Source organism: Phascolarctos cinereus, unplaced genomic scaffold, assembly GCF_003287225.1.
Source record: "Phascolarctos cinereus isolate Bilbo 61053 unplaced genomic scaffold, phaCin_HiC Scaffold_9;HRSCAF=440, whole genome shotgun sequence".
Lineage (NCBI taxonomy): Eukaryota > Metazoa > Chordata > Mammalia > Diprotodontia > Phascolarctidae > Phascolarctos > Phascolarctos cinereus.
In genome coordinates this window covers 19304227-19376315 of record NW_027556402.1, presented here as the reverse complement: position 1 = coordinate 19376315, position 72089 = coordinate 19304227, and the positions used below count along the sequence as shown (strand labels likewise).

The window sequence follows — 72089 nt, the reverse complement described above, 5'->3', positions numbered from 1 at the left end:
GATAGACCCATATGTGGGTTGGAAGTTGTCCATGAACTCTATGTCTGTAAAATGACGGTTCACAGTAATTAGATTACCTACCTCACAGGTTCGTTGTAAAGATAAAATGAGATGCTGTATATAGTGCTTTCCAAACCTTAAGGCCTATGTATAAATGTGATCTATCTTCTCTGCATGAGGTACATGAATTTTATGTTAATGTTTCAAAATAAAAACGTTGCCCAGAGGAATATTGAGTCAAGTGTGTAGGCAGAGCCCAGGAAGATTCCTTTTCTTGGGCAGAGAGCTTCATCATATCAATCACTCACTCATTATTTTAGTTTGTAAAATTGTATTTATGTCAAGTCTATCCAAAAAAGACTGCGAGCAATGCAAGGAAGAAGATTGAGTTTTAGCCCCTCTTTTGAGGTTCCCCACATAACACCAAGCAGAGAACATTTTCCAGAGCCACTCACCCAATAATGGTGGGTTTGATGGATTCTGAAGGGATTTATGGGGAGGTGATATGAGAGCTTAATGATTAATGTTCTTCCTGAATGCACACTCATAGGAATTCTGTGTGATAATCCCAACTGTAATTGGAATCATCTTTAGCAAACAGCCTAGAAATTTAAAGTTCGATGAAATTTGTAGCTGAATACATTTTTTCTAGGTTGTACATATTTCTGTTGTATAATACACTGTTTCAGAATGTGAATTATTTTAAAATACTGTTTTTCAGAGTATTCAGAATAAAGAAAAAGCAATGAAGGACAAAGAAGGGGTTTCCCTAGTCTGGGAGTGGGGAACCTGCAGCCTCAAGGCCACATGTGGCCCTCTAGGTCCTTAAGTGCAGCCCTTTGACCGAATCCAAACTTCACAGAACATGTTTCAGTCAAAAGGCTGCTCTTGAGGACCTAGAGGGCCACATGTGGCCTTGAGGCTGCAGGTTCCCCACCCCTGCCCTAGTCACTACTATCACTATGCTCTGCCCTTTGACTAACCCTGTCAGCATGCAGCCTACCTCTCTGTATGGGTGCCTTAATGTTAGCCATTCAACCTGCTTCTTCCCACTCTCTCAGATCCATCTAACACAGTCCCCTGTCAAACCTGCTGAGGGAAGCAACTCTGATTCTCTTGGTCTATAAATAAATAGTAAGGTCTAGTTAGCAGTAGGTTCAGACTTAAAACACTGATTGGTAAATGATCAAGCAGCAGAGCTAAGGGAGTTGGAGTCCTTTGTGTTAGACACGTCTGGGAATATTGCATTATGTTATATTGTTGCATCATGCTATACTATACTGGTATATTAATTATAGCGTGTCATGTTATGTCATATCACAATATATCATATTATATCAAATTGATAAGCATTTATTAAAGTTTACTGTAGTCCCGGTACTATGCTAAGTTCAAGGTATGCAAAAAGAGTCAAAAACACAGTTCTCTACCCTCAGAAATCTCAGATTTTAATGGGCTAAATAACATGAAAAAACTTACACACAAGATATATACAGAGTATATAGAAGGTAATCTTAGATATTAGTGGTAGGAAGGAGGTGGAGATTGGAAAAGGCCTCCTGCAGAAGGTAAGATTTGAGCTGTCTTGAAGGAAGCCATATAATATATGATTGTGTCATATCATGTTATATTTTGCAATGTTATATCATTTTATGTATATATGATACAATATAATATAATGCAGCATAACATAATAACATGAATTATGTTGTATGATATTTGAATATATGGCTCTATTTCATGTCCTAACTATAGAGCAGGGACCAAAAATACAATTTTAAAATATAAAAATTAAGGACAGCATAAACATTTGGTTAATTTTTCAATATTTCAAATACATAGACATTTCCACATACACATATATACACAGTCACATAAATAAAGTCTTATTTGCCTCATCATGGCAAGGAAATGACAGTGCTCTCTCAAAGGCTGGGTGAGTAGAGCAGGTTCTATGTATCATCAGAAAAATTTCAAATAGAGGCCTAACAATAGACTGCATCTGTATCCAAAGAACCAGGCTTGCTCAGTACAGAGACTCAGCAGTAGCAGCAGCAGCAGCAGCAGCAGCTGTGGGCTGGCTTCTTGGTGATAAATTCTTCAGCTCTAGAAACCCAGGAAACAAAGAAAAATACACAATTGCCCTCAGGTCTGTGCAGTCCCTTACTGCTTCAGTAGTGATTGTGGCAAAGTGAGGGCAAAGTCAGCAGAGGATGCAAAGGATCACAAAGTTTTTAAATGACCAAAAAGCTCTGAATTAGCTATCATTGTTGTAAATGTGAGATCCTTGTCCAGTGACCAATGACTGGACACACTGCTGGAGGAAATGAATCAGATCAATCTTTACATTTTATTTTATTTCTTTATTTTTGTTTGTTTGGTTTATTTTTTTTTGGGGGGTGAGGCAATTGGGGTTAAGTTACTTGCCCAGGGTCACATAGCTAGTAAGTGTTATGTGTCTGAGGCCGGATTTGAACTCAGGTCCTTCTGACTCCAAGGCCAGTACTCTCTCCTCTGCACCACCTGGCTGCCCCTAAACTTTACATTTTAAAAAATAATAAATGAAAACTGAAGAAAAAAGGAAGCTGGCTCTTAAATACATGCATGGCTCATAGGTTCTCGTTGGAAAGTCAAATAAAAGATTTCATAAAATCTGGTTTGTTGTGTATCCAAAACCAACAAGAAACAATTTTAACAGACATTTGGTCATTTCTAATTGCTGTGTTCGTGATAAATATTCACAAAAAGACCACAATTAAAGTCACTGCTGCTAACCCATCCACATTTGTTGAAAAGGATGAAAAAGTAGATCTATTCTATAAAGACCTTCCAAATTCAAGAGGCTTTAAGAAAACGAGAACTCTAATTGGTTAGCCATTCTGGAAAGCATTATGGAATCGTGCCCCCAGAGTTACTAAACTACATACCCTTTGATCTAGCAATATCAGTACTGGATCTGCACCTCAAAAAGACTAAAAAAAAAAGAAAGAGGAAAAGGAGCCATGTGTAAATTTCCACATCATCATCTGCCAATTGAATATTTTGAACTGAACATCCCAGAGAATACGAAGGTAGCTGCAGAGATATCAAAAAGGCTGAGGTCTGACAAAAGGCTGTCAGGTTTCATAATGAAGAGCTCATTGGTTTGGAGAGAACAGTTTCATTTGAATGATGAGGTTACAAGCTAGCAGAGGGTTTTGAGGACAGTGAGAGGAGACGAATTGGAGGTATCGAGCATAAATGGTTTTGTCAACGAGTTTAGCATACAAGGGGAGGAAAGAGAGGAAAATAGCTAGAGATTTGATAGGAACAAACTCAACAAGTCTAAAACACTCATTATCTTTTCCCCCAAAACTACCTTCTTCTAGACTTCCTTGTTACTGTCCAAGGTACTTGTACCATCATAGGCCTAGGTTTTCAACCTCATGGCATCCTTGTCTCTAATCACTGTCACTCACCCCATACATCCAATCAGTTGCCTCATTTTGTTGTTTCTACCTTCACATCTGTCATATACATTACCTTCTTACCACTCAAACATTCACTTTTCTAGACTAAGCGCTCATCATCTCTCTCTCAGAGTATTGCAATAGACTTCTAGTCGGTCTCCCTAACTCAAATTTCTTCCTCCTCCAGTTAAGCCTCCACATAACTGCCAACAAGGATTTTCCTAAGGCACAGATTTGACTATGTTACTGTGATGAATGAAAAACCTGAAAGACAGAGTTTCTGTGTAATTAATAATCAACTTATTAATTAGGCTAGCTAATAGTCAATAAATTGATGGTCAGTGGCTTCTCTCAGTAACCAAAGATAAAAACATGAAGAGACTAGAAGCCTTAATATACTTTTGAAAAAGGGGGTGCCCTGACAGATGAAAATCAGCTCTGTTTGGTGAACAATTAATGAGGGGGTGGGGTGGGGTAGGAGTCTTCAGCTCCTCCTGCTGAGAACATGGCTTGATCATTAGCCTCAGCTACCTCCAGCAATCTGGACAGGGAAATCCATATCCACCCAGACCACTCTGGTTGGTTTTCTCCTTCATGAGCTGGGTCACCCTAAACTCCAATGGAGGGGCACACGGGCAGAGGCTCTTTGCTTTGGAACAGGAATTCACCTAGATTAGATTGTTTAAACTCTAAACAGAAGTAAGATTTCCTAGTTGGGTGAGGTCCTGCCCAAATCACAGAGTATGTACCCCGAGGATTAGGGCAATCTCGTCTATCAGCCATGTCCTTCCAAGACTAGCTGGCTGACCTACAGGAGCTGGGCCTTAAATGAGGAAAAAAAATCCTGGATCCTAATTAATAATGGATTATTAATATAATAAAAAAATAATTATTTCTCTCATCAGCCCTATACTTGATAAACTCCAGCCTTCCCTGTTACCTCCAGAATGGAATATAAAAGGTTTGGCATTTAAAGTTCTTCACAATTTAGCAGCTTTTTCCTCCATATCCAGCTTCTTATATCTTATTCCCCTCTGCAAGGCTAACATCGAGTCATACCGACCTACCTATTCTGCCCACAGGATGCTCCATCTCCCATATGTGGGTCTTTGTAGTGGATATTTCAGATGCCTAGAATGTTCTGTTACCTCATTTCTGCCTTGGAGAATCCCAGGCATCCTTCAAAACAGCTCAAATGGCACGTTTTACAGGAGACCTTTCCCAGTCATCCCTGCAGTTGCTAGAGCCTTACCCTCTGAGAATATTTTTCCCTTTATTCTGTATGGATCCTATATGTAGCTACATACATACATACATATACATATATACACATATATGTGTATATATGCATATGTGTGTGTATGTGTGTGTGTATATATTTATATTTATATATAGTTATCCTGGTTTTTTTTGGAAAGTAGAGAAAATACTTCATTTGGTCCATAGAATAAAGGAAGGAGTGGGAGATGAAGAAATGAAGGAAGGGACTACAAAAGGAGAAATGTACATAAGTGGGTATGAACTAAAGTGGATAGGCGTAAGTGCAAACACATTTTGTAATTTCCACCATAAGTTTGGAGACATGGATATATAAAAGAAAATTAAGTTTTGCTTCTAAGTTCATTCAATTACAAAAGAGCTATTGTTAGTAAATCCCCAGTCATCTTTAATTAGTACCATCTTGGTCTTACTCTCCTAGTCCATATTCATATTGACAAGTTGGATCCCTGGAGGATTGTTGACTAGTTCTTTCCTCAGGGTTCTAGGGGTAACCCCCAGGGGTTGTAGTTATTATTATGGTCCCTCACCAGCCTCTGTATGGTGTGTTCCCCTAATTAGCCAACTAACTCCATTAGCTTTTAGAAAAGGACATTTATTAAGAAGAAATATGAAGAACATGCCCCCAAACTTGGGGTCACATTCTTCTCTCACACATACAATCCTTGGTGAGAGTGGGCTCAAATTTAAAGTAAAGGTGGGGCAAAAATGCACCTCTAACTTCCTAATCAGGAGAGTGCTTTTATCCCTTTTTGGAATTCTTATAAAGTTCATTCAAGTGTTGGCCTCTGCAGATAGGTACCATTCTATAGCTGGCACTTATTTCCATCAGATCTCTAAAGCTGCGCTTGTCATTGGGTAACTGTCTTTCCACCTCCAACATTATTGTGGGTCACTGCTACCATCTCTACTGGACTCTGCTATGGCCTCTTGTTGTAGAGGCAGGAGGGGGAGAAAATGGCTTTTCAAAGTTTACAAGGTTATAACATGGTTAATTAAACTCCAGATACTTGTTCATTTAAGATCGTGAATGCATAAACACCAAAGGAACAATGACAGACATCGCTTGCTTATGGAGATGAAGAAAGAGAGAATTCCAGGCATAGGAGACAACCAGTGAAAATGAAATGAAAATGAAAATTATATGATCTCTCCCTTTGCTTATCTCCCAAAATAATGATATTCCGTATGGTTCAGCTGAGCATCAGTCATGTACGTTTTTCATTTTTCTTCCGTTGTTGCTTTGAATTCTGCCTGTTTATATCCTGCAAACATTTATCAACTGGGGAATGACTCCTATTCTTATAAATTTGACTCGGTTCCCTATATATTTGAGAAATGAGTCCTTTATCAGAGAAACTTGCTATAAAAATGTTTTCCCAGTTTGTGGCTTTCCTTCTGATCTCGGCTGCATTGGTTTTGTTTGTGCAAAACCTTTTTAATTTCCTGTCATCAGAATTATCCATTTTACTTCCCACAATCCTCTCCATCTTTTGTTTGGTCCCACATTCTTCCCTTATATATAGCTCTGACAGGTAAAATTTCTGTGCTTCCCTAGTTTGATTATGGTATCACCCTTTATATGTAAATCATGTACCCATTTTGACCTTATCTTGGTACACAGCGTGAAATGTTGGTCTGTACCTAGTTTCTGCCATACTGTTTCCAGTTTTCCCAGCAATTTTTGTTAAATAATGAGTTTTTGTTCCAAAAGCTTGAATCTTTGGGTTTATCATATACTAAATTACTATGGTCATTTACCACTGTGTTTTATGGGCACAATCTATTCCACTGATGCACCACTCTATTTCTTAGCCAATATCAGATTGTTTTGATAATTACTGCTTTATAATACAGTTTGAGATCTGGTATGGCTAGACCACCTTCCTTTGCAATTTTTTCATTGATTCCCTTGATATCCTTAACCTTTTGTTCTTCTAGATGAATTTTGTTATTATTTTTCCTAGCTCTATAAAATAATTTTTGATAGTTTGATTGGTGTGGCACTGAATAAATGGATTAATTTAGGTAAACTTTTTATTTTTATTATATTGGCAATTAATATTTTTCCAATTGTTTAGATCTGACTTTATTTCTGTGAAAAGTGTTTTATAGTTGTATTTTTATAGTTCTAGGGTTTGCCTGGGCAGGTAGAGCTCCAACTATTTTATGTTGTCTGCAGTTGTTTTAAATGGAATTTCTCTTTCTATCTCTTGCTACTGGACTGTTGCATTTATTTTGTATCCTTCAACTCTGGTGAAGTTGTGGATTATTTGAAGTAATTTTTCAATTGATTGTCTAGGGTTCTCTAAGTATAACATCATATCATCTGCAAAGAGTGATAGTTTTGTTTCCTCATTACCTACTCTAATTCCTTCAATTTCTTTTTTTTCTCTTAGCTTACATTTGTAGACCAATTAAAGTGATAATGGGCATCCTTGCTTCACCCCTAATTGTATTAGGAAGGCTTCTATCTTATTCCCATTATGTATAATGTTTGCTCATGATTTCAATTAAATATTACTTATCATTTTAAGGAACACTCCCTTTATTCCTGTGCTTTCTAGTGTTTTTTAATAAGAATGGGTGTTGTATTTTGTCAAAAGCTTTTTCTGCATCTATTGAGATAATCATATGATTTCTGTTAGTTTTGTTATAGTCAATTATGCCAATAGTTTTCCCAATATTGAACCAGCCCTTCATTTTTTATAAATCCCACTTGGTCATAATATATGATCCTTGTGATATATTGCTATAATCTCATAGCTAATAATTTCTTTAAATTTTTTGCATCAATATTTATTAGGGAAATCAGTCTATAATTTTCTTTCTCTGTTTTTGGCTCTTCCTGGTCTAGGCACCATATTTGTATCATAAAAGGAATTTGGTAGGAGTCCTTCATCTATTTTTCCAAATATTTTATATAGTATTGAGATTAACTGTTCTTTAAATGTTTGGTAGAATTTGCTTGTGAATCCATCTGGGGATTTTTTTCTTAGGAAGTTCATTGATGGCTTGTTCAATTTCTTTATCTAAGATTGAGTTATTTAAGTATTTTATTTCCTCTTCTGTTAATCTGGGTAATTTATATTTTTAAATTGTAGATATTCATCCATTTCATTTAGTTTATCAAATTTATTGGCATGTAATTGAACAAAATAGCTCCTAACAATTGTTTTTATTTCCTCTTCATTAGTAGTAATTTGGTTTTCTTCTTTCCTTTTTTAAATCAAATTAGCCAATGGTTCATCTATTTTATTGGTTTTTTCATGAAACCAGCTTTTAGTTTTATTTATTGCATAGAAATCCTTAAAACAAAAAACTCAGAAGTGTTCGTTGAATAACTTAAAGTCTCATTCAGCAATCCATAACTCCTAATTATCCTCTCCCAGAAAGCTAATACTTAAAACATTAAAACTCAAAACACTTTGTGTGGTTGCTGAACCAACTCTTCTGAGCTGCACTGTCTGAGTAACTCACTCAAGGTCTATTTCTTCTGGAAGAGCCCAAGATGGCATGGATTCATCTTCCTGGCAGTGGCCATTTTCTTTTCTGAGAAACAATATGGTAGGAGGAAGCACCTCTAGCTGTAAGTCACCTGGATCTACGCATCCCTGAGCTCTTGGACTCAAAAGATAGACTCCAAGATTAGATTAGAGGATTGCTCCAATTGCTGAGGATTTCCAGAAGGGTCCACTAGGACCTTGAGGCTAACTTAGGCTCATCTCATCAAGTACCTATACTTAGAAGCAGTCTCTGCAGTTGTTGGATAGAGGAAAGAGGGAAGAGAAATTCCCTCCTCTCAAAGGAAGTTTGAGGAATAACTTGAGGAGTCCCAACATACTCAACAAAAGAGAAGACAGAAGGCAATAATAGGAGCATTTATTTCTTCTTTCCTTCCTTCATTTCTTTCTTTCTTTCTTTCTTTCTTTCTTTCTTTCTTTCTTTCTTTCTTTCTTTCTTTCTTTCTCTTCCTTCCTTCCTTTCTTCCTTTCTTTCTTTTTTCTTCTTCTTTTCTTCCTTTCTTCTTCCTTCCTTCCTTCCTTCCTTCCTTCCTTCCTTCCTTCCTTCCTTCCTTCCTTCCTTCCTTCCTTCCTTCCTTCCTTCCTTTCTTCCCTCCTTCCTTCTTTCCTTCCTCCCTCCCTCCCTCCCTTCCTTCCTTCTTTTCTTTTTCTTCTTTTCTTTCTTCCTTTTAGAGCTTATTGAGGAGGCAATTTCTGTTGATCAGTTTCCAATCTTCTTTGACAACCACCCCCTTGACCCATTATGGGAACCAAGGCAACTAAAATGAGATTTCTTCATCATCCCAAAGCACAGTTTCTTGAGTTTTGAATCAGACTATATGTTTTTCTTGAAATGGCCCAGGATTCAATAGATTTGGGAGTGGGGGCAAAAAGGTGCCCTGATTGCTCCCATCATATAATTTATGGCAAAAATGAAAGTCATCAAAGGAAAGTTATTATGTACATGATATTTGTTATAGCTATGAGCTTGGAAGCTTTCTGATTTCCTTTAGGTAGGTTATAAACAGTTGATATTGTGAGTTATCTGACTACAGAATTAAATGGGAGTATTACCATATTTAAAAGCTGAAGATTATTTATATTTTTTTAAACTTTTTCTTTTTTTGGTGAGGCAATTGGGGCTAAGTGACTTGCCCAAGGTCACACAGCTAGTACATGTGTTTGGTTTGAGGCCAGATTTGAACTCGGGTCCTCCTGACTTCAGGGCCAGTGGTCTATCCACTGTGCCATCTAACTGCCCCTATTATTTATATTATTAAAAAGAATCCATAGAACTTCAATTTGCTGTAACAGGCCAAATTTTACATAAAATCCTAAAATATTTATTGCAATAGAGTTCATACTTCATCATGCACTGATATTTAGGCAGTGTCTATATACCGCCAGTGTTAACACAAACAATTGAGAAGTGAACAGTTTGCTAAAGTAGAATTCTGTGTGTGTGTGTTTAGTTTATAAGATGCCAAATAACTGGCTTGATTTTTTTAAAAATTAAATTAACTTTGGTATTTGATTGGCTTGACCAAATTGATCAGTTGTTTTGGCTTTGTGAATCTAGAACCTTTAATTCACTTGGTTTGTATTACAATGAATATATTAGTAGTAAGAATTATTGTCATTTCCCATGTAAAAAGCTTGAGACCAGATGAAAGGAACTGAAGAGTATAGGAGTTTAAGACTGAAATAAATGAGAATTTAAGAATTAGAAGAATTTCTATTAGAGTTACAATCATTAGAATTTCTATTAGAATTGGAATCATTAGAATTTCTATTGGAATTAGAATCATAAGAATCATAAGAATTTTTATTAGAATTAGAATCACAAGAAAATTGGAATTTTTCTCTGTTCCTGCTCTTTGGCTATGTTGCACCACCAAACTTGCAATAAACAAATCCCAAGGAATTATTGGTATCCTATGGAACCCAGCCAATAAGCTATGAGCCAAGTTGTCGGTCCATAAACAGAAGGTTCTTGCAAAGTTCCAGTTCATTCCTGTTTTCCATTTAACTTTCTGTTCCTGTCACCTGGATACAAAAAATGTGGGATGCAAAACTGTCCCCAAAGATTGTAATTTTGGGTTCATCTACTCCTTCCAGTTTCTATTTCCCTTATTCTATCTATTGCAGTCATGAACACCATCAGTTTAAATGCACATGCAGGAATAATAATGCTTTTTTTTTGTCAGAAAAAAATATAATATAGTAGTAGTATAGTAGGATTCACTGAACTCATGTGTAGTTTACATGAGGTGGTCATCCGTAAGCCTGCTTGACTCGTTACCATATTCATTCTCATAATTCCAAATTCTAAAGAAATCCAGGGATATGTGGCATAGCAGATAGAGTATCAGACTCTGAGTCAAGAAAACCTGAGTTCAAATCCTGCCTTGGATACCAACTTTGTGATCCTAGGTAAATCAATTAACTTCTCTGCCTCAGTTTCTTCATTTGCAAAATGAGAACGATAGTAGCACCTGCTTAAGCTAATATATGTAAAGTGCTTTGAAGACCTTTAAGCACTACATGGATGTTAGCTCGCAGTATTTTATTAATTAATGAAACTAAAATGTCTCTCACTGGTATAGATTCTTTCCTCTTTGGTGACGATCAGTGCCCTGCACCTGTATGAGCCATGGGGCAGAGTTGGCAAGAGAGCAGAGAGGTGTCTGAGTGTCGTAAGTGTCTTTGGGTTCTTTTGGCTTCTAGCTTCAAGATAAAAAAAAATAATAATGATAACTAACATTTATATAACATTTACTACGTGCCAGGAACTGCAGTAAGTACTTTATGATTACACAATGCCAATGTCACTTCGTGTTGCTAAAGGGAAATAAGGCTTTGGGAAGAAGCAGTCATGAGAGGAACCAGCAGTCTACCATGTCCCTGTCCCTAGCTTGATACACGAGAGAATTGGGGGAATTTCCATTTGGGTGAGAGCTGGGACTCTCCCTCCTGGTTGAGCTGAGTACCTTGCTCCCAATGGGAGACCTTCACTCTGTATTATCTGGTACATATTCTCCTATGTATACTCTGGTTTCTGCTTTGCTATCAACTTGGATAAATGGGTTTCGTTGGCACTTACTACGTGTGTTCATTGGTGGAACTGGTTATTTAGTGGGAAGAGAGTCAAGTCTTGTATATAAAGCCTGGGATGTCCTTTGTCCATTAATGAATAGTGATCAGAAGTTTAGTTTGAATTTAAATCTCCTAGATTAATAATATTTAAGAAAGCAGATGGATATAAATTTGGCCTGATGCCCCCTCTCTTTGAGGAGAGCAGAGTGACTAAGCTTTCGGCCCCAATCTTCTGCTTTCCCTCCTGGAAAAATTCAATTCTCCCTTGGACAAAGGTGTGGGGAGGGGTGTGAGAAGCTAAAGATATCTATTCTGCCTCTCTTTGAGCTACGCAATGATACTATCATACTGCATGTGGAGGACAGCCTGGCTACATGTGGTTAAATGATATCATTCAATGGCCTATCAATGACTTTAAAAAAAACAACCAATTTTCAATAACCACCAAATCCTAGAAAAGACCTTGCTAATATGTGTGTATAGATTAATACCTACCATATTTCACCACATAATTGTTGCAGATTTTATGTCAAAATTTTATTTCTGAAAAAAAGTGACCATTATGTGAAGCTCTAAAAAATTGTGCCGGCATTACTTAAAAATCATTACTAAACTGTCTTTGGTGCAAGATTGGGATGCACTGAATACTCATGAATATATGTTAAAATTGGGAAGATGTGAGTCTTACCATATTATGTGACATACTCATGCCAGCCTCACCTGCCTACCCACTCCCCTTGTGCCTATGACTCTTCATTGGGTTGAGTGACAATACCAGTAGTACTACAGCACTCTAAACAAACCACATATGTTGGCTTTTGGGAATATACTGACAATGAACATGGCCTGAGAATTGTAGGCTCCTGCCTTGCAATTCTCAGAAGATCAATGCATATCCATATGCCATTGGTGAATACATTGCTGCTTTGTGTACCTCTTAAGTGGCATGATGAACAGAATTATATCATATGACGATTACACAATGAAAGGTTATAAACCAATTTTTAGACTGAAAAAACAGGGTGTAATGATTATGCAATAGAGATAATTGTGGGGTGAAATAAGGTATCTGGCAATATAATTTATTAACAGTATAACAAATAATAAAACTATGACATAAACCATTATTTGTACTGTTTTATCTGTGAGGAATATTATAGCCACAGTCATTTCTAACCTTCACTTTTACTTCCGGTTTTTCACTTCTGGAAAATGGTTTCACCATTCATTTTTCAGAATCATAACCAAAGTCTCTCAAAAAAAAAAACAACAACAACCCTCTTTTATTTATTTATTCACAATATAAGGGTTAAACTTGTTTCTCCCAAAGAATGTTCTTTTTCTCTTTCCTTTCACAGTCTCTCTTCAGCTAAGACAGAAACCTCTCTAGAATGACAGTTAAATTCAATCTTTTCACAAACTCTAAATAGAATGACAATTAAATTCAGTTTCTGATATCCTTCCAGGCTCCTCAAGGAATGGCCATTAAATAATCACTGTTCAAGATTTCATTTCTTTTTAAAGAAATGGTAACAGTATCTACAGTTTCTGTGAAAGAGGTTAGTAAATCTGGTAAGAAAACAACAAAACAGTTAGACTTTGCTGCCAACAGATTTTTGTAATCAAGACAGGAATGTAGACTGAGTAGGATGAGAACACTGACTTTGGCTCCTCAGTTTATCTTTGCTCTGGCTCAAATTCATTTGCAGCTAAACCAGAGAGGATCCCGGGATTATCTAGGAACATCTAACTCTAAATTAGATACCTACTCTGTAATAACCTTTTATGATCTCTCCAAACATTACGGCTGAAAAAGACAGATTTAATCTTACCTTGAAGGCACTCTGCCTGGCAGAATGTAGTATCCGTGGCTAAAGAGCCATTAGAGAGCCCTTATCAAGGCAGGCTCTAAGCCTATACCCTGGCTACTAAAGCTAAGATGGCTTGGCTGGCCCTGAAGAGATGAGCCCCGAAGACTGTAGCAGGTAACAATGCCTAAAAGAGACTAAATGTCCCCCAGTTATCATATACCACTTAACAGATCAGCAAGAACAAGCAGAGAACTACAACCACAGAGGATTAGGCCCAGTGAAAACTACATGATAAGATCACTGGAAAACATCTTTGGAAGTGTGAATTGGGAGGGAGTACCCCAAGTTTATGGGAAAGATGTTCCATTTCAAATCTTCTTACTATAGCATATACATCACTAATACCTTTTCTTTGAACTAATTGTATCCTTTGAGCATAACAAAAACGAATACATTGGTGGTAGTTTATGTGCAATCATTTTGAGTAAATAGATCCCTGCAGAGTAACTTGAACCTTACATGAGCTATTCTGGGGTCCCCATATATGAGAGGGAGAATTGCCTTGTGCTAAATCAAACTAATTTTGACTACAGTATGAGAGAATTCCAGAGTACAAATGATACATATATAAAAGTAGGCTAAAGTATACCCTATAGTAGGAGGGGTACTGGGGAGTGGGGGGGGAGAATGTTTTAGTATCTTCCTCAGGTAAAGGACTAATGCTGTAGGTAGAGCAGAAACATTGTTGCACTCCTTGGCCCAGGTTCCCTTCAGCCTGGTCTAAGGTTCAAAATGTAAAATCATTTGTGCATAATATTTCATAAATTTATCTCAAATGGGCTTGTTACTCGGCCTCCCCCAGGACTTTGGGAAAATCTCCAGATAGAACTCATGCCTCATTTCCCATCAAAATTCATATCTCCTTCCCTACTTCATGTGACACAAAAGGAAAATACACTCCCATTATAGTTTAGCATATTTTTGCTAAAAGAAATTAGAATTTAAAAGACATAATTAGACACCCCAAGTGGCTACATGTTGGTAAAAGGCAAGCCATTTACTCTCTGGGGCAGCAGTAACCATCCCTGTGGGAAGCTTGAATTCACAATCTCACTTTTCCAAGGTGACTGATACTCCCAGAAGTCACGGGAAAAAGAAGACTATCCTTCAGTTCTCCCTAAATCACAGTCATCAGGAGCACAATATGCTTCTTCTCACTGCAACCATAGTAGCTTATTGGGGTGTTCATGTGAGGATTCAGGGCCAGGAGTCATCTTCTTCGAGGGATGGCCATTTGATGAACCCACCACGATGCCTCTGCCTTCTTCCCTAGCTGGTCTCCTGAAGATCTTGCCAGTGCCTCTCAAACATTCAGTGCCCAACCCTCTGACCCCTGGATACTGAGAGACCTCTATCCCTCAGGCATGGAAACTCCCCTCCTTCCTCCCAATCTATTTCATCTCTTTCTAGTTTGGCTGCTGCCTTGCTCTCTTCCTTTGTTATGGTTGTTACAAATTTGTTCATTCAGTAAATTTTTTCAATCTCTGCCCAGAGTGATAATCTCTCATTACCCAAACCACATAGACCAGTATGAATAATGTAGACACCAGGGATCTGTGAAGAGCAGCAATGCCTGCCCAGATGGGCGGTGCATGGAGTTAGAAAGCACAAGGAACCTGAAACTAGTGATGCTACCTACTTAATTTAGAAAAATTAACTTTCACTTGTATGGTCTGATGCTGAGCGAAGTGAGCAGAACCAGGAGAATGTTGTACACAGTAACAGCCACATTGTTCGATGACTAATATTGATAGACTTAACCCTTCTCAGCAATACAAGGATCTAAGACATCTCCAAAGGCCTCAGGTTGGAAAATGCTATCGACATCCAAAGAAAGAACTATGGAGTCTGAATGCAGATCGAAGCATACTATTTCCTCTTTTTTTTCTTCTGTTGTGTTTTGTTTCCTCTTTCTTGTGGTTCCTCCTATTGGTTCTAATTCTTACTTACAACATCACTAATGTGAAAATATGTTTAATAGGAATGTATAGGTACAGCCCATATCAGATTGTGCTCCATCTTGGGGAGAGAGGGGGAGAAAAATTTTAAACTCAAAAGCTTATGGACGTGATTATTGATAAATCAAAATAAATTAATTATTAAAAAAAAGAAAAGTTAACTTTCTTTTCTAGATCTATTGGCAGCTAGGGATGTTCTGATCAATTCCCTCCCCCTTTCTCTACTACATATATATTTTCTTTGGGTTCATTCATTGCCTAATAACTATTTCATACCTTGAACATCTGTATTGGAGTCAGGGATGCTATTAGCCACATTGAGGTAACAAGCTATGCTATGAATACATTTGGAGATTTTCCTGGAGAACTTCACGAGCTAAAGAGAGAAACTGACCCTTTTTCGGTCAGGTCACCTATGGATCCGGGTGATCCTGGAGTCTTTCCTGAGGCTATGAGTTATAATGGGGGGGGGTTGGAGCCAATTCCTACCAGCTTGTAAATGCCAATTGTTAAATTTGCTGTGTGAGCATTTGCCTTAGAAATTTGCAAATGCCTCAAATCAGGGATTGATTTATTGTTTTGCTGATTATCTAGACTTAAGAAAGTGATGGAGAAAAAGTTGGTAACAGATTTATCTTAAAAGTGTGTCATGTGCACATTTTCTTCTCCCCCTCCCCTACCGCACCCCAAGCTGGTTGCTAAGCATTTATCGGCACATCCTTGGTTATAATTACCCACATCAGAGTTAGAAAGGACATTAGAGTCTACCTAGTTCAACATATCCTTTACCAAAAATTGCTTCTATAATATCCTCAAGAAATAGTCAGGGTTTCTCCAAAGAAACTTAAAAACCTGGTGAGAAGTTAGGTGCTCTTTTCTCTCTTACTATCTCCTTATTTATCTTCAACTAGTCAATCAACAAGCATTTATCAAGTGGCAGGTACTTAATATTATATGATATGGTAATACAATACCACATAATAGCATATGCTATTTATTATGTCATAGGTGTCATACAGGTACTGTTAAAGGCTCTGGAAATACAAAGACCAAAAAATGAAAATATCTCCTCTCTCAGCAAGCTTACATTCTGTCAGAGGAGACTCCCTCTGTCTCTCTCTGTCTCATACACACAGACACACAGACACACACACACACATACACACACAGACACACACACACATACACACACAGACACACACACACACATACACACACAGACACACACACACATACACACACAGACACACATACACACACATACACATGCATACACATATAAATACATTGCAGACCCCTCCCCAAACAATTTTGAATCCCAACACCTGAAAAAGGCCTAAAACCTGGATTGGCCAATTAGGAGAGATATTTCAGCCCACTCTGGGCATGCTCTGCTCCCTGAGTGAACCCAAAATGCCCCTTCCTGTATCAGCAACTACAGGACCAGATGAAGCTGACCATCACTCTTCTGTTTGTGATCACTAAGGACAAGATGCCTGGGACCAGCCACTGTCTTAAATAATGAGACTTTTCTTATCTTGGTATCCAATAGACATCTGCTATGTAGGGGAAACACAGATATCCTAGGACTGTAATTTCAATTGACATCTTGTTACTTCTCTTGTCTTGTATTTACAACCTATTCAACTAATAAACTTCCTTTCTCATGCTATTGTTAAAAACATATGAAGGTTATATTTGTTTTGAGTGACAGACATCCTGAGTCAGGATTGCTCTAAGAATATAAATTGTCTATTTCAAATTGTTTAAGTCAGTCAGAATTAAAGCCCTGACTCCATGTACACGTTGCTAACTTTAGGGAATAAACAATATGAATTTATTTATCACCCAGCTTATTGCCTCTTTAACTAAACTTTCAGGTTGACAACATATATACAAATGCATTTGTTATCTATGTTTTATATAAGTATAGGCAGAATAAATACAAAATATAAAATATTTAAATAGGAGGTGTTTAGTGAGGATGGGTACTAGTAGCTGGGGTGCAGATCAAGAAAGGCATTGTGTAGAAGGTGGTACTTGAGGTGTGCCTTAAAGGAACTTAAGGATTCTCTGAGGTGGAAGTTAGGAGGGAGTACATTCCAGGCATAGGGGGTAGCCAGTGCAAAGACAGAAATGGGAAATCCATTTGTGTATAAAGAACAGAAAGAAGATCTGTTTGGCTGATCAGAAAGCATGGGAAGAAGAGTGCATAATGCATTTTTCAATCCCTACTGACAATTATTTTGTTTTCCTTTCCCATCCAAAAATTATTCTTCTTAACAAAGAAGACAAGCAAAATAAGAGTTGAATAGTTTGCCCTTTTTTCCACCTTCCATTTTCCCAATCCTATCTGATGAGGTAGCAAGGAGTGTGAGGCAGATGGAGCAAGCAGGATGCAGGACATGAGATATGACATAAAATGCAGGGTGTGACCAGCCAGAAAAGTGATCAAAGAAGACTATGCATTGAAGCCCCCCCCACCACGGACTTGCCTGTGTGCTTTCACGAAGCAATTACTTGACATTCCAGAACAACGCTTCTCTTCCCTTTTCCTGTTCCCTTTGCTTATCTGAATGGACTCAGGTGCAGTGCCCCTATTCCCCTCCCCTTTTCTGTTCTCCTTGCTCATCAGTATGACAAAGGCACCTCTGGGCTACCTAATATTCCAGGCATTCCAGGGCTGTGCTTGCCCCTTCTCCCATTCTCTTGTTCCCCTTCCCCCTATTTCATAAAATTGTATTTAAAGCAGAACTTTAACCTAGTCAATTGCTCTGCTTCCCTTGAGGGAGCAAGGCTTGCAGCCTATGCTCTGTCTCTCCCATGTGGAAGTAGAAAGAGAAAACAAAATAGAAGAGAAAAAAAAGAGCAAATAGTATGCTTCAATCTGCATTCAAACTCCATAGTTCTTTCTTTGAATGTGGAGAGCATTTTCCATCATGAGACTTTTGGAGATGCCTTAGATCCTTGCATTGCTGAGAAGGGCTAAGTCCATCAACATTTGTCATCATACAACGTGACTGTTACTGTGTACAATGTTCTCCTGGTTCTGCTCACTTCACTCATCATCAGACCATACACGTCTTTCCAGTGTTTTCTGAAGTCAGCCTATTCTTCATTTCTTATAGCACAATAGTATTTCATTACATTTATATACCACAACTTGTTCAGCCATTCCTGAATTGATGGGCATCACCTCAATTTCCAATTTTTTGCTACCGCAAAAGGAGCTGCTATAAATGTTTTTGAAATATAGGCCTAGAAGTGCTATTGCTGGGTCAAAGGGTATGCACATTTTTATAGCCCTTTGGGCACAGTTCCAAATTCTTCTCCAAAATGGTGGCATCATTTCACAATTCCACCAACAATGCATTAGTGTTCCAATTTTCCCACATCTTCTCCAACATTTATCATTTTCCTGTTTTGTCATCTTGGCCAATCTGCTAGGTGTGATGTGGCACCTCAGAGTTGTTTTGATTTGCATTTCTCTAATCAGTAGTGATTTAGAGCATTTTTTCATATGACTACAGATGGCTTTAATTTCTTCATCTGAGAACTGCCCATTCATATCCTTTGACCATTTATCAATTGGGGAATGACCTGTATTCTTATAAATTTGACTTAGTTCTCTATATGTTTTAGAAATGAGGCCCTAATCAGAGACACTGGTTATAAAAGTTCTTTTCCAGTTTTCTGCTTTCCTCCTAATCTTGGTTGCATTGGCTTTATTTATGCACAACTTTTCAATTTAATGTAATCAAAATTATCCATTTTGCATTTGGTAATGTTCTCTATCTCCTGTTTGGTCATGAATTCTTCTGTTCTCCATAAATCTATAGGTAAATTATTCCTTGCTCTCTCAGTTTGCTTATAGTATCAGTCTTTATATCTAAATCATGAACCCATTTTGACTTTATTTTGATATATGGTGTAAGATGTTGGTCTATGCCTAGTTTCTGCCATACTCTTTTCCAGTTTTTCCAGCAGTTTTTGTCAAATAGTGAGTTCTTATCCCAGAAGCTAGGGTCTTTGGGTTTACCAAATAGTAGATTACTATAATCATTGACTACTGCATCTTGCATACCTAACCTATTCCACTGATCCACCACTCTATTTCTTAGCCTGTACCAAGTAGTTTTGATGATTGTTGCTTTATAATATAATTTAAGATCTGAAACAGCTAGGCCAACATCCCCTGCATTTCTTTTTATTAGTTCTCTTGATATCTGGAGCTTTTGTTATTCCAAATGAATCTTATAATTTTTTCTAGCTCTATAAAATAATTTTTTGGTAGTTTGCTTGGTATGGCACTGAATAAGTAAATTAGCTTAGATAGAATTGTCATTTTTATTATATTAGCTTGGCTTACCCATGAGCAACTGATGTTTTTCCAATTATTTAGGTTTGACTTTATTTGTGTAAAAAGTGTTTTATAATTGTGTTCACATAGTTCCTGGGTTTATTTCAGTAGGTAGACTTCTAATATTTTATAATGTCTACAGTAACTTTAAATGGACTTTCTCTTTCTGTCTCTTACTGTTGAGCTTTGTTGGTAATATAGAGAAATGTCAATGATTTATGTGAGTTTACTTTATGGCCTGCAACTTTGCTTAAGTTGTTTATTATTTCAAGTAGTTTTTTGCTTGATTCTCTAGGATTCTCTAAGTATGTCATCATATTATCTATAAAGAGTGATAGCTTTGTTTCTTCTAACCTATTCTAATACCTTCAATTTCTTTTTCTTCTCTTATTGCAAAAGCTAATATATATGATACATATTATGATACAGTATGATTTTGAACAACAGTATGATAATGGACATCCTTCTTTCACTCTTGATCTTATAGGAAATGCATCTAGCTTGTCCCCATTACATATGATGCTTGCTGAAGGTTTTAGGTTAATGCTACCTATTATTTTGAGAAAGACTCCATTTATTCCTATGCTCTCTAGTGTTTTTAATAGGAATGGGTGTTGTACTTTGTCAAAAGCTTTTTCTGCATCTATTGAGATGATTGTGTGGTTTTTGTCAGTTTTGTTGTTGATATGATCAATTATGCTTATAGTTTTCCTAATATTGAACCAGCCCTGCATTCCTGGTATAAATCCTACATGGTCATAGTATATTATTCTTGTGATAACTGGCTGTAACCCATTTGCTAATATTTTATTTAAATTCTTTGCATCTATATTCATTAGGGAAATTGGTCTGTAATTTTCTTTCTCTGTTTTGACTCTTCCTGGTTTAGGTATCAGCACCATGTTTGTATCATAAAAAGAATTTAGTAAGACTCCTTCTTTACTTATTTTCCCAAATAGTCTATATAGTATTGGAATTAATTGTTCTTTAAATGTTTGATAGAATTCGCTTGTAAATCCATCTGGCCCTGGAGATTTTTTTTCCTAGGGAGTTCATCAATGGCTTGTTCAATTTCTTTTTCTGAGATGGGGCTATTTAAGTATTTTACTTCCTCTTGTGTTAATCTGGGCAATTTATATTTTTGTAAATATTCATCCATTTCACTAGGATTGTCAAATTTATTGGCATAAACTTGGGCAAAACAGTTCCTAACTATTGTTTTAATTTCCTCTTCCTAGGTGGTGGATTCATGCTTTTTATTTTTGATACTGGTAATTTGGTTTTCTTCTTTCTTTTTTTAAATTAAATTAACCAAGGATTTATAATTTTTTTTTCATAAAACCAGCTGTTAGTTTTATTTAGTTCAATAGTTTTCTTAATTTCAATTTTCTTAATTTCTCCTTTGGTTTTCAGTATTTCTAATTTGGTATTTAATTGAGGATTTTTAATTTGTTCTTTTTCTAGTTTTTTAAGTTACATGTCCAATTCATTGATCTCCTCTTTATCTATTTTATTCATGTAAGCATTTAGAGATATAAAACTTCCTCTAAGAACTGCTTTCAATGCATCCCATAAGTTTTGGTATGTTGTCTCATTGTTATTCTCTTGAATGAAGTTATTGATTGTTTCTATGATTTGTTGTTTGACCCATTCATTCTTTAGGATTAGATTGTTTAGTTTCCAATTATTTTCTAGTCTATCTTTCCACAACCCTTTATAATTTTTATTGCATCATGATCTGGAAAGGATGCATTTAATATTTCACCTTTCTGCATTGGATTGTGGGGTTTTTATACCTAGTACATGGTCATTTTTGGGTATGTGCCATATACCACTGAGAAAAAAGTAGACTCCTTTCTATCCCCATTCAATTTTCTTCAGTGGTCTACCATATCTAACTTTTCTAAAATTCTATTGGCCTCCTTAACTTCTTTCTTGTTTATTTTGTGGTTAGATTTGTCTAGTTCAGAGAGGGGGAGGTTAATGTCCCCTACTAGTATAGTTTTGCTGTCTATTTCTTCCTGTAACTCCCTGAACTTCTCCTCTAAGAATCTGGATGCTGTATCACTTGGTGCACATATGTTTAGTAATATAATATAATAATAATATAGTGCATACATGCATATTACTTCATTGTCTATGGTACCTTTTAGCAGGATATAGTTTCCTTCCTTATCTCTTTTGATAAGATCCATTTTTGCTTTTGCTTCATCTGAGATCAGGACTGCTACCCCCGCTTTTTACTTCTGCTAAAGCATAATATATTCTACTCCAACCTTTTACCTTTACCCTCTGTGTGTTCCTGTTTCAAATGTGTTTCCTGTAAACAACATTTTGTAGGATTATGGTTTTTAATCCATTCAGATATCCACTTCCATTTTATAGGAGAGTTTATCTCATTCACAGTTATGATTACTGTGTCTTTCTCTCTATCCTATTTCCCCCCTGTTTATGCTTTTCTATCTCCTTTCTTCCTTTCCCTCCTCACTAGTGTTTTGCTTTTCACCACAGTTCCCTCAGTCCCACCTCCCTTCTAGTAGCCCCCTCCCTTTTCTTCCCCTTTACACTTACTGCTTCTTCCCCCTCTTCTATCCCCCTCCTTTTCTTTCCCCTTTTCCTTCCTGCTTCCTACGGGGCAAGTTAGATTTCTATACCTAACTGATTATGTTATTCTCTCCTTGAGCCAAATCTGTTGAGAGTAAGGTTCAAATAATGCTCATCTCCCTCCTTTCTCTCTATTCTAGTAGGTTTTTGTTCCTTTGCCCTAATGTAATTTACCCTTGTCTGCCTCTTCCTTTCCTTTTCTCCCAGTACAATCCTTGATTTAGATCCTATTAATTCACTTACTTAGATCCATTTAACCCACTTGATTAGATTTTTTTATCATTATATCGAAGTCAATTTATACCCATTCCTTCTATCTATGTATACCCCCTTTTAAATGATGTATTAATAATAATACAGTTTGCAAGAGTCATTGATGGGTCATCTTCCCTTGTAGAGATGTGAACAGTTTTCCCTTATTAATAACATGTTGTTGTTGTTGTTGTTTTCTGTCCTGTTTAGCTTTTTATGCCTCTCTTGAGTCTTGCATTTGAAGATCAAATTTTCTGTTGAGCTTTGGTCTTTTTATCAGGAAGGTTTGGAAGTCTCCTGTTTGGTTGAATAGCCATCTCCTCCTCTGAAAGACTACGCTCATTTTCACTGGGTAGTTGATCCTTGGTTGTAATCCAAGCTTCTTTGCCTCACAGAATATCATATTCCATACCATATGATCTTTTAGCATAGAAGCTGCAAGGTCCTGCATAATCCTGATTGTGGTTCTATGGTATTTAAATTGTTTCCTTCTGGCTTCTTGCAGTATTTTCTCTTTGACCTGATAATTTTGGAATTTGGCTACTGTATTCCTTGGTGTTTTCAATCTGGGATCTCTTTCAGGAGGTGATTGGTGGATTCTTTCAATGGGTACTTTACCCTCTGGTTCTAGGACCTCAAGGCAGTTTTCCTTGATGATTTCCTGAAGGATGCTCTTTTTTTCATTGCAGTTTTCAGGTAGACTAATACTTTTTAAATTGTCTCTCCTGGATCTATTTTCCAGGGCAGTTGTTTTACCAATGAAGATAGAACTCATTACCCCCCAACCCAAACCCTTCTTCCATTCCATTATTGTGGAGGGTATCATCAGCCTCTCACGCTAGAAAGTCATTTTAGATCCTCACTCTAACTCACCAACATACCCAATCTTTTGCCAGTCTTTCCTACCTTCAATGGATCTTTTCTACATATACCTGTTCTCCATTCCTCCAGCTACCACCCTAGTTCAGGCCCTGATCACCTCTCACCTGGCCTATTACTTCAAGTATTTCCCTCCAATTTATCCTCTACTTATCTGCCAAGGTGATTTTCTTAAAGCCTCGGTCTGCCTAGTGTCTCTCTCTACTCAATAAACTCTAGTAGTTCCCTATTACCTCCAGGATCATTACAAAGTCCTCTGACTGGCATCCAAAGCCTTTTGAAACTTAGCACCTTCCTACTGGTTTTTTTTTTTTACACTTTACACTGTTCCGTGCTCTATCATCCAGTTACACTGGGCTATTTCTCCATCCAGGACCCCATCTCCCGTCCCTCAGCCTTTGGACTGGCTGCACAGGCCCAAGCCATGAGATTCTTTTCCTTATCTTTTAGTTACTCTGGCTTCCGTGAAGATAGCTGAAATCCTACCCAGTGCCTTCCCCCCTCTGAGGTTCATTCATCTACTTTGTCTCTATTTTAGTTTTAGTTTTGCCATTTGTATCTAGTTCTTGTGTGTATACAAAAAACGAGTGGTTGGAAATATTGTAGCTAGAATGTGACCTACTTGAGAGCAGGGACTTTGGCCTTTCTTTGTATACCCACCGCTTGGCGCAGTGCCTGGCACATAGAAAGCATCTAACAAACGTTTGTTGGCTCAGCTGGTAGAGCTGAGACTAGAACCCAGGTGCTAGACTAGGACTAGAACTGCCCAGTCCAAGGTTCTTAGAACTACCCCCCAGGTCCACACTGGGCTGAAACTGTAAGCGCTTGCCTGCAAACTGTAACTGTAGCAACGTGTAAATATCTTTGTAGACAAAACTGTTACATCTTTTTTTCCCTTGGCACAAACTATCATATCCTTGCATCTGCCAAGATTACAATGTTGCAGTAGGAGACCCTTCCGCGCCCGCCCTGTTTTAGGGGAGGACCAGCTACCGGGCTCCCGGCTCCTGGCTTCCAATGACGTCAAAGCCGCGGGAGCGCGCGGGCGGGGGAGGGCCGGCGTTCCAGAGGCCGGTTCCGGTTTTCTCCAGTCGGGGCGCGAGAACGGGCGCCAGGGTCGCCGTGGTCTGCGCGTGCTCAGAAAAGGGAAAGGGCGGGGGGAGAGAGAAGGCGGGCCCACGGTAAGAGACTCGGTGGTTGGTCGAGGCCGTACCGATGGGGCTCCCCGGCTGATCTGGCAGGGGTAAAACAATAAGAGTGGGCGGTGGTAAAGGGGGCGGGACCCCAGGGTTCCCTGTCGCTCAATGCCAGAGCCCGGCGCCGGAGAAGGAGGGGAGTCGGAGAGAGAGGGAGCGAGGGAGACACGCGTGCGCGCGCCCCGCAGGACAGCGCCCGAGATTCGCTCCGGGGGTTTTTTGTTGCGTTGGGGAAGCCGGGCGGAGCGGAGCGAGCGCGGACCATCCGCCGCAGCCTTTTCTGTGAACTGAGTCTGTTCATCGACTGGCCTCCGCCGCTGTTGGTTGGAGGTGTGTGTGTGTGTGTGTGTGTGTGTGTGTGTGTGTGTGTGTGTGTGTGTGTGTGTAAATGTGTGTGGGGGGCTGGTGATGTGGTGGCTGGGAGGGGACAAACCGCTGGCTCACCCCGGCTCGAGGCAACCGTCTGGCGCGAGCCGCCGCAGGACATTGTTCTGGCCGGCGCCTCGGGCGCGCAGGGGAGCCAGGGCCGGGCTTAGGTGAGGGCGGCGGGGAGACAGCGGGGAGCGCAGACCCGGCCCCGGGGGCGGGGGGGGGAGCGGCTGCGGCCGGCGCCGCCCTGCGGGGGGGCGGCCCGAGGCTGGAGTCAAGGCCTCCGGGCACCATCGCTGCGATCGAGACCCCGGGGGCGCCGGCGTCACCCCCGCCCCCACCCCGTGCATCCGACCTTCCTCGGGTGGGGGAGGGGGAGGGGGTCCTGGTCCTCCTCCGCGGCCTCTTTGCAGGTGCGAGGCCTTTCCTCCCTTTCGCAGCCCCTTAGGGTTGGAAGCTCATCCTGGCCGAGCCTCCCTCCTTCCACGGACCCGGAAACGGGACTTGCTCCCGACGCCTCGATTTTTATGCGTTTCTCCTCCGCAGACATGCAGGGAAGAATTAATTTAGGGGGTGGGGGGAATAGGTAGGCCATCTCTTTGCCTCTCTATTTAGATAAAAAAATGGTGAAACCTAATTTTTAATGGATAGTTTTGGGGGGATGTTTTGTTTTGCCTTTTTGAATGTTGTATTTTGTGCTGAATCCCCTTAATGACGATATACCAGCATTCTTGTTTTGTTATATGTGATAGGCACATTCACTTTAGAGACCACCACTGTCTCGCTCCAACCTACCTTTGCGGCCATGTTTTATGATACTCTCCTTTGCACGTCCTGGGTTCTGTATTCCATCCCTAGCTAAACCTCACTGCTAGCCTTTCTAGATCGTGTTTCTTCCCACCCTGTCTCTAATAGGCCGCTTCTATACATCCTTTAGGGCCAGCTCAAGCATCACCTTCAGAAATATTCCCTACTCTCTCCCCAGCTGGGAAATGATTCCTTCCAGTAATCTCTCTTGCCTCTCTGTTTGACCTTACCCCTGTATTTCTGCTGTTCTAAGTTGTACCACATTGTAACTTGTTATTTTTTATTTCCGTATTTGTTTTGTCCAAACCTCTCCTAGATTGTAAACGTCTGGAGCTTATGTCCTGTGGCATCGGTGGGGGTGGGGGAAGGGCAGGAGACGACGACGGCGTCGGCGCAGCAGCTGCTGAAGGTTCTTCATCTTTGTCTCTCTAGGGCCTTCCATGAAATAGGTGTTTAATACGTGTCTGTTAAAAGAGAATTCAGTGGATGGGTATTATGGTATATGCTGTTGCATAACAGAACACTGATGATGACCAGAATCTCCCTCCTACTGTTCATCCAAGTGCAAGAATTGCATATACCTGGACCTTTGTGATGCTATACTTTTCAAGGGAGAATGGCCTATTAAGCCTTAGTTTGCTTTCCAGAAAGAGTATGGAAATTCTTACCCAAGTCTATATTTGCTTTTTAATTTAGACTTTATTATGTGAAGAAAATGACCTAGCTAAACATTCTATGGGCCTTTGGGCATCTAATAAAGCTGCTGTTTTTAATTGAATTCTGACAGTTAACCTGGATTTGAACCTGGAAGGAGGAATATTCTCCAGATGAAATAATCTTTTAACATTATAACATTTTATTTCTAGGAATGGCCATATGTGGTCTTTCAGATTTCTCTTGATTTCCTACTTTGGAAATGCTTCATTAAGTATCTTTGCAGTTCATTGTCCAGAATGTATTGTTTTCTACCTGATGTCTGTCGAGGTTCTAGGGGAAATGTGTAAGTTGAGAAGCTGTCTTAAAAAATTATTAATGGCATCTATATTAGGGATTATGGTTGGGAAAAAAATGTTATGGTAGGGAGCAGAGAAGAGATTTTTATAACTTTGATATCAGGGACCCTTGGTAGAAAAGGTAGGGGGAAAGGCCAACCCTAATCTCAGATGGAGATTAGGATTCTTTTGGCAGTTGAATAATATATTCCTATCATCATATAACATCCAATTTGTGTTGGGAGTCCTTTCCTTTTTGTGGCCAGCGTTTTATATACTATACAGAATTCAGACTATTTTTTTTTTTAGCATTTTACTGATGCAACTAAAATTTTATCATTAGCCTTCAAATATTTAAATTTTATATCTCTACTTTAAAATATAACATTCATGCCTTAGAAACCTCTCTTCTCACAAAACCTTTTGAGTTTTTTGATATTCTTTATTTTTCATGTGATTAAATTGAGACCTAACAGGTTTTGACGTGCCCATAAGGTTGTCAGACTATTAAGTATTTTATAAACTCCTTAAAGAATATGCTTGAATTTAGGTTTCTCTAGGATTTTCCCAGTCCATCCTTCAGTTGACTTCTTTTTTCTTCAGCAAGCATTTTTAAAATGCCTGTTATGTCCTGTTACTCTGAAAGGCTTTTAGGATTCAAAACTGCCCCCAAGGAGATTCTTGTTCTACAAAATAACTATTCTTTCCATTTTAAAAAGTTTCTTTTTTGCCTAATACAGTTCCATTGGGTAAGGGAGGGAGTGTTTTAAAGACTTGAAGATGGATATCTTTTTATACTGTATTTACATTCCTTAAAAATCAAGGCTTAATTGCTAACTATTAACCTATTTTCCGTTATTAGGTCAATAATTTTTTTTCTTAGTTTAATAGCTGAAAACTTGTTTCTTGGTTCTACCCCAGGATGCCAGCGTTGGCCTGCAAAATGGTATTTACTGGTTATCGTTTCTTTTTGGAGCTTTTAGTTAAATTGCGTTGCTCCAGTTTGTTACTTATCTCATTTAATTTCCCTGTCTTTTATTCAGTTTGGGTCCCCTGAGAGGGGGTGTGATATAGAATCCTGGAGTAGCCTCTACTTTTCTGAGTTTGCTTAGTAGCTTGAAAGAAACTTATCATAGGTGACCTGGGCTCCAGTGGAGTTCTTGAAACTTTAACCAGGCAAATCCCCAAACCTCTGTTGCCTCTGTAAGCTGGGGAAGAAACCTTGCCTTCCTCCCAGGGTTAAGATAATTAGGTGAGAGATGGGAAAGCACTTGGACACAAGCCATATGTTGTGTTATGGCATTCTTTTAGTGCTAGATCTTTGAATGTGGTCTTGATTTTTACCTGATGTACAATATTTTACTACCCTTGATATATTGCTCTCCTTATAAAATTTTGGAGCCTGCTTATCAACTATTCCACAACATCCTTTTTTAACCCAAGACTATAGGACTTGGGTGTTGTTTGTGAAGCTCTGGTTGTATTGAATTTCCCAGAGGTGAACTTTTCATCTCCGTGTAAGAAATAGCTTGCTTACAAAGCAGTGCAAAAATGGAAATGGGCTACCTCACTCAGTCAGCAAGCGTTTAGGAGGTAGTGAGAATACCAAGACAAAAGGCATAGAGCTGGGGGATAGGCCTCCTGGAGGAACAAGCAGTAAGTAGTGCCAGTGTGCCTAGGTAAGGTAATATGGGAAGGACCAGGTTGTGAAAAACTTTGAATGTCAAATACAGCTGTTTATAGTTTATCCTAGAGGTTATAGAAGCCCACTGTAGTTTGAAAGAGACAGACTGGGGCAGCTAGGTGGCACAGTGGATAGAACACTATCCCTGAAGTCAGGAGGATCTGAGCTCAAATCTGGCTTCAGACATTTGACATTTACTAGCAGTGTGACCCTGGGCAAGTCCCTTAAGGCTGATTGCCTCACCAAAAAGCAAAAAAAAAAAAAGAAGAAATAAAGAAGAAATAAAGAAAGAGACAGATTGACATGGTCAGACCTGCACTATTGTAAAATTACTTTGGCAGTCATATGGAAGATGGATTGGAGAGGGGAGAGCTTTGATGTCAGTTAAGAATCGTTTATTAAATCCTTACTATCTGTCAGATATTGTACTAAGCTACAGCAATCCCTTTTCTCTGGGAACCATTCTAATGAGGGAGACCTAAATAACTTAGGTACCTACTAGATGTAGACAGGGACATATCCTTATAACCCTGGTGATCTCAGGGGAAGGCACTAGCTTTTGGAGGACTAAGAAAGGTTTTCTGCAGAAGATAGGATCTGAGTTGAATGTCAAGGAAAAGGATGCAGGCTAGGCAAAAATGTGAGGATGGAGAGCGTTCCAGGCATAGGGGAGATAGCTTGTGCAGAGGGTTGGGGAGTGGGGGCGGGGACCCAGTGGCTCAGGATATGAAATGTCAGGAGTAAGGCCCAGCAGATGGGCCAGCTATCCATAGGGTGCATGGAAGGACTAAAGTGTGAAAAACATAAGTAGGAAGGGGCCAGGTAATGACAAGTTTTTGTTTTAAATGCCAATAAGAGGCCTTTGTATTGATCTTTGGAGGTAATGGGCAACCATTGGAATTTGAGTGGGAAGTGACTGTAGGCAGACCTAGACTTTAGAAAAATCATCATGGCATCTGAGTGGAGGATAGATTAGAGTGAAGAGAAACTTAAGGCTAGAATAACAGGTGATAAGGCCTGATACAGAGTGGTGCCTCTAGCCTGGGTAATTGGGAGTATGGTGATGTCCTCAGTAATGATAGAGTGGGAGAGGGAAGGTTTTAAGGTAAAGGATAATGTTCAGTCATGTCTTACTCTTTGTGACCCTGTGGACCATACTGTCCAGTATCTTTGCAAAGATACTGAGTCATTTGCCATTTTCTTCTCCAGAGGGTAATGAATTCTGTCCAAAAAGACAATTGGAAACATGCGAAGTCTGGAGAGAGAATAGTACTGGCTTTATCGATCTCAGAATGATCTATGTAGAGATGATAACTGAACCTAGTACCAAGTGAAAGTATAGAGAGAAAAGGAGGCAGCGTGAGATGGAGTCTTGGGAGACACCCAAGATTAGTGGGTAGGACCTGGATAAAGATTAGGCAGAGGAGACCGAGAAGGGGTCAAGGCAAGGAGGAGAACCCAGGAGAGAGCAATGTCATGAAACCCAGAGAGGAAATAATATCCAGGAGAAGAAGGTGATCAACAGGGTCCAAGTTGCTGGAAAATCAAGCAGGATGAAGACTGAACAGAGTTAGTAGTTAGGAGGTTATTGGTAACTTTGGAGGTTGCTGCTGATTCACTTGATTGATGACGTCAGGTCTGAAATCAGATCACAGAGGGTTTAGGAGAGACTAAAAGGAAAGATAGTAGAGGCACCCGAGTATGGATGACTTTTTCCAAGTAGTTTAGGTTAGGGAAAAGTGGGAGGGAGGAATAATAATATATTTGGGGTTTTTGTTTGTTTTTTTAAGTTTGGAGGAGAGCTTGTTGATAGGGAATGTTTGGAAAATAAGAATGAGTTAGTGGTTATAAGACTTGGGAAGAACTAGCCTGAATCAGAGTGGTGGCTGTGTTAGTGGAAAGGAAGATCATAATTTTGTCGTTTGGTTATTTTCAGTTCTCTCACTTTTCATGACCCTTTGGGTTTGGGAATTTCTTGACAAAGATATTAGAGTGGTTTGCCATTTCCTTTTCCAGTTCATTTTGCAGATGAGGAAACGGAGGCAAACAGGGTTAAGTAAGACTTGCCCAAGGTCTCACAACTCAATTGTGAGTGTCTGAGGCCAGATTTGAGTTCAGAATGATGAGTCTTCTTGACTCCAGACCAGGCATTCTATCCACTTCACCCCTTAGTTGCCCCCAAGATCATAATAGGTTCCCCTTAATGACATTTTTCAACTAGTTGGTGGTGTTGTGGAAAGTATTCTGGGTTAGGTGTGATTTGGACTAGATAGCCTCAGAAGTCTATTTGGAAGGCTAACCAAATTGGAAGTACTGTTCTAGACTATAGAAAGAGAAGCAGCCTGTGGAAGTTACTGCTCCAGAGTATATTTAGAGAGGCAGCTGTGTTGCTCAAAGTGTTGGGACTAGGAGTGAGCAAGAGCTGAGTTCAAATTCTGCTTCACGTGCACTAGCTTTGTGACCCGACCCATTTACTTAAGCTCAATAAAATAGGGATAATAACAACACCCACTTTACAGGGTTTTGTGAAGCACTTTGCAGATTTTAGCATCATCCTCATCATCATTATTGTTCTGGTTCCATTCTACCACTTGTGTGACTTTGGACAGGTCACATAATATCTTGGGTATGTGGAACCATTAAAAAATCTCCCTTTTAGTTCAACTAGAACAAAACAGATTTCCATATTACTTCCTTTTCTTCCAGTGTAATAGGAGGGTTAGAATAGATGGCAGGTAGGTGGCACAGTTAATGGAGCAGTAGATCTGAGTCAAGAAGACCTTTAATCTTTGAATCCTGCCTCAGACACTAAAGCTGTGCGATCCTGGGCATCCATCTTATCTTAGTGTCACTTTCTTTACCTCTAAAATGGGGGTGATGAGAGCACCTGCCTCTGTGAGATCAAATGAGATAATATATGTGTAAAGAACTTTGCAAAACTTACAAATCTTAGCCACTGAGTTACCTTCCATCTCTAACTACATTCTGTAATAGTGATGTTTCTATAAACAAAGCCTGGGTAGGGAGGAAATTGGGGAAGCCTCCATGCTGACAGAGTGGCTCTTTCTCAGATCCAAGCTGATGGAAATTGGGCCAGGCTCTGAGGAATGCCTTGGCTATACTGCCAAAAGGGAAATAGGAGTTTCTCTTTCCATTCTTCCAGGGTGAGGAAAAGAAAGATAATTAATATCCTGGAATGCATCCCTTTTATTATCAGGGGTACCAAATTTCTGGAAGCAAAATGTGTATTCTTTAATTAAGAGGGATATTATCACATCCCCACCAACATAATACAGATGTGAATCTTGCTCTAGTAAGTGCTTTTAAAAATGATTTGTTATGTGTCATTTGGTTTAGCTGTTTAGTATCTTATATTTAAGCCAAATGTTGGGCAGCTTGCCCTAATATATGGAAGGAGATTGCTGCTAGGAAAACCTTTATTTTTTTTTCTTGTATTTTTTTGGTAGAAGCTATATTTATCTAGAAATAAGTATTTTTAAATTTCTATTAAGAAAGTCATTAAGATCATAATTTTATAAATCTAAATAACTTGGATTTTCAGGGGTAAGTAATCATTTTTCTTTGTTTCTCTTTCTACCCGATTTTGGTCATTTAAGGGCTCCTTCAAATTTCCAACAAAGGTGAGTAAGAATAGGAAAAAGGGATAAAAAACTAAAATCAGTTGCCTTTGCTAATTGTTGATTTCTTTATCCCTCCCCATCTTCAAAGATTTTTTTTTCCTGGAGGATGATAAGGGGAGGATTTTGCAACTATTGGCTGAATTAAGGAGGAGGAAATTTCACCAATTCAAAGATAGACAGGAGAACAGTGATATAATGAGTAGACTTATTCTCATTATTGCAATGCCTCTGTTATGTCTGTGTGCACACAGACATGCATGTGTTTGTATTTAGCTCTAATTATCGACTCTTGGGATGATCTGGAGCAGTCTTTTCATCCCCCAGCCATCTAACTCTGTTCTGGAAAAGTTTTGTGTCAATTGGTATGTGATGTTGAGTGTGTTGATGTTGCTGAGTTGTTTTTAGTCATGTCTGACTCTTTGTGACCCATTTGGGTTTTCTTGGCAGAGATGCTGGAGTTGGTTGCCATTTCCTTCTCCAGCTCATTTTACAGATGAGGAAACTGAGGCAAACAGTTATGTGCTTTGCCCAGGGTCACACAGCCAGTAAGTGAGGCCATATTTGAGCTCAAGTCTTCCTGACTCCAGGCCTGGCACTCCATCCCCTGTGAAACCTAGATGCTGAGTAAAGTTACTGACCTGGAATTAGGATTATAGTAGTGATAAATGTGGGCATCTCTGTGTCCTTTCTAGGCCCATCTTCTGATCGTATATATTTAGAATTTCTTAAGGACCATGCCTTAAACCCAAATCACTCTGGCTCTCATTAGGCTCCAGGCCAAGTCCAACTTGGTCATTGTTTACTCAGAAGGTTTCGGAGATTGATTCAACTAGAACCAAACAGATTACAATATGACTTCCTTTTCTTCCAGTGTAATAGGAGGGGTTAGAATAGATGGCAGGTAGGCGGCACAGTGAATAGAGCAGTAGACCTGAGTCAGGAAGACCTGATTAATTTTTTTTTTGACTCAGTAGAAGAGGCCATTTTCTGCCTCATTTCTTACCTAACCTTAATCACTGAATAGGCACTGCCTCAGTCAAACTGAGACCTGTTAAAGACCTTATCTTAAAAAGGCCAAGGTCTCCCACTGCATCCAGGGCCATCTCCAGTTGTCCTAATCAGCAGATGGCTCCGGAGGAGAAAGTGAGGCTTATGACTTTGCACAGTCCTCCCTCACTTAAATTAAATTCACTTGCATGTCATCTCATCACCTGCCTGATGCCATGGTCCTCTTTGAGAACAAAGGACAGACAACAACAGGCCATGGATTAGCATAATAGGCTTTAGGGGTATGTTTATGGGTGAGGGATAAGGAAGTTCGAGCAAAAAGTGATTAAGTATTGGCCTGAAAAGTTTCATGGTTGCAGCATGAATGGAGGAACAAGAGTTTTATGCTGATGGAGAAGGATGAGAACTAAGAAAATGCCATTCATTTGACAGGGTTCATTTGGCTGCTTTTAAGAAAAAGTTTTAGGTAAATGGTGGGGGGGAAAGATTGCAGGGTTTGGAGAATGACCCAGACATGGAATACACATGGTATAAACCACAGGAAAGGAGGACAATTTGGGAGTAGCATCAGACAGGGTTAAGTGAAGATTATTTGTCCAGGAGTAGAAACCTGAGCATGTTCCAAGGAGGCTGGCAAGGAACCTGTGGAGAAGCTAAAGATTGAGGATAGGAACTGTAGAACTATATCCTCAGGACTCTGGGGGGAGGGGACAGGCGAAGAGATGGGGTAAAGGAGTGTAGAAGGCAAGGTTTTTAAAGATTCTCCTTCACTCTAGTCACAAAGTCATCAGCCTTCAAGCCCACATTAACTCACTTGTACTATAGCAGTTATTCAGTCCCTTTCTTCTCTGGTTCCTCAGAGCTGCCAGATCGAGATTCCTAAAGCACTTGTCTAACCATGTTACTCCTTTCTTCAAGAATTTCAGAGGTCTCCCTCTTGCCTGTAGAATGAAATATATCCTCTTTGAAAACTCTACATTCTGGCTTCAGCATATCTTTCTAGATTTATTTCATATTTCTTTATTCTTCTTAACCCACTGTACATTCCAACTAAACTGGCTGTTTCTGGGATTGGAGTGGAAGTTGAGTAGTCAAAGATAGTTTATTTTGAGCCTAGTCAGTGCTATTGAGAGAAAAAGGCAAGCCAGGAGGAGGAACAGAGGCTCTGATTTAGGGGAGAGGGGATGAATTTGCTTTTTGACATTGAGTTTGTGGAAGCCAGTATGTGCAAGTAGAAATAGCCATCCAGTACTTAGAAATGTAGTCCTAGAGACATTTTGGATTCATTCACATAAGAGGTGATTGTTGCAGCTGGGGAGTAGAGAGAGCTTGTTTTTATTTTTTGTTTTATAATGATGGTGGAGGCTTCAGAATAAAGACTTTTTTTTTTAAAGATAATGGAAAGGGAGAGATTGAAGCAGCAAGAGAAAGGAGGAGAGGGCATTGATGAACATGGGGTGGGTTTAGCTTTGGCATCAAGGGGGTTCATTTATTCCTCAGCAAATAGAGCAAAATGAGAGGCTGGGTGAAGGTGTAGGTAAATTGAATTGTGGATCTGAGGGTGCTTACAGAACACCAGGTGGCCATGATTTTCCCACTCAAGTAAAAAGTGTCGTGTCCTACTGAGAATGAGAGGGAAGGTAGAGAAGGAGCTGGGTGCTGGAAGAGGAATGAATGAATTGGAATAGTTGCCTCTGGGAGTGCTGTGGAGCAGGGTTTCTTAACTGGGGTCTTTGAGCTTAAAAAAGAAGTTCTGATAATTGTATTTCATTATAATTTTCTTTTATAATTACACACACACACTTGAAAAGTTTACCAGATGGCCCATGACACAGAAATCTTTAGGAACTTCTGCCAGAGTATCATCATGAGTTAGAAAGCAACCTTTATGGTTCAAATGAACTAGATAGAATCTGTATATTCTTAACTTTAAAATGAAAACATCATATGCACATGTATAAAGGAAAGCAAGTAGAGTTGAACTTAAGTGGACTAAATTGGTGGTGGTTTTGTTTGTTCAAGGTATATTCTTATATTTTCTCTCTTCCCCTTCCCCCCCCCCAGTACCATAGTACTTTGTACTCTTCCTTGCTCAGGATGTTGACCACTCGGGGTAGCCGACTACATTGAACCTGTGTGGTATTTGTTATAGCTAAACAAATAAGAGTAGTAACCTTTGGTTACTGGCTAATGTCTCTTTCTATTACATTTGTGGGTAAGTTAGCATTATATTAGACATAGTTTGGATTATGTTTAAGTTAGAACTATCTCCTCTTTTTGACCCTTCCTCCCCCATCCCCTCACTCCCCCACCCCATGGTCATATCTCAGTTCTTAGCCACACATTACAGTCATTCAGTATTATGGTGAGAGTGTGTATGCTGTCTGTATATATTTCCATATATGAACATGATTTTCCAACTCTTCATTTTGTCTGTGTGTGTGTTTAGCCAGATGTTTGCTTTTATCTACCTACTCAGGGTTATTCTCCCCAGCCCCCCATTTCTTATAGAAGTGGTTTCCTTAACTCATAACTACTCATTTGGTTGTTAGGAAGATCTCTGAACCCTTGGTTATCAGTAGTATTTTGATTTGTAGCCTCTGATTCTGAAGTGTCTGATGTCTCATTTTGATATTGACCAATTACTGACAATAAAATCTCTTTAAGCAGAAGAGATGTTAGCACTTTATTTTGAATTTGTATTTTTCTTGAGACTTTTTGGTTTAAAATCACATTCATTTCCAAATATATTCCCCCCACTCAGTCAGCCTTTCCTTATAAGAGTTATAAAGAAAAAAATCAATTCAACAAAGCCACCTGTGACACACTGAATGTCTGATCATCTAAATAGACTTCACCTCACCACCATCCTCAGTTCACCACCCCTCCCACGAAAGGAACTGAGAGCTGCTTTTTCAGCTCTTCTCAGGAGCCAAGTTTGGTCAATATAATTGACACAGTGGTCAGTTTCATTTTTGTGTGTGTTTTCCATTTGTAGTGTTGGTGTCTTTGTGTATGTTTTCTGGATTCTGCTCATTTCTTTCTTATTTCACTTCCTAAGTCAGGCTTCTGTGAACTGATAAGTAGATCCTGAAAGACCATATGCAAAATTATTATAACAATGTAAAATGAAAGAACCATGAAGATGAAATTCTATGCTATGTCATTATAATGACCGAGTTGGGCCCTGAAAAAGGGATGAGAATATGCATCTCCCCTTCTTTTCAGAGGTGATATTGCAGCTAACCTGTCAGATTTGATGTGTTTCACTGAACTGCTTTTTTTCCTCCTTCCCCTTTTTTAAAAATCCTTTTTATAAGGAATGACTTTGTCGGGGAAGGAGGGAGAGAGATACCCTGAAATGAATATGATTTTAAAACAAAAGATCAATTAAAAAAATTTAAAGATAGAGGGGGGAAATGTCCTGCAAATTCTTGATAATTTCAGTTTCTTATAATTCAATAATATTTCCCTACATTCTTGTACTGCATGTGGTTCAGCCATTCTCAAGTTGATTTAATTTACTTTTGTTTCCACTTTTTTCTAACTACCACAAAAAGTGCTTTTTAAAATTTCACTTATTTATTTTTATTAATTTTGGCATTTATGGGACATTTCCACCTTGGAAGTCCTTACTGCTTTTTACCTAGCCGTGGTATCTCAAAATCAAAGGGTATGGACACTTGAGTCTCTTAAAAAAATTCCATATTGCTTTCCAGAATGATTGGACTAATTCTCAGTTCCACAGTATATCCCCATCCCCCCCCTCAGTTTTGATTTGTGGTTTTTTTTTTTGACCAATGACTTGTAGCAGTCTTTTATGTGATGATTAATAGTTTGCAATTGTTTTGATAATCATTTATTCATCTCCTTTGGCTACTTATCTGTTGGGAAATGGCTCTTGATCTTATGTATTTGTGTCAATTTCCTGGCTATTAGACACTATTTGAAGGTCTTGAAAATCATATTCCTTAATCTTGACCATTAGACCTTTATCAGAGATAATTGACTTCAAAGTTTTTATTATTATGAATTGTCATTTTCACTTCAGTCAACAAGGTTGTTACGTGCCAGGTACTGTTCTAAGCTAGAGATGCAGAAGAAATTGAAAACCTGCCCTCAATGACGAAACAGTCTAATTTAGGTTCTTGTCTTAGCTGCATTGATTGTGTTTGTGTAAAAAACTTGTATACTAGTACTTTAAAGGCTTCAGTGCATAGATTTTATAGATACAATAGAACTAAATTAAATGTTGCTGCAGGACAGAGAATGAAACACTTCTATAATTGCAGCTCTGTAAATGAGATAAGGAAGATGTTTCTTTGATACTCCAGCAGTTTTATGTTACATGGTATCAGACAGCCCTCAGTTGGTGGGCTGTCATGTACACTGAAAACATTTGTATTCTGAACCACAACAAGTCACTGACTTTTAATTTCTGTTTCTTGGTTTTTTTAGCAGACTTTCATGATATTCATATTCTCTCAAATCTTTATTGGAGCAAAAAGTCTAAATTGTTGGAGGGGGTATATGTGACAAATGTAAAGTATTTTATAAACCTTGAAGCATTATATAAATCATTTATTATTAGAATCCATGAATTTCTTGGCATCTCTTCAGTCTGATCATTTTTCATCTTCATCTTGCTGTCTTGTCATTCTTTTTTAACTTTTTACCATCCTATTCACTTTATTCTACTCATAACCAGCCTTTTCATTGTCCTCTGCAGTGGATCTGTGCTCTGTAGGGATATAGTCAATAAACCCTCTTTATATATTAGTTTTGTATGTATGTATTTGTTTTGTTTATTGCTATCTTTCAGGAGCTTAACTTTTACATATTTGCTAAGGAGAAATTATTTTTTAAAAAGCATCTTTTTGTCTGAAATCAGCTATCCCCAAGGTTTACATCCCATTATGCAATATAGAGGTTTACTGAAGGGCATGTAAATGAGAACCTTAGTGACCAGTTAGACCCACTCCTTTATTTTATAAGTATAAGGAAACAGACACACAAGGGTTGTGATTAGAACCAAGGTCTTCTGGCTCTTTTCAGAGAGCCTTCGGAAAAGATATCTTAGTTAAACAGAGAGGGAAAATTACCTAGCATATAGAACAAGAGAAGTGATCAGAAACACTATTTAAAAGAATGTATAATGAGCACTTTTCTAAAGTATGTACAATCTGTAAACTTGGTTTGTCTTATCAGGTTTTCTTAAAATGTCCCTCTCTTGTCTCCTTATTGTCTAACGATGAACCTTGTGCTCTCTTTTTTCTTCCTATCTCATGGTGCCTATGCAGCTTAGCAAATACTAAATTATAGTTAAAATGCATAGTGTGGACACTTTAAAAGTTTGTAGGCCCCTACAAAGCAGATTTGAGGCAGTTTGAGGAGCGATTCGTTAGGTGATCTGTGCTTTATGAAGAATCAGTGATTTTGTTCTAATTTTTTGGAAATTGTACAGCCAAACGTTGCTAAGGAACTTGACTTTTAGTGATTAAAAATGAACTTCCATTAATTTCTTCCTCTCATTGCCATAGCTTTGGGCATTTTACCTTCAGCACTTCTACACAAAATATGGTACTTATTCAAGGTGCAGAACACTAGACCTTGAGCCGAGACATTTGGGTTCAAGTTCCATTTCCTAGCCTTATCTTGGATGAGTGGTCCTGAGTTTCCTCATCTGTAAAATGAGAGGTTTGGATCAAATTATTTGGGTTGACCTAGCTCTAAAATTTTGTGATTCCAAGGGTGGAATGGGAAAAGAGAAGAGACAAAATTCATTACCAGCTCTAGCTATTTTTTTTTTAGGGGAAGTTTGAGTTCACATGGGCTTTGAAAAAAAAACAACTATTTCCTACTTTCGTTACTTTTTTTTTATGTTGGTTATCTTCAATATGAGTATAAGCCACTCTCAGGTTTTATAAAAGCCGGATTTGAGGGGAAATTGCATCTTGCATTTGGATCAGGCAGATATCTGTGATATCCCATGCTACCAGTCTTGCCTACTGTTTGTTTGTTTGTTTGTTTTTAACAAAGGAGAGTTCATTCAGACCTTGATAAGTATATGCCCTTTTGAGCTACCTTAAATTTGGCTCCCAAAAGTGGGTATAGTCATTGGCTTTTGTGAGTAGGCAGGTGTAAAAAGCTAAACAATCTTGCAGTTAGAATGGACATGAATGCAAATGTGACCTAACCGTGATACAAAATCCAAGACAGGCCTCTACTTGAATATATTTCCAGTGATATTGTTTCTGTAACCAGGTAGGAAGGATGTTGGCAATCAGGAAAACATCCATGAAGGTGACAAGAAAAGCAAGAAAACTCAAAACCCTGGAGATGGGGTTTAGAATCAGGGGTGTTTAACCTTAAGAGGAAGCTTACAGAGAAAAATAACCACTGTACTGCTGAAATATTGGAAATGTCCTGTAGAAGAGCGATGAGCCTTATTATGCTTGGCTCCAGAGGGAAAACGAGTGCTTCCTGTGTGCCTACATTGTGCTAGGTATTGGAAATACAAAGAACAGGAGGAAAATAGTCTCTACCTGTAGGGAGCCTATATTTTGTTGGTCAGAAACATGTGAATAATTAAATAATAAGTATAAATTATAGGCAAAATAATTTTGGGGGTGGAGTGGAAGCACTGCTAACAGTTGCAGAAGGCCCAGACCTTTAGTTGGAGGTGGCGCTTGAGCTGCGTTTTGAAGGGAAATGGGGATTCTGGGGGATTGAAGGAGGGAGCCCATTCCAGGCTTGGGAGATAGCTTGTACAAAAAAGGTTGGGGGAGGGGATATTGACTGTAGACCAGTTTGTCTGGAATGTGCACTAAGTGAGTAATAAATAAATCTAGAAAGATGTATTGGAATAATATTGTGAAAGGATTTAAATGTCCAACTGGGATTTGTATTTTATCCTGAAGGCAACAGAAAGCCCACTGGAGCTTCTTGAGTTCAGGGGTGACTTTTTTTTTTGGTGAGGCAATTGGGGTTAAGTGACTTGCCCAGGGTCGCACAGCTAGTAAGTGTTAAGTGTTTGGTCTGAGGCTGGATTTGAATTCAGATGCTCCTGACTCCAGGGCCAGTGCTGTATCCACTGCACCACCTAGCTGCCCGCAGGGGTGACATTTGACCCTAGATGATAGAAATGAAACACCAGCTTTGCCAAGAATGAATTAGAGAAGGAAGGGAATGTAGATAGGAAGACCAATTAGGAGAGTATTTCAGTAGTCTGGTAGAGAGGTATTTAAGGCCCAAGGTTGTGTGATATGAGTGGAGAGATTTGGTTGACGATTGTTAGGGGTTGTGAGAGTGAGTAAAGTGTTGTAGATGGCAAGCCTGGGTGACTTGAAGAATGGCAGTGCCTTGGACAGAAATGGGGAGTTAGGAAGAAACCTGAGTTTGGGGGGTAAAGATAATGCCTTCTGTTGGATATGCTGAATTTCAAATGTCTGTGGGACATTCAAGTAGAACTTGCCAGGCACTGGAAAGTTACTTCTTATGTTGAGCCAAAATTTGCATGCTTGTAATTGCAGATCATTGGTCCTAGTTTTCACATTTGGAGCTAAGCATAATAAGGCTAATCCTAATCCCCCTTCTACAGAACATTTCAAATATTTCAGCAATAGGGTGATCATTTATCCCTGTAAGCCTGCCCTTAAGGCTAAACATCCCTAATTCTAAACCTCATCTGAAGAGTTTTGAGTTTTCCTGCCTTTCTGGTCACCTTCTTGGATGTTTTTCTGATTGTCAGCATCCTTCCAAAAATATGGAACCTAACTCTAGAAACAGTATTCTAAATGTAGTTAGAACCATATTTTTCATTCTGGTCACAATCAGTAACATTCCCATATAGTAAATGTTGTGATCTTGCCTTTGGTACTCTCTGTTTTTCATACTTTGCTTGATATTTACAGTTGAATACATGAAACAGTTATCTCTGAATCTTGTAGGATTTGAACATGCGTGGAAGAAAGCTGGCAGCATATATACTATTTCAAATGTATTTTTTCCGTTCAGCAAATAAACACAGTAGAGTCTTGTTTTCTCTGTACCTTTTAGGCAGTGTCACTAAGGATGGTTTGCTGTAAAATGTAATTAGTTAACAAAAACCTGTTTCTCTTTCACACCTTCATTAAGGAATTGTTTGGTGTGTTGATTGTTCTTGTAGATGGCATTTTGGAGAGGAATCCATATAGATAGTGAGGTCTTGCAGATGCTTCTGTTGTACTGGCTGCATTCAACTCCAAGTATTGTCAAGCTTGGTAAATGACAACCCATGATCTCTCAAAATAATTAGTCCTAACTCAGCTGCAGAGGAAAACCAGGTGGATAAAGAAGGCCTGTTGGCCTGTATACTATGATACTGTCCATGTAGTCTAACAGATGTACATCTGGGAGATTTTGCCACATAAGTATGCTTATCCTGGACAGACTCATTTGGTCCCAGAATTAAATAGGCACGAGAGAGTTAGCGAGATTGGCTTTGGGAATTGAATAGCCCTCTTGAATGGTAGCAGCTTTTCTGAAAAACAAAGGACCAAACTCACTTATTATCCTAAAAGAGCATTTAACTTCATTTTTATCCTTTATGTTTACCTTGATATGGTATAGCTTGTTTGTCCTTATTTTGCTTATTTAGCTCTCAGGCCATACAAATCTTCACGTGATTCTCTGCATTTATATTTGTTATGTCTTGTAGCACAGTAGCATTTTGTTACATGTGCTATTGTCATTCAATAGCCATTCATCAATCAAAATGGTGGCCTTTGTTTCCAGTTTTTGTAGTATTACAAAAAAAATACGGGTCCATCTTTTTTAGTATTAATTTTCTTCTGGTGATGTTATACATCTTCAAACCATGGAATACCATAATTTCCAAGGAATTAAAGTTGCAGTTTACCCAAAGGACAGTAGACCATCATAGAACTTAATAGTTGGAAGAGGCCTTATAGACCGCCTAGTTCAGTCTATACCTGAAAAAGAATCCCTGGCAAGTAGTCAGATAGCTTCTGCTTGAAGATCTGCAAGAAGCTCACCAGCTCTCAGGACAGCCCCATCCTGATCCTGGATAGCTTTAATAGTCAGGAAGTTTTTCTTGGCATCAAGCTTCCATTGACCTCTTTGCTGTTTTCATCCCTTCCTCATCATTGTGCTTTCTGGGGGTCAGACGGAATAAATTGAATCCCTGGCAGCTAAGTGGCACAATGGATAGAGTGCTGAACCTGGAGTCAGGAAGACCCGAGTTCAGATCTGGTTTTGGACACTTAACTAACTGTATGACCCCGGGCAAGTCACTTCCTCCATTGTAAGAGAGGATAGTAACAGTGGTTGGGGGGATCAAATGAGATGGTATTTGTAAAAGCACTTAGCACAGTGCTTGGCACATAGTAGCTGCTATATCAATGCTTATTTTCTTCTCTCCTCCCCTCCCTTGTCTTCCATGTAACAGCCCTTCAGGTACTTGAAGATATGTCATACATGCTCTGTTTCTTCTCCAGACTAAACATACCTGGTTTCTTCAACAGATCCTCGTGTAACTTGCTCTCAAGGATCTTTCCTATCTCGGTTACCCTTCTCTGGAAACTTTAGCTTAACGGATGTCTTTAAACCATGGTGCTGAGCGAGAATTGTACATAGTGTTCTACATGAGGTCTGAAGAGGGCAGCGCACAATGTCACCTCTCGGTTTCCTGGAAACTGCACCTCTTAGTGGTGCTCAGGTTTGCATTAAGCCTTTTTGGCTAATGCATCACACTGCTGACTCACTGAACTTGCAGTCCACTAAAAACAACTCTCCAGACATTTGTCTGAAGAATTACTCTCTAGTCAGATCTCTCCTTATGCTAGTGAAATTAATTATTTTGTATCCAAATGCAAGACTTTTACATTTATCTATAAAATGTCATCTTAGATTCAGCCTTTTGCTCTAGCCTGTGAAAGATTATTTAAAGGAGTTGCTGTTGTATCAGAGTGTGAGTTTCACACGAGATAAAACCGAAATTACAAGTCTTAATTATCTTGTACCCCGTTTCCCCCCCCCAAAGGGTAGACCAGGATATTGCAGTTTTGGGGTCATTATTTGGACATTAGCCATTGTTGTACAGTATATAGTTTTCAGAAATGATGTTTTTGTGTATTAACAAATATGCATCAGTGAATAAAGCATTTGCTCAGACCAGCAAAACTTTGAGAGAAAAAGGTTCTTCCTGGGTGCTTAGTCACTTTTTTCAGGTTTCAGGGGTTTGTGCAATGGTCTACAGTTACAGAGAAAAAAAAAGTCCAGTTAGAAGGAGCACCATCTAAGCAAGGTAGCTATGTAGCTATCTTATGTAAAGTACTCTTCAAAATGTAGGCTTTGAAAAAGGGGTTTCTGGGGAAGGGAGTCCACAATTTGGAGTTTGACAATTTTTAGAGTAGAGGATGATTGTAATTGGGAAACAAAATAATTAGTATAGTTGGGTTGAGAAATAGAGGAGAATGTGGGGTGTAGGGCTTGCAACACAGTTTGACTCTCTTAGTAGCCACAGATTGAAGAATAGGTTACTGGGAACAAGTGAAAATGTGAATGCTTGTCTTTCATTAGCTTAGAATTAGTACTCTTTCATTCCTCTCACCCTTCATTTGTGATTTTTTTAATATTTTGCATCATGTGCTCTGATGGCAAAATTATTTTTGCTAAAAATTTAGTTAAATGCAAGTACTTATTAAGCACCTTCTATTTGTAAATCTAAAGAGGTAGGGGTGTATGTATATGTGTGTGTGTACACACAGATATGTAGAAATGATATAGGGCAAAATGTGATGAGGGCAAAGGTCTATAATAAATGAGAAGAAACTTTTTTAGCTGAGGGAATCAGAAAGTTTTATGCAAGAGGCAAATGTGATGGTTTAAAGAACTTTTTGTTGAGTTCAGATTTGTTAAATTATTGATCATTTTGCTGTATATAATATGTTCCTGAAAAATGTATCAGTAACATGAAGGTTGGACCAAATGTTCTAGAAGGTCCCTTCCTGCTTTAAATCTCTGGTACTCTGGATCTCCCCTCTTTTCCTTTCTCCCCCACCTCCTTTTTTCTCACTTATCTTTGATCTCTCCATCTGTAGTCTGTACCCACTGCCTCTATTTACTCATCTGATGCTCAGAGGATTGTAGATTAAGATGGAAAGCACTGTAGCTACTCTTTAATTTAGGGATTCTGTGCCTTTTCTGCATCCTAGACCCCTTTGGCAGTAGTCTGGTAAAACCTGGACCTTTCTCAGAATAAAGTTTTTAAATGCATAAAATTAAATCCACAGGATTACAAACAATCAATTACATAGGAATAAGTTATGTATGTGTATATGTGAGTATGTATGTACACATATATTAAAAGGTCACAGGCTTCAGGTTAAGAACTTCTTTCCTAATTCAATCCCCTCATTTTACAGACGTCCCAAGGAGGTTACTTGCCTATCACTATTACTTGCCTGTTGTCACTAGGTAGTAAGTAACTGACTGAGCTGGGATTTAGCCTAGGTCTTCTATCTCCTAACCACAGCTTTTCCCAGTACACAGTGGTCAGCCATTTATAATGCCTGCCATCACTCACCCTAACACTATCCTCTCTAAGGTTACTGATGACATTTTAATTATATAATCTACTGGCCTTATTCCATATATTAGCCTTTCTGGGGCTTTTTTGTATTCTTTCATTTATCACATCAACTTCCAAGGTTTCACTTATCATCTTATATAGCTCCCAGATCTCTGTTTATATTGCCAGTCTCTCCTCTGAGTTTCATTCTCGTACCTCCTGCTGGTTATCTCTACCTCAAACATAACATGTTTATCTGTATCTCAAACGTTATGTGTTGCAAACTGAACTTACCATTCTCTTCCTCCAAAAGTCCCCATTTCTGTCAAAGACTAAACACCCACTTCCTTTTTCTACTCCTCCATAGTCAATTGCCACAGCTTGTCAATTCTGCCTCTGTGATATTTCTAAAATCTGTCCCATCCTGTTCATTCACATTGCCACCACCCTAGTTAATTAAAGCTTTCATCCTGCCTTTTGTGTATAGTATCATTGAAAACCTTCTAAGTAATTTCTTCCAAGTAAATTTAGTTTCTCTCCCTCCCAATCCATCTTTCACACAGCTTCCTGAATAATCTTCCTAATGACATTAGTCTTACTGTCACTTCCCTATTCAAGAACTCTCATTCATTCCCCATTACCTATAGAATGAAACACAAACTCCTTAGCTTGATGTATAAGGCCTCCACGTGACTCTAGCATGACTTTCTAGTCCTGTTTAGCACTGCTTAACTTTAGGTGCTGTACATTTCAGCCAAACTGGATTATTATCTCATCTTGCATCCTTGTATTAACACATTTGTTCTTGGTTTCTGCCCATTAAAATCCTTTTGTCTCCCCCTTTGAGGTCTAGCTAAGATGCCTCCTCTCCTGTTAACTCTTACTGATTTTTCTCTACTCTTCCCCTTTCTCTCTCCCCACTCCCCCTTCCCCCCCCCCGCCATTTCACCTTATATTAGACAGCTAGAGGCTGACTTCCTATAAGCATTTGCTTGGGAAATTCACTTTAAATCTAGGAAGGTTACAGTCAACCTCCAGAGTATAAAAGTTCATTTTGGAATGAATGGAGCCCACTTCATTTTCTGTTTGCTCATTTTTAAACAGTTTAAAAAATTGATACTTTTTATTTTCAGACCACAATACTTTTTGTCCCTTGAGACAAATAGTTCAGCAAACTCAATCAACATGGCAACCAGTCTGACAACTTATGGAATTGGTGCCCTTAAGTCCCCCCATCTCCCTGTTGGGAAGAAGGAGGTGTTTCAGCTTTTGTTCTTCCTGGTAGAGACTGGTTACTTCAACTCCTCTTTAGGGTTGTTTTTTATTTACATTGTATGTATTTTCCTGGTTCTATTTACTTCACTCTACATCATTTCCTACAAGTTCTCGTCTTTCTTTGAATTACTCATTTATTGCTTGTATGCAATAATACTGTGTTGCGTTATATGTCTCCATTTGTTTAGCCAGAAAGTGCAGCTATTAATATTTTAGTTATGTCTTTACTGAGTAGTGTATTTTCTGAGTCAAAGAGCATATGAGTGGTTTAGTGACCCCACTCACAAATACCAAATCATTTTCTAGACCAATTGGACCAATTCATGGTTCAACAAACAAGTATTTTGCCATGCCTCTCTTTCCACAGTCTCTTTCACCATGAACTATTTGCATCTTTTATAATTTTTGCCATGTTGGGTATAAAGTAAAGCTTCATTCATGTTTTAATTTCCTTTTTCCCTTTTAGTCATTTTGAGTATTTTTATGTGGTTATTGACATTCTGAATTCCTTTTGAAAATAATTCATATCCTTGGATAACTAGATGGGCTTTGCTTTTGATCATGTGTTTGTGTCTAGTTTGTTGCATTTTTTTGAAAGTTCTAATTAACATTCTCATTTCCAGATATCTATCTCTTTATAACTTTCCATCATTGTTTCTAGTTCTACCCTCTGGAGTAACACAGAATAAACTTAATGCCAGGTGCTAGCCCTCCAAATATTTAAGGACTACTTTGATGTGTCCTGTTGATGTTTCTCTTCTCCACATTAAATATTCCCACTTTCTTCATCTGTCTATCATGTGATATACTTTCCAGACTTTTTGACATTGAGGATTACTCTTGAATGTTCTTTTATCAGCTTCTCTCTTTAAGTTTACCTAGAAGTGAACTTTTGTAGTCCATAGGTTGTCTGTAACCTTCTTTGATTTAAACACAGTGGTTGATTTGTTGACTTGAGAATCAAGTGATAGCTTTTAAGGATAGAGAGAGACCTGGTTCATAGGCAGCAAGTAGATAGGGAGTGATTAAAAAATTAGAAAGTGGGGGTAATAGAGGGGTTAGTCTACACGAGAAGGTAAGAGAGGATGGAATCCAAGAGTGCATGTTGAAAGATTGGCGGTGGCAAGAAAGGGCCACCTTCAAGTGGTATAAGTGTAAAAGAAGAGAGAGTAGGGGGGCATGGCCAAGTTTTGTGGGATGAGTAGGAGAGAAGAGAGAGCTCTCGGCAAATGGCCTCAGTGTTTTCAGTGAAGTATGACATAAAGATCCAGTTGAGATTATTTCATATAAATTTGTGGTGGACCCAGTCTATAGTTTTGTGTTTTCTACAGCTCTCTTCATCAGCAAGTGAGTAGGAACAAGGAGGTACATGGTGGGAATAATCCAAGGCTGGGATTTGGCAAAGTGTGATCACTGATAGGACAAGAGGGCAAGGGATTCTAGGGAAGAGGGAAGCCAGTGATGTCAGTGTAGGGTTGACAGCCTTGGAAAGTCCTGAAGGGGTAGAGCGATTAGAGATCAAGATGGTAAGGACAAAAACAGTCTGATTTCTCCATATTATGTCACCCATAGTGTTTGTCTCATTGAAAAGATAACTGCTTGTATAGTTAACACTTGTTTTTTTTCCTTTTACAGCATTTGACATTGCGCAGCAAAGAAATGGTGATGGAGAAGCCAAGTCCCCTGCTCGTCGGGCGGGAATTTGTGAGGCAGTACTATACTCTGTTGAATAAGGCCCCAGAATATTTGCATAGGTAATTAGAAAATACACAGTTAAAATTAAAGACAGTTTTATTGTGCTCAGTATCAAAGGAGACTGCATTGAGTTGCTATGGTTCTCATACAGTTATTGTTTCTATTCATCCCTCTTTAATTTTCTCTGTTTTTTTCTATCAGTTTCTCTTATTCTTGAATGTGATACCTTGGCTTTTGCCCCATGGTTTTATTTATTTATTTATTTATTTTTAATTCTATGGATCTCTTTTCAGAATATTAACACTAATCAAAATGCTTTATTTTTACCCTTTCTGAATACATGGAGTTATTATATATAGTTAATCAGCAAGTCTTTCATAATGTATTGAACTAAATGCTAGGGATACAAAGAACAAATAGGAAAGTTACTACTTAAGGATCTTGCTTTTTATCTACAGAAACAATAGGTACATCAATAATTTCATCCCAAATGAATACAGGATAATTAGATCACAAAAAGCCTTATCTGGCTGGTTGAGAGAGATAAGCCCAGTTTGGCTGGACTGTAGAGGGCAGGAAAAGAAGCAATGCATCAGAAAGCTAGAAAGAGAGCAAAGGGCTTTAAAAGCTGAACAGAGTTTGTTATCATGGAGTCGGTAGAAAAGCTGCTGGAATTTGAGTTGGGGCACTTAAAGAAAATCACTTTGGCAGCTGTGTGAAAGGTAGACTGAAGTGGTGAGAGACTGATAGAATCTGACTACTGCAGTCGTCTAGGTGAGAAGTGATAAAGGCCTGAGCTCTGGTGGTGACTGTATCAGTAGATGGTGATATATAGTTGAAATGGTGTAAACATAGAAAGATGGATAGATTGGGCAGTGTATTTGGGAGTTGAGTGGAAGAGTTGAGGCTATAAACCTAGGAAGCTGCAATGAATAAGATGATAGGTTTTTTTGGGGGGGAGGTTGTTTTGTTTTTGGTTTTTGTTTTTTACAGAAATGGGAAAGTTTTAATAATTATAATGATATTAACAAACACCATATAAAACTAGCAAAGTGTAACAGAAGAAAAGGATTATACATGAAATTTATTTTTCATTTTAAGGGATAGGGAGACTACCTGAATTTCATTTGTATAAGGTGTTTCCAGTAAGGAACTCTCATTAGCAATGCAGGTCAGCACCTTTTCGTTAACTCAGAGTCTTAGTTGCTTAGAACACTGTGTATTTAAACAGCTGGCCCAAGGACAGTAAGGGTCAGGGGAGAGACCTGATCCCAGGTTTTCCTGGCTCCAATGCAGCTCTCTCTCCATGATTCCACTTGTAATTCAATGTAACTCTCAAAGCTACTTGCCTCTTGTCTTTTCATTTTGGCTACCTCTTCTCTATATTAAAAAAGATGCTTAAATGACATTTTCCCCCTGATGTCGATTGCTAGTCTCCTTCTCCCTGCCACTTCCTCAGATTGGTGCGGGTGAGTGGGAACAAAGCTCTTGAAACAAATCAGCATAGTCAGGCACGACAAATTCCCACGTTGGGCATATTCACAAATGTCGTGTCTCCTTCTGTACCATGTCCATCAGCTCTCTCTCAGGAGGTGAGTAACATTCCTCATCAGTGGTCCTCTGAAAATGCATTATCAAGGTTCTTAAGTATTTCAAAGTTGTTTTTCTTGTAGTACAAATTATTCTCCTGGTTTTGTTCACTTCAGTATTCATCAGTTCATGTAATTTTCCCCAAGTTTCATTTATATGCCATAATTTCTTCAGTTATTCCTCAGTGGATAGCCACCTTCTTAGTTTTTAATTCTTTGGTTTTTTTATAAAAAGACATCCTAGAAATGTTTTTGTACATTGGGTCCTTTTTAATTTTTTAATCTCTTTGGAGGTATAGGCCAAATAGTTGTATCACTAGGTCAAAGATTATGTTTACAGAGTTTTGGGGTATAGTTCCAAACTGCTTTGCAAAACAATTCACAGCTCTACCAATAAATTTATTAGCGTAGCTGTAACAGTTGTCATTTTCCATTTCTTTTGGTCATCTTTGCCAACTGATGAATGTGAGGTAGAAGAACTTCATAATTGTTTTGGTTTGCTTTTCACTAATTATTAGTGCTCTGGAACATTTTTTCCATATGGTTATTGATACTCTTTATGCTCTCTGATCATTCTTTGCTGAATGAATCTTATTCTTCTATACTTGAATTAGTTCTTTACATATCTTGTAAATGAGATGTTTGCAAAAGAAATTTTCCCAGTTAACCTGTTTCCTTTCTAATTTTAGCTTCATGTGTTTTATTTGTACAAAATCTTGAATTTTACGTAATCCCAAATGGTCCATCTTATCTTCTGTGATCCTCTCTAGTCCTTATTTGGTCATGAACTCTTCCCCATCCATAGTTAGAAAAGCTTATTTCCTTCCCTGTTCCTCTAATTTGTTTATTATGTAATCTTTTACTTCTGAGTCATGTATCCATTTGGAGCTTTTCTTGGTAATGTGATGTGAGATAATTCTGCTGTATTGTTTTCTACTTTTCCCAACAGTTTTTTTTAATCAAATAGTGCATCTTTATGCTCAGTATTTGGGCTCTTTAGGTTCATAAAGCACTCTGTTTATAAAACATTATATTGTTTGCTTCTGGTATATTGCATATCTAATCTGTTCCACGGATCAATCTTTTTTAATTAGTACCAATCTGATAAGCCCCTTTCCTTTCTACTTTTAGCAATGAGAAAGTTGGGGAGACGACTTAGTTTTGAAGGAAAGGCACTAAGTTCTGTTTTGGATTTGTTGAATTTGAGGTGTTTCGGGGCTATCCAGTTTGAAATATCCATTTGACAGTTTGAGGTGTGGATCTGAAGCTCAGGAAAGAGCCTTGTGCTGGGAAATTAGATGTGTATCATCTGAATGGAAATGCTAATGAAGCTCATGGAAGCTGAGGTCACCAATCTGAAGAGTAAAGAGAATAGGGCCCAGGACAGAGCCTTGGAGTAGAGCCACAGTTGGTGGGGACATAATATGGATCCTACGCCTGCAAAGGCAACTCAGAAAGAGAACCAGGGGAGAATAGAGTCACAAAAACTCAGAAGAGAGAGGGGCCAGGAGAAAAAGTTGGATAACAGTGCCATTTAGCCGAAGTTAAGAATGAAGACTAAGAAAACACCCTCGGAGTTGACACTTCAGAGATTGTTGGCAGTTTTGGAGAGAGCAGTTTCAACCAATTGATGAGGTCAAAATACAGATTGCAAAAGTTTGGAAATTAAGTGAGAAGAGAGGAAGTGGAAATTATAAGTGTCGATAGCCTTTTCTGGTAGTACTTTGACTAAAAGGTTGGAGAGGATGATAGCTTGAAGGAATGATAGAATCTGTCCGGGTTTTGTTGATACTGTATTTTAAGATCAGGGAGACTTGGGTATGGGTATATTTGAATACAGTAGGGAAGAAATCAGCAAATGGGAGACATTCAAGATGGGGGTTAGGTGGGGCAGTAATCTGCTGAAGAAGACAAGAGAGGATGGGATCAAGGGCACATGAAAAGCTGGCCTTAGTAAGAAGTGCCCCCTCATTATCAGATACTGAAGGAAAAGAGGACATAGTGAGAGATGATGGCATCAAGGGGTTTTGCGAGGAAAGGAAAGGGAAAAGAGCAAGCCCAAGGCAAATAACCTCAATTTTCTGTCAAAAGGTGAGCTTATGTTTATGTAATCCGTTAAAATTTTTTTGTTAACTCTTATTGATACTGCCATGGTATAATTCGAGAAAAGCACTTGATGAATCCAATAATAACTATTCAATTGTCTTTACAGGTTTTATGGTAGAAATTCTTCCTATGTTCATGGTGGAGTGGATGCTAGTGGGAAGCCCCAGGAAGCAGTATATGGCCAAAATGTAGGTGAATTTTTCCCCCTTGCCAAGGAATGTGGGTTGGAATGACTAGACAAAATGGAAAGGAGTGTAACACTTAACATTCCAAAGTATTTGTTCAGTATACTTATTTACATTTTTTTTTGCATTTTCTTTTCCTTTTTTAGGCAATTGGGGTTAAGTGACTTGCCCAGGGTCACACAGCTAGTAAGTGTCAAGTGTTTGGTCTGAGGGTGGATTTGAATTCAGGTCCTCCTGACTTCAGGGCCAGTGCTCTATCCACCTAGCTGCCCCCAGTATACTTATTTAAGTAGATAATGTGCCAAATGGTTTGAAGATACGAAAGGAGAAGATGTGATCCTTGTACTCGAGCACAAATACTGGAATAAACAGTGACAGTCACATGAGTTTAATGAGAGCAATGTGTGATGCTCTATACCTCATTGCCAAATTGTAGAGTGACAATAGTACTGTAGAAATCAAAGAAGCAAAAGTTAATCTCTTAGATTTGTAGTATACATTGTGGTAATAGGTAATAGGTAGCTGAGTGGCATAGTAGATAGTGGTGAACTTGAAGTCAGGAGGACCTGAATTCAAATCCTGCCTCAGATACTTAGCCCTGTGACCCTGGACCTCTTTCAATCTCAGTTTCACCAGTTTCAAAATGGGGTTAGTAACAGCCCTTTCCTCCTAGGGTTGTTAGGCTCAAATGAGAGAACATGTGAAGGTCTACTATTACTGTCACAAAGCACTTTACACGTATTACCTCATTTTGTAATAAAGAAAGACTATTGGGACTTTACCTGGGCCTTGAAAGGAGTATAGGTTTTGGATTCTGTGTCAGAGTTAGCATTGAAAAAAGGACTGAATGAATATTGGCTTGAAAGTGGATATGAATGTGCCAGTGTCTAGTGGGTGAGGTAGTAGTACTGAGGGGAGCCTATCTGGAGTGTCATGAAACAGTTGGTAAGATTGGTCATTAGTTTTGTTTTTGTTTTTTTTTTGTTTTTGTTTTTTTGTATTTTGCTAGGCAGTGGGGTCAAGTGACTTGCCCAGGGTCACACAGTTAGTTAGTGTTAAGTGTCTGAGGCCAGATTTGAACTCAGGTCCTCCTGACTTCAGGGCCAGTGCTCTGTCCACTGTGCCACCTAGCTGCCCCAAGATTAGTCATTAGATCAGATATAAACCTGTGCTTAGAATTTATTTGGGGCCTTGGGTTTGTTTGTTTTTGAGTGAGGAGAGTAATAAGGTAAAAGCAATGATTTTAGAGATGTTTATCTGGTGGGATTGATTTTGGGTGGGTAGAAGAGGGTATATAACAAGTAAATTGGTTTGAAAGGTAGTAGGGTAATTCAGATAATAAGTGATCAGGGGATATATTAGGAAATAATAAACCAGGGCATTATTCAGTGTTATGTTTTTGATGTCTAATGTTTTAAATTCTTACTATAAATTTATATTTAAATATCAATAACTAAATTTTGAAGCTATTTTTATTTAGATATCAGTTATTTCTTCTGTGTCTCCTTCAAGTTTCTTTGCTCATCCTTATAGATTTATTCAGAAATCTTTTTTCTAGTTGTAGCTGGTGTGTATTCTTTAAGTTTGTTATTTTTTCTGAGTTTTTCCACATTTCTTTATATTCTTCATACATATCCATCTATTGGTTTGTATTGGTAGGATTGTCATCAGTGAGAGTCCCCTACATTAATGAAATCACAAATCTGAAACAAAATACCTCCAAACTTTATACTAAAAAGCCAAAATGTATTCAATCTGTTCTTGAGCATTTGGATTGTTTCCAGTTTGGTTTTTTGCCATTGCAAATTATGCTGCTTTATTCCCAATAGTGGATTATTGGATCAAAAGGTATAAATTTAAAAAAAATTTTAAAGTATGCTACCAGATTGCTATCCAGAATTATTCTAGTTGCAGTGTATGAGTGAATTTTTCCCCCTGAACTCTCCTGAGTCCTGACATTTTTATTTCTCTTTTTAAAAGGATATTCACCATAAGGTATTGTCTCTGAAGTTCAGTGAATGTCATACTAAGATTCGTCATGTGGACGCTCATGCAACCTTGAGTGATGGAGTAGTTGTTCAGGTTATGGGTTTGCTTTCCAACAGTGGACAACCAGACAGGAAATTTATGCAAACCTTTGTCCTGGCTCCTGAAGTAAGTTCCTTGCATTTTCATTTTCAGCAGTACAGCTGGTTATAACTGCGTGCTGGTTAAGCATGCAAAAAATGTCTTTTCTACTTGTTTCAATTTATATATTAGAGTAAAGGCTCATAGATTCAGAGTTCACAGCCTTAATGGCATAGGTGACCTTAGAAGCCACCTATTCCAATCCTCATTTTACAGATGAGGAAATAGAGGCCTTAGGAGATGAAGTAACTTGTCTAAGGTCATACAGGTAGTAAATGTATTGCTAATTTTAAAAGATATGTTTGGAGCTTATTAGCATAATTCATGGTATCTATCAGTCTGTTAATTGTGGTTGTTAGAAATTGAAAAGTAAGCATTATTTTGAAAATAAATAGATCATTTTAAGTTTTCAGAAAATAATGTAATTACTGTTCTGATATATCTATAACACGTTATCCTTTTGAAGATTACATCATCCAGTAGGCTACTCATTCCTGGTATTTTTTTTTACCCAAGATCTTTGAATTCTATTACTTTTTTCTTTGATTTATTTTTAAAGATCTCCATCTAAGGGTATTAAAAAGTGCTCCATAAATGTTAACATCCAACCCATTGTCCTTCGTTCTATGAAAACATGGAATAGGCAAAAAAAATTGCAAAGGACAATATACAGTAAATAATAAGGCTGCACAGTGATGCTCGGGTAACCAAGTGCTAGCTCAGATTATTAGATGATAGTGTTTCAAAAGGGTTTAGTTATAATGGCTAAATGTCACAATTGTGAAATTTGATTGGGACAAATTATATGGGATATGCTTGTATGATGTAAAACTTAGAAGTAGAAATTTTAATGATTCAGCATATTAGGTAACATTTTGGGTGATATAGTAGAAATAGTTGCCTTTGAAATTTAAAAAAAATTGGTAATTGTCTTTGAAAGATCAATTGTGTACATATGTGGCTTCAAAATACCTATTTGAATTTGAATGTTTTATGTGGTTATTGATGGATCTTTTTTTTCCTTTTCCTGCAGGGATCTGTTCCAAATAAATTTTATGTTCATAATGACATGTTCCGTTATGAGGATGAAGTGTTCTGCGATTCTGAACCTGAACTTGATGAAGGTAAGGGAAATTAAAAATTAAGCATCCAAGATTCTAAGTTAAAACTTAGGTCATTATAACTTAACTGCTTTTTTAAAATTGGGAAATAGACTCTTTTTTTCCTTCTCACATTCACAATTTTATTCTGTTAAAAGTCTTCCCAAACACAGCATTGTTCACAAAAATGATTCACCTTGCCAGTTGGTAGAGAGTGTGGGGTGCAATTTGAAAGCCTTATATTCTGAGTTTGTAATTTACCTTTGTGGAAAGATGAAAAATCTGAAATATTGCTGTTGATTGGCAGATGTTACAAAAGCAGTCTTTTTAACATTCATATCAGTCTCCTAAGGAGATTAAAATTCTTTTCGTGTTCAATTTCCTGAAGAGATATGCTATATTTTGTATAATGTCTGTCAGAATCCGAAGAGGAAGTAGAAGAGGAGCAGGAAGAACGTCAGCCGTCACCTGAGCCTGTGCAAGAGAATGCCAACAGTGCTTACTATGAAGCTCACCCCGTAACGTAAGATGGCTCTAGTTCAGATGTTAAACTGGACATTATTACGTTGTTTTAGAGAGTGTTTGCTTTTGAAGAAATAGTGTGGAGGTGATAGAGGCAAATTAATTACATCACTTTCTTGAGCTTCTCTGGGTAATTACTTTATCAATCAGATGCCAATGAAGTACCTACTATGTGCTAAATGCAACATGTAGTCTTCTGTCCTCCTGCTTAGAGGAACTGGTGTCATTAATTTAATGCACAGTCTTATGGAACTTTTGTTAAACTTCAGAAAAAAGCACCGTGGACTCTGAATTTAGTATGTTTGTAAAGTTTAGGGATTGACAGTTGACCTCTGGACTGAAACCAGTCTAAGTCCAATATTAATTGGATGTTTGATGAGGAGGGGATAACTCTTCTTTTTCAGCTGGTTGGGATGGAGCAGTGTTGCCAATCATTAATTATCTTTTGGCCCTCACTATTCTTCACCTTCTTCCAAAATAATTACAAAACCCATTTATGCATTATTAAACACCCATGAAATTGAAGATTGGAAATTCGGTTGCTCTTTAATTTTGGCCAATAGTTTCAATTCGATATTTGAAAGTGAACAAAATATTTTGTCATAGTAATGGAATAGAGGAGCCTTTGGAAGAATCTTCTCATGATCCTGAACCGGAGCCTGAATCTGAGACAAAAACTGAGGAGTTGAAACCTCCAGTGGAGGAGAAGAACTTGGAAGAGCCTGAGGAGAAGTCGGCTTCTCCACCGCCTGCAGAACCTGTTTCTCTGCCCCAGGAACCACCAAAGGTTAGATCAGAGTGATCTCCTTGTAGATCTATGGCACGAAATGTTTCTACCCAGTGCAGTACATATGTTCAACTTTACTTATTTTAAATAAGTTGAATATATGAAGATGCATAGTGGAATTCACGGATATTAATTTTTATATCTGAAAGTTGCTGTTTGAGCTTTTGATCTGAAATACCTGAACGTAGATTTTCATGTTTTTGTTTGTTTTTTCTTAAAAGATCCCCAGACAGGGTTGTAATGATTGATTTAATGATGCTCAGTCACAAATGTGCTGAATCTAAGACAGTAATGGGATATTCTGCAGTTCCATATGAGACTAAATTGCTGTTTCATTCTATACTGTAGCATCCTTTGGACACAGATGAAAATTTAGACTTAGTAGTTGAAGCTGTAACACAGACCCTTCCTAAACAAAAGTTTCCTAGAAATTTTTGGAAACAAGTCTTTTGTTTCCATTTTAAAATGAGATCCTTTTTCTTTTTAGAGTACTAGTTAGTCTGGATTAGGCATTTGGTTAATGAAAATTATGTTCAAGTTGACAGAAGTGTCTGGACAGATTTCAGATCTCATTCACAGATTATTATTTAAATCTACTTTAATCCCCTTTTCTGAATGTGATGTATGTTCCACAGAAATAGTAGTGAAATTATTTTTTGAGGTTCTTGGAAGGCTAAGCTTCTTTTGGGTAATGGGAAGGGATGCTACTCTTAGAGCAAGTGCATCATATGTTGCTATAAGGGATTGGGGAATGTCTGCTTATCTTTCCAGTAAGTACTCTATCCCTTCTACCCCTCCTATCTCCCTCTGAAGGGATAAAAGGTGGGGTGGAGATGGAGTGGGGGGCACTACTTGAATTGCTAGGGTCAAGATTTTCCTGCATGAGCAGTAGTATGCTTTTGTTGGCCACTCACTCCTCCATAGTATTTTTTCGTGGTGTGGCATGTGGAGGAGCTTGTTATCTAAACGTTTGGAATCATTCCTAACTTAATAAGCAGGCTCTTTGTATTTGAGGAGCTTTTGAAAGTGGGCACTTAGGCCGGCACATGTATGCCTGTATTCAGTTGTCTTCATAAATAAATAGTTTAGAAATGAACAGAAAATATGTATTTGGAAGTTTCCCTATAGAAATGTTGGTGGTTTTCCATGATTAGTAGTCTAGGTTTGTTGCATTTCCTGCAGGCTTTCTCCTGGGCTTCAGTGACCAGTAAAAACCTGCCTCCTACTGGTACTGTTTCTTCCTCTGGAATTCCACCCCATGTTAAAGCACCAGTCTCACAGGTAACCAATCTGTGAACACATTGGATTGTATCCTTGTTACATTGCCAATTGCTTACTTTTTTATAAGTCAGTCAGAAATTGTCATTTGCTTAAGCATACAAAAAAACAGTTTGTCTTATATGTTTATGCACTCACTTTAAATGCTGAAAATCTCCATTATATACAAATAGGTGGTATTTGAGGTATGAGTGTTGATAATGCAGATTAAGTTGGCCTCCAAAGTATACATTATAACTTGAAGGCTTTTCAGGAAATATCTAGAGGTGCTAATTCACTTAAAAAATTTATACCAAGGAGTTTTTAGTCTTTTAATTATGCAGCCTGTGAGGAATTTAATTACTTTACTTTGGAAAAGCATAAATATTAAACGAAGATTCGTTGTTAAAATAGAAGATAGTCTTTTATTGTATACCGTATATCAGTCATGTGTGGTTCACATCTTTTAAAATGGAGCCTGTACCAACTTATGACTGTAGTGTTCACTTACTGGTCAAGTATTTTGCAGACTATTCGTGTCAGACCTTTGAAAAATATTGGTAATGTAACTGATTCCAAAATGTCTATAGGCATTGACTTAGGTCATATCAGAATTGATGGTCACATTTATGCTAAGAATTTTCCAAATAGATAATTGGGGACTATTTGGTTATCCTTTCCATCCAGGCATAATTTTAGCTCAGGAATCAAAATTGGCTTTTAGTTTTGAAGTAATTAGCCTAATTTCCTGTAATTTTTTCTCCCAGTCTTTGAAGTTCTTCTGAATGATTTCTGACATTTTTTCAGCAAGAACTCTTTGAAATAATGTAACCTTTGGGTCTTTAAAATAATTTGTTTTTCCCGTGCTCCTTGTCATAATACTGTATTAAGCTTGTTGTGTTGCTCAGTTTTCATAGAGTCTTTTTTTGTTGTTAACTTTTTAATTTTTGTGTGTGTTCATGGATTTTCTAGGTTTCTCAGCTAACTGAAACAGGGAATTAACTTCATATTTGCTAATCTTTATTAAAATTTTCATATTCTCTTTATATTTTTTAATCACTTTATTTGGTTTCTAAAGGCACTCATTCAGCTGTAGCATATATAGCAATTTAAAAGGATTTTCTCATCTTTAAATAGTCTGATGACATGGACATAGGGTTAGTTTCCCCAGGACTAGGAGCAAATGAAAAGTATGTCTCTGCCAGTGACATAGGGAAATTGCTGTCAGTCACCACTTCTAAGATAATGGACATTTGGCTTCTAGTAAAAAGCTGTAGTTTTATTTAGAAACTTTGAATAGGATTTTAATGTAGCACATACTCCTGTATTATTGTTCACATGAAGTGTTATGAAATTCTAGGGTAATTGAAGTATAAACCTATAAATAAGCGAGTTAATGGGGTGATAGAGAGAACTTACAGGAAATCAGCTAGTTCATATAAAATAGTGTATGTTCATCTGTTTTTTAATGACTAGTAATTGGTTAGCATCTCTGTTTTTAATGACATTCTATTCAGTAATTTTTGTCAGTGACCTCCATTTTGTAGAGCTTGGTACTTTTACACGCACTTAGGCAAAATGTTCTTGTTTCAGCCTTCTACCATATTACTTCCTCCTCTCCACCCTTTCCTCCACCTTTCCCAGTAATATTCCAGAGTATGCAATTATATTAGTAAGCTTACTGTTAACCAATTTTCATGGAATGATTGACCCAAAATTAATGAGAATGAACAGCATTAGCACTTCTCTAGGATCACTAAAAGAAACCTTGTTCACCTTCTGGCTTATCTTTGCCCTCCTTAGTCAGGCATCAGTATGCATAGCTATAGTGATGAAACATCAGTGATGACATTTGGAATTTATTTGCAGTTTTGAATAGTGGTTTTTTCCCTCTTAAAACTGTTGAGTGTAAGTGTCTCCTTACCCATTCTGATCTTTTTAGTTTTACTTGTAATTCTTTTTTACTTAGTTCATTTTGAACATAGAAGAGATAGATTATCAGCTAAGGGTTCTATAGTTCTGTTTTTAAAGATAAAACTTGAAAAAGATGCATTTAAGAAATATCAAAGAAATTTTGTTTTCTCTTGTGAATTTCAAGTGACTGGTTCAGTAAGATGCTGTTTTAATTATTTTTAAACAAACACCTATTTTGATTTGTGGTAACAGTTCTCAGTGAAACCCTAGGATTGTGTAGTGCTTCCTAGTGCACATGATCTCCTTTGATCCTCACAATGATCCTGTCTGGAGGTCAGGTAGTGTTTGCTCAAAATGAAATTCAGGGAAGTTAAAGCCATTTGCCCTGAGTTACATAGCTAATTAAAGTTGCTGAGCTAGAACTCAAATTCTGGTATTTCATTTAACTCCTGAAATGGAAATGACATTGATTCAGATGCAGTAAGCAACTAACCTGGAACTTAAAAGTCATAGAGGGTAGCCTGAGGCCCTGAGAAGCCAAGTGAGTGAATTAGCCATAGTTAGATAGCTAGAACCTGAGCCCAACTCTTATTGATACAAAGGCCAGCTCTCTATTTACTGTCCCATGCTGCCTTTCAAAAGGAGAATACGACTTTAAGATAGTTTTATTTAAAATCCTCGCTTTAAGATTCTTTGCCGTTTTCTCTGATTTTAGATTATACAGATTTAAATATCTCTAATTTGTTACACTTTAAAGGGTCAGCACTATCATAAATGTTCAGCTACCTTTGCATTGAAGAAACCAAGGCTAGAAGTACAGTGACTTGGCAGAATTTTGCCCAGTTGATGCGATAGAACTAAGGTTTGAACACTGGCTTCCAGACTTGTTTGTGGAAATGATGTACTTTTTATAGTAGTGATGTTGACTACATTATTCTCAAAGACTAGACCAGGCAATAGCAGTTTATTTCTTTGAAAGAGACTTTACAGTTGAATCACAATCCCAGTAATGGTTTTCTTAATGGAGAACAGAGGGTCCTCAAAGCCATTGTGCATCAAAAATAAGAATAATAGATCTGTTTTCTGTGTTCAGAGGCAAGAAGCACTTATAGTCTATTAGTTTAATTCAAAGATTAGAATAAAGGTTAAAGAATGTAGTTTTCTGCTTGGACGTTATTTCCTCATTTGTAAAATAGGGGAGTTGGATTAAATGACCTTAAGTTTCCTTCCAAATTTTTTTCTGGACATTTTAAGCAAAGTAGTTGAATAGTGATCAGTTTGTATAAGAAAGAAGAGTAAGGAGATAGTTGAGGGGGGGATCTCGTGTCTATTGATAATTAACTATGGAGATGCCATAAGAAAATTATTGGGCTTCTGCCTTTACCTGCAGACTTAAAACACACGGTATTTGGGGGATGAGAGAAATTCATGGTCCACTTTTAATTTTATGAAGGTAGAGGGCTTACATTATCTTTTGAACTTTTGAGCCTTTGGTTCCTCATCTTCATGCCATCTTTTTTTACTTTATTAATTTATTTTGATTTATCAGGAATCACTTCCATTAGCTTTTGAGTTTTAAATTTTTCTCCCCCTCCCTCCCCACCTCCTTCCCAAAGATACTATACAATCTGATATAGGCTATACATATACATTCCTATTAAACATATTTTCACATTAGTGATGTTGTAAGTAAGAATTAGAACCAATAAGGAGGAACCTCCAGACATAAGAAACAAAACAGAACAGAAGAAAAAAGATAGTATGCTTCAATCTGCATTCAAACTCCATAGTTCTTTCTTTGGATGTGGATAGCATTTTCTATCACGAAGCCTTTGAAGAAGTCTTAGATCCTTGCATTGCTGAGAAGGATTAAGTCTGTCAATGTTAGTCATTGCACAACGTGGCTGTTACTGTGTACAACGTTCTTCTGGTTCTGCTCATTTCATTCAGCATCAGGCCATACAAGTCTTTCCAGGTTTTTCTGAAGTCTACCTGCTTATCATTTCTTATAGCACAGTAGTATTCCATTATATTCATATGCCACAACTTGTTCAGCTATTCCCCAGTTGATGGGCATCCTCTCAGTTTCCAATTCTTTGCCACCACAAAAAGAGCTGCTGTAAATATTTTTGTACATGTGGGTCCTTTTCCCATTTGTATGATCTCTTTGGGATACAGCCTTAGAAGTGCTATTGCTGGGTCAAAGGGTATGCACATTTTAATAGCCCTTTGGGCATAGTTTCAAATTGCTCTCCAAAATGGTTGCTTCATGCCATTTTAATTAGATGTCTCCAGGTGATAAGTTATTATAGCAATGATACTTTTCTGGTAGTGAAGTATTATTATTTTTGTTTTGTTTGCTTTTCCTTTATTTACAAAATAAAGGTTATTTTCATAAGTTTTACAAGTGTATTTCCATGGGATGGGTATTTAAGCTTGTTTGAGATTATTTCTAGATGTACTTTTTTTTCCCCGCCATCTTTTAGTATTATTTGATGATTTGTGATTGGGAAAATAGAACAACTGTTTGGATTTCTTTGCCTTTGCAACTTAGATAATTCTTAATGGACCATGACTGATGGTGCTAAAACAATTTTTCACTGTGTTATCTTCTGCATGTTTTACTTAACAAATCTGGCTGGAGGCCCATTACTTTGTATAAATTAGTCTTAGTTAAGAATTTCTTTAATTTGTTATTGGATCTGTCCTTCATCCAGCCATAATAAATGAAACTTCATTTTTAATGGGTGAGTTAACTGGGCTTCAGTGAAGAATAGAGAGACACTATCCTACAGTCCTAGATTGGTACAGAATACCTTAGGAAGATTCTTTTTCTCATTGATAGGTCTTTATATTAAATTTTCCCCAAAATTATCATTATAGATACTTGTGAGCTGTTTGTAATTATTTAAATTTTATGAATATTTGCTATATTTCAGGTGCTATGTTAGCATATTGCCTAATGGTATTTTTTCTCCCATTTTAGCCAAGAATTGAAACTAAATCTGAAGCTCAATCTCAGCCGCCTCGTGTGCGTGAACAACGTCCAAGAGAACGACCTGGTTTCCCACCCAGGGGACCAAGGCCAGGTCAGCCTCTTTTTGTCGTCTTTGTCAAGCAACATTGAGAACATTTTCAATTAAAACCATTCTTAATTAAGACGGAGTGTCTATATCTATGCTTTGGTACTCTGTGGTCAGCAAGATCTGCTGAAAACATGGACATTCTATGACAACTAGTTGACCAAAAAAAGGTTTTATTGCAGGCAGTAAAATGTAGAGAAGTTCCCCATGTTGATGAAATCACAGGTGCAAACCTTCTCCTTGTAAGGAATATTCCATTGATGCCTTTTGTCTTTATATCCATTGTTTGTGTCTGTAGCCCCATCTCTTACTCTCCATGCATGCTTCCTTGAAACAAAGAGAAGCAGTTAAGGACCAGCAGGTAAGGTGGTCACCCAACACCCAACGAATGGACTTGTGTTCTCTGTGCAGCATCCCCTGGTCGGCCTCCTGAGCTCTGGGACCAAACTCTTCCTAAGGAGCTTGATTGGCACGTTGAACCAGTCTAGAACATTGTTGACAGACTCTTTAAAATTTGATTGTGAAAATTCAGACCTGGCTGCCAAGAACCCATGTTTCCTTTCTGGATGGCTTCGATGATCTTTTCCTAAGTAATCATATGAGAAGGCATCAGAATATCCCGGAAGCTCTGGGTACCTTCAGAGATCCAGTGACAGAGTTATGTGCCAGCACTTTGAAAAGTATCAGGAGTTCTAGAGATGCCCCCAGGGTCACAGCTTCAGAGCTGGAAGGAGCCTTTGACGTCATGCAGTCTGATTCCCCCATTTTATAGATGAGGAAACAGGCACAGAGAGGGGAGGAGACCTACCCAGGATCACACAGCTAATAAGACTGGACCCAGGGCTTTCTTACTCCAATTCAAGTGCTCTTTTTACATTTTTCCACTTGGCATGATTTAACCAAACACAGTTATGATATAAAACAAACATAGTATAATATAATGGATACCAAACACAGTTAATACCATTTGGTAAAATTCCTTTTAGGAATTTTTATTTCTTCCATGAAGCTTTTTTCCTATCCAGAAGGAATAGAAAACATATCTTGTTTGAGGAATTTTTAAAAGCAAATGAAACAAAAGAAGGAAAAGAAAACAAGAACACTATAATTTATGGTGACCTGAGCTTGACATAGGAGAAGAGAGAGAAAAAAATCTTCTCCTCCTTTGGAGAGATGAGGGACGCTGCATACTCTGTCGTGGAAAACTCTCACTGTGTTGGATTGTGGTGTTGCCCTTTTTCACCTGTTTGATAGCTTACCCAATGGAGAAGGGAAGGGATAAATTCAGAAGTAAATGAGACATCAAGATGGCGATAACATTGTTCTTTGTTTGTAGGCCGAGGAGATATGGAGCAGAATGAATCAGATACCCGAAGAATAATCCGTTACCCAGACAGTCACCAACTCTTTGTGGGCAACTTGCCACATGACATTGATGAGAATGAACTGAAGGAATTCTTCATGAGTAAGTTTTCTTTTTTAAAAACTTAGTTTATTTTAAAATGAGCACAGGTACTATGGGAAGAGCTAAAGTACAAATTTTTCTTGGCAGTGGAGTAAGGCAAAGTTTTTGCTGCCTTTTCATATTTTGACACTTGCCCACACTCTTTGTTTGGAAATTTTCCAATTTCTAGCAATTTGTCAAAAAATAGTAAGAAAGTGACACACCATTCTGGCTACCATGTGTGACATGTGCTATGATAGGGAGCAAGGAGAAAGGATATCTATATCCTTTATATATTGTCTTTATAACGTTGGAGTTGAGTTATGTAGTTCTGAATAGTGGATGGGGCAGGGGAATGGAGTCAAAACCTTCCGAGGGCGAGACTGGAATTCCTAACTGCAGTTGCTGCTAAGAGGTGAACACCAGCTGTTAGTTACCTGCTACCTTGATTCCAGGATTCCTGTCTTCAGCATTAAAAGTCTAAGGGTTGAGCTTTAATTGTCACCAGTTAGGTGGATAACTGCATTTCCTTGTCTAAATTATGTTTTGTTTCAGTTTAGAGTAAAATTATTAAAATGTTTAAGTTGTACAATGAAAATTTCTGTGAAATTTTAAAAACTATTCTTTTTAAGGATTTAAGACTTAGGCTTTCTATGTGCTATTCTGTTTTTGTAGGTTTTGGAAATGTAGTGGAACTTCGCATCAATACTAAAGGAGTTGGTGGAAAGCTACCAAATTTTGGATTTGTGGTTTTTGATGACTCTGAGCCAGTTCAGAGAATCTTAGTTGCAAAAGTAAGTTATGTCAAGTTTATCTGAAATAGTGTGATCTTTCTGTTGTATCTTATGGCACTAATGACATTTATTAGTTTCATGGGCTTATAGATAAAGAGTTGGAAGGAACTTCTCTGAGGCCTTTCCTGAAAACCTCTTTGGGGTAGAGAAGCAGAAGTGGTGGATTTGGAATCAGACACTGGATTACAGTTCCATTTCTGTTCCTTATTATCTGTGTGATCTTGAGCATAATTTCAAAACTTTATGGTCTTTTTCAACTCTAAAAGCTATAATCCTATGACAAATCAGGGCCTTCTTTGGTAATTATGTGAATGATAATAAAATATTACTGTATTTCATAGCTTGCCCTTAGTGAGGAGGGTGCACAATTTTCTGTGTTTCAGTAACTAGAAAAGCAGGAGGCAGAAACTCAGATTGCTCACAAGGGAAGGGGAGATTGATTGTCGCTATTGGTTTTTTTTTAAGAATTTTCCTTTTTTCTCTGAAACTTAAGTGACTCAGTGTCCAATTTAACTACTTACATCTTCTTTCCTTTTTAAAGCCAATTATGTTCCGTGGGGAAGTCCGCTTGAATGTAGAAGAGAAAAAAACAAGAGCTGCAAGAGAGCGTGAAACGAGAGGTGGTGGTGACGATCGGAGGGATCTACGGCGCAGTGACCGGGGTCCTGGGGGGCCTCGTGGCCTTGTGGGCGGTGGCATGATGCGTGACCGTGATGGAAGAGGGCCTCCTCCGAGAGGCGGCATGGCACAGAAGCTGGGCTCTGGAAGAGGCACCGGGCAGATGGAAGGCCGCTTCACCGGACAGCGTCGCTGAAACCCCACTGTTGGCAGACAGTCTTGGCAGTGGTACATTATTCGTCGTGTTTGCATTCTTGTTAATTTTTTTGGCTTTGGAATGTGACACAGCCTTTTTGATCATTTCTTTGATGTGAAAAGCATCCTTTGGTTACCAGTTAAATTGAGGTGGACGTTCTTTCCCAAATTTCACAACAGGATTCACATTGTTAATTTATAAATCTAGACTTGGAGAATTAAGGACTGAGAAATGACCAATATCTTAAATGATCTGCAACAAAAGTGAACCTAAAAGACATGCCCAACTGAATTCGGGTCCTTTTCAGTCAGAAATCCTCTGCTGCACATTTTGTTTAAGTGTTACTGTTTCTGCCTATTACTGTTGGAAACATCAATAGTGCAATTTGTGCAATTGGAGAATCTTGCCTCTTTTTTTTTTTTAAGAACACTTGGCTAAAAAAAAACAAAACAAAACAACACAAAACCCACCACCAACAACAAAAGAAAAAACAAAACAAAAAGACAAACTCGTGTTATGCACTTATCAAAATGCACTAATGGGTACTCTGAACTCAATTCCATTGACATCTGCAGGAGGAGGCAGCAGGAAAACAGAAAGTCCTTCTACTTCTTCTCTAGATAGAGAATAGATGCTGAAATGATGCAGGCGTTGCGTCTGCTGCACGTGTAGACCTTACCAAGACTATAAGTATATTCCAGAGGGAAATCATTTAGGTGTGAACTAAATAATATGGTCCAGAACTCTATTGCTCTGGTCTTGAATATTAGACCAGTGTAGTAGCTCATCTAAGATTTTTCTACCTGCCCCTCTTCAGTCCAGGGATGGTTGGCTGCTCAACACACTCCTCCTCCCCTTTGTCCTTTCTTTAAGCTGTGTACAGTGAAAATTGTCCTTACTGTATTTTTAGTTCTCTGGTAATGTAATAAGCATGATGGTGCCTTCTCTTAATACATCATTCCAGTCTCGCTGGTGATTTTGTACAGTAGAGTGTATGGTTTGCTGTGCTGCAAAGCCAAACAGCTGCAAAATGTTTAAAGAAATCATTGAAATGTATAAAAATTGCAGTATCTTTCAATCAGTAAAAGTGACTAGCATGTTCTTTCCCTTGCTTTCAGTTAACAGCTGTGATGCTTTCTATGGGAGGGAAGTGCGGTGGCATAAGGGAGGGGTGGGAGATGAGGGTGACCTCCAAGTAGTCCCCAGGCCTGACTTTTCGCTTAAAAAGCATGGAGATGAATGAATGTTGGCATTTAGCATTTGGAGGTGCTTTTGAAAAGTCAATCAACTTAAAGTCCATTTCTGGTAATATTTTTAAGTGATCACATCTGTATGTGGCAAGTAAAATAAAATGAGGATACTGCAATTTTCAGAGCAGAGGGCAGCTATAATTGTTTGCATCTTGTTTTGGGAGGGGAACTGTCCATTTTGCACAATTCTTGAACTAGTACCCATGTGGCTCAGAATTTAGGGCTGGGGCAACATCCTTTTTTATTTTTACATGGATCTTAAGCAATTCTGTGAGGAAGGTTCGCAACTACTGAATTACTTGCTATCCTGCCTTCATAGAAAGTTTAATTAAACTGCAAAGCAGCAAAGGATATTAGCCGGTTGTGTGCAGTGGTATTCAGTAAACACCAGTATCTGATGCTTCAGGTTAAGAGTGGAGTGGATAAGTGTGATGGACCACTTAACGCTGCTTTTAAACATGGAAGACCTCATTACATTGTAAATCTTTTTTTTTAAATGCCTATGGTATAGTAGCAGTTTGTTTCTGAATTATGCAAGTGTTTTGCTCTCTGGTAAACTGGCAGATGATGCACATCTTTTGTTTTTCCTGTACTAAGTAATGTGAGTGAAATTATATCTGTCTAGTTTTTTCTTTCCAAAATTGAGGTCTTTCATGTTTGATGGGAAGTCTTGCACTATTTCACTATGTTTTTTGGGGACACATTTCATGGTTTCCATTTCTGGTTTAAGGATTTTTTTTTGTTTGAAACCGTTTTACAGTTTCAAAAGTTAAGTGTAGTACTTGAAGTCCTAACCAGGAAACGTGACTTTCTTTTGAGTTTTGAAGCCTTTATTCAAACTATCTTAAAATAAGTAGTTTATTACCCATGTTTTATTTTAAACCTGTTCGTCCATATCTCATGCCCTCCCCCACCCCATCCCTTTTTACCCCATGTTCTCCTTCCCTTTCTTACTTTGGTTATCCCTAATGCTTGATCATTGCCCTGCCACCATATAAACTCTTTCTGGCACCAGGAGTAATTACAAATAGAAGTGTAGAAACCTAGAACAGCAAAGAGCCATTCCGCTTCAGTATTGCTTTGAAAACCATGGTTAAATCATTAATTAAATATCAAACAGAAGTTTACATGGTGATTGCTCACCTACTGTACTGTGGACTTTAACATTCTTGTCCCTCTTTTTTTCAGCAAAAGCAAAGACTCATCTACCATTACTGTTAATTGCTGATTTGTTGATGGTAGTTTTCGATCATTCTGACCCCATTTCAACAAAACTGGCTTTACCATTTGGGCTTGAGTTAGGTATAGAAGACAGTGGATTACCATCTTTATTGCTGTAATGTGTTAAGCATTATATGCTCGTAGAAGCTAGTTAATTGTTTCCAGTGGAAAGTATTCTTTGAGTTTCCATTTTGAATGTGTTTTGACTAAACATACAATAAACTACTGATGTCTGCAGCATTTATCTATGTCCTTAATTTAATCTGTAGGGTTTTTGTTCTTAAGAACTATATATTTTTCCCAAGTTGCATTTCACATAGTCTTGTTAAAAGTCAAAAGAAGGAATCACCTTAAGTTTAGCTTGTTTTCAAAGACTCATAGCTTCTGGATTACATGTAAAAAAGGAAATTATTTAAAAACTGGTTCAAAAGGGAAAAAAGTGGTCTGGGATAAAAGTTTAAGAATGTCAAATAGAAGAAATAGTAAGGGAGATCACAAGATCACTGCTTCATCTATTATAGGAGAAACCTAGAATCCTGGATTCTTTAGTTTACCTACCAAGTTCAACATCGAGAGCAAAACTAGACTGTCTTTCAAGAGCCTTTGGAGAATCAAAAGGGAAAATTACTTAAGTCTCTTGGCATAAATGATATTTTGGTATTTGTAAAAACTGATATGAATACATGCTTTAGATCCTTTATTTCAGATCATATGAGAATTACTGGCATATACAATTTTTGTGTACTTTTATAGCTATTTTAATGTATTTTTTCCTTCAAAGATAGGCAGTAACATAGTGAGGTATCTTTTCCTGGATCACATGCTCCTGACTGTTTTAGTTGTAGTGAAAGAACCAGAGCAGTTACTTGTACAACCTTTGGCAAAATTGTGGTAGAAAAAACAAATAGAGACAGCTACCTTACTCCTGTTTGTTAGGCTCATCACTTTTTATTAACATGTGGAATTTACTTTCACTTTCAAAGATAGAAATCTTTTGGTATATCTAGCTTGAATGCTTCTGAAGATGACTTTGGGAAGGAAGAACATATGTGTATGGACTGGGAATGATCACACTAGTGAGTTGTGAGAAATTGTGGAGGATCAAAGTATTGAGTAACATAAATTACGAACTTTTCCAGTGCCAGAAAAATAGAATTGGAGACTAAAATTCTTCCTGGTAGTGTGGGTGTTTCAGTGATTTCAATCATGCCATTCAGTGGCATTGTCTGCTTAGAACTTTGATGATGCAAATGACAGTTGACGTTTAACAAAATTTCAGAAAAGTACAATGAAACAGGATGTGGGGTTATTCTTTAAAAAAATTAAAAATGGGAGAGTTGTAGTTAGCCACATTTTGTGTTAATATACAGATAATGCCCTGGATAAAGTGTCATTCATGGACCGTGACCCTAAGGATTTTCTAGTCCTGAAATGGAGTTCTAAATTTAAGTATGGAGTACTGTGATTTGTTTTTAATTAAAGGGTAGACACCTTGAAGCTTTAGGATATATTTATATCTAGATTATTAAGGGTAAAAATGCATTTTTAATTAGAAGATAATTTTTATTATTGGGAAGTGATATGGGAAAGTAGGAATAAATCTAGTGCTGTCAAAAAGATGAGAAATAGTGCTTTGGAGGAATTAAATTGAGAGATTAGGTATTTCCTTTATAAATAAACTACTGTTGTGAGTTTTAAAAATATAATTCTTGAATTATTAGAAAAGTCCTTCTATTGAGGACATCCTCTATGTGGTTTACTTGAGAGTTATGCAATTTCAGCTCATTAAGAGGATTTTGATCATCAAGTTAGTACCTATTGTGATAGATGAAACCAAGTAGTGAAGAATTCACTTCTAAAACATAACAAGGCCAAGTAAGAGACTATGTGTAAAGTACATGTCCACAAAAGTACATTTCAAAAAATTGAAAATTCTTTTTAAGTAGAGGATCTACAGTAATCAAATTTACTCCCATTTCTTTGTATAAAAAATTGATTTCCCTCCCAATTCCCCCCAACTTTTCATTGAACAATTAAAAAAAACCCTGCAACATTCATAGCCCAGTGAACCAAATTCCCACATGGTCCATATCTAAAAATTCATGTCTCATTTCCGGATTCACTTCTCAGCAGGAACTGACTAATATGACTCATCTTCAAGTCCTCTGGACATGTTTATGATCAAATTAATCAGTTCTAAAAGAGCCTTTTTTAAAAAAAGAACTTTTTAAAAAATCTCATTTCTTTTTAAATTGAAAAGATGCAGAAAAGAAAGATCAGAGTATTTTAATTAGTCCTAGCTCTGTTACTAATTCAATTTCATGGCCTTGGTCTATTTGGCATCCTCTCAGCAATGACCTCTCATTTCAACTAGCTCTAAAACTATACTATATGAGAGGCACACAACAGCTTTGAAGAGTGAGCTATTTAAATTCAGGTAATGCATGACAGTCAAATCTTTGGTTCAGATCTTGCCTCTAATACTTGTGTGACCTCAGGCAAGCCACCTGAGTTCCCCAGCGGGGCCTCAGTTTCCTTAGCTATGAGGTTGGCCTAGATATAGCCTCTCATTCCCTCCAGTTCTAGATCTATGATGGTGTGATCTGCAATTTTGAGGGAGCAGTGTGCTAACAGGGCTGATGTGGCATGAGGGATGCAATAGGAAGCTGGAGATGTGAGACTGGAGGTCACAAGAGAGAATAGGGCTGGATAAATAGATCTGAGAATCTGCATAGGCATTCAATAAATCCTTGTTGAGTCAGTGACTATAAAGATTAGAAAGTGACCCTCAGCATCTATCCATAGATAGATATTGTAGATATATCTCTGTTGGACCAGGGCTGGCCAGAGTCAGTCTCTGTGACTGTGAGGTAAAATTATGTAAAAAACATTCTTCAAAATTCAAAGTATTATGTAAATGTCTGTTATTAAAATTTTACTTGTTACTCATACTCCACTAAAAGATAGAAATTGTTCTCCAAACTTTTTTTTAAAATGGAAAAAATATTTTAACATGCTTCCTGAGCATGGTTTTAAATAAGGCAAAGGGAGGAGGGGGAAGAATCACAGACAGCAAATGTCAACTTTCTGAACCCTAGTGCTAGATGCTAGCCACTAAGGGATAAAAAAGTTGAAATGTTCCTTGTCTTCATAGGGTTGGAGACCCCATCAGTAGTAAATGAATCTATATAATTGCTCTGAGGAGCATGACAATTGATCTAACTAAAGAGAAAGGGCCTCTGTTGGAAAATAGGATAAAATTAGTGAGAAGGGCCTTGGAAAGCCAAATGAAGACTGGGACTTGATATAGTGGACTCTTGAGAAAAGACTGAAAACAGTGTTTAAGGAAAGCCCAATCTAGCAATGATACATTAATATAGGCTGGTTTAAAGATTGGAATCAAAGTCAACATGCATTTGTAAAGAAAGAACCAGAGTGGAGGTAGTTGGAATGGCAAGAGAAGAATGAGCTACATTCTTGATACTGACTGAAATGGCATTGATAAGTGACTGAATAGAGGGAATGAATTGGACAGCTGACTCATAGGATCATAGACTTAAGGCTGAAAGGAAGCTTAGAGATCATACAGTTCACCCCCATTTTATAGAGATGACATGGGTGAGGTCATACAGTAAGTAGCCAAGTCAATATTAGTACCTAGGTCATATGTTAGGGTTACCATGGGTCTAGGTCAGATGCTTTATAGGTTCAGAAATGCTTCTCAGATCAGGGAGTAATGGTGCAAATGGTCCAAAACCCTGAGGGACTATACATCATTGGAATTGTCTACCTTGGGAAGTAATGGGATATCCTTTACTGGAGGTCTTCAAACAAAGAATGACCACTTGTTGATCATGTTAGAGGACTGATTCATATTCAAGTTTAGGTATCTCTGAAGTCCCTTCCAACAGGACGTTTTGAGTTGAGCCTTAAAGGAAGCCAGGGATTTTAAGAGGCAGAGGTAAGGAGGGAGAGCATTCCAGGCATTGAGGATAAACAATACAAAAACCCAGAGAGGGGAGATAGTGTTACATGTGAAGCACATTGGCTGGATTGTGAACAGGGATTAAATGAGAAGACTATAAAAATACTAAGTGGCCAATTATGAAGAGTTATAAAGTACTTTATTTTTGACCCCAAAGGACAGTAAGTAGGCCATAGGATTTTTTTTTTTGGTTAGGCAATTGAGGTTAAGTGACTTGCCTAGTGTCACACAGCTAGTAAGTGTCAAGTGTTTGGTCTAAGGTCGGATTTGAACTCAGGTCCTCCTGACTCCAGGGCTGGTGCTCTATGCAATGAGCCACCTAGCTGCCCCAGAAGTTATAGGCTTTTACTGAGTAGTGGCATTAAATGGTCAGACTTAATGTTTTAAGGGTTTCCCTTTGGGAGTGGACAAAGGAAGAGACC

General features: G+C 38.1%; 1 protein-coding gene across 2 annotated transcripts; it reads left to right on the top strand.

Moving 5' to 3' along the window:
- Window positions 1-24538: 24538 nt before the first annotated feature.
- Window positions 24539-67922, top strand: G3BP2 (G3BP stress granule assembly factor 2). Of its 2 annotated transcripts, XM_020988462.2 has the most exons (12): window positions 24540-24776; window positions 47430-47548; window positions 51291-51372; window positions 53350-53523; window positions 54530-54620; window positions 55017-55119; window positions 55725-55905; window positions 57088-57186; window positions 62063-62165; window positions 63496-63624; window positions 64279-64397; window positions 64939-67922. In XM_020988462.2, the coding sequence occupies exons 2-12, from the start codon at window positions 47454-47456 to the stop codon at window positions 65209-65211; spliced, it is 1449 nt and encodes a 482-aa protein (XP_020844121.1). In that variant the 5' UTR covers window positions 24540-24776; window positions 47430-47453; the 3' UTR covers window positions 65212-67922. The 2 variants fall into 2 exon arrangements, with proteins under 2 accessions (XP_020844122.1, XP_020844121.1); XM_020988463.2 differs by lacking the exon at window positions 57088-57186 and having other exon boundaries at window positions 24539-24776.
- The last annotated feature ends 4167 nt before the right edge of the window (window positions 67923-72089 follow it).

Coding starts and splice junctions, on each gene's coding strand:
- G3BP2 (XM_020988462.2), top strand. CDS start 47,454: ATGGTGATGGAGAAGCCAAGTCCCCTGCTCGTCGGGCGGGAATTTGTG. Junction 53,524..54,529: donor CCTTTGTCCTGGCTCCTGAA/GTAAGTTCCTTG, acceptor CTTTTCCTGCAG/GGATCTGTTCCAAATAAATT. Junction 62,166..63,495: donor ACCCAGGGGACCAAGGCCAG/GTCAGCCTCTTT, acceptor CTTTGTTTGTAG/GCCGAGGAGATATGGAGCAG.